At 46.9% G+C, this 55,026-nt stretch overlaps 1 protein-coding gene across 1 annotated transcript; it reads right to left on the bottom strand.

The window, feature by feature from the left end:
• Positions 1 to 20,166: 20,166 nt before the first annotated feature.
• Positions 20,167 to 47,356, bottom strand: LOC112104676 (F-box only protein 31). Its single transcript, XM_024197139.3, has 9 exons — positions 47,289 to 47,356; positions 43,311 to 43,397; positions 36,065 to 36,141; positions 34,361 to 34,528; positions 33,114 to 33,188; positions 31,089 to 31,198; positions 24,430 to 24,583; positions 22,829 to 23,202; positions 20,167 to 21,435 (listed from the first exon to the last, which is right to left on the bottom strand). The coding sequence occupies exons 2-9, from the start codon at positions 43,363 to 43,365 to the stop codon at positions 21,213 to 21,215; spliced, it is 1,236 nt and encodes a 411-aa protein (XP_024052907.1). The 5' UTR covers positions 43,366 to 43,397; positions 47,289 to 47,356; the 3' UTR covers positions 20,167 to 21,212.
• Positions 47,357 to 55,026: the final 7,670 nt, after the last annotated feature.

Genomic DNA, 55,026 nt, shown 5'->3' on the forward strand with positions numbered 1-55,026 from the left:
CCCTGCCCCACCCCAGGAGCTCCCCCCGCCCTCATCTCAGCCCCACGGGCTCCCCCCATCGCAGCGCCGCAGGGTCTCCCTCCACCCCCATCTCAGCCCTACCCTGCCCTATCCCAGGAGCTCCTCCCATGCCCATCTCAGCGCCCCACAGGTTGCCCCCGTTCCCATCTCAGCTAAGGTGACCAGACAGCAAGTGTGAAAAATCCGGATGGGGTGGGGGGGTAATAGGAGCCTATCTAAGAAAAAGCCCCAAATATCGGGACTGTCCCTATAAAATTGGGACATCTGGTCATCCTAATCTCAGCCCTGCCACACCCCAAGGCTCCCCACATACCCCCATCTCAGCCCTGCAGCACCCCAGGGACTCCCCCCCATCCCCATCTCAGCCCTGCAGCACCCCAGGGGCTCCCCTACTGCCCCGGCAGTACAGGAGTTCCCTGCTTCTTCCCTCTCTCCCTGTCTGCCCCCACTTCAGACCCACACTGATTACAAACGCTGGTCTCCCCCCTCAGCTCTCTGCTGCAGCTTTATCCACACCCCCTTCCCCTGTCTCATTGGTTTGGGCCTGTGCTGCAATGTTACAGGCCTTACCCTGCTCAGTTACAGAGTTTAGCTTCACTGGTTTATTGAAAATCTGGATTTAGATGAAGTAAGATCAACATGCCAGCACTACCTCCTCTTTTCTGTAATTCAGTACACCTTGGTGTAGCTTTTAAAGCGAGATAAGAAAAGGCCATTGGCACTGGAGAACTAGGACCAGTTGTTCTGAGCTTTATTTAATTTATTAAGGATTCCTTTAGCTGATTCTGTTCAGAAAAGTGCTTCTTGCTTTTCCAAACACAACCAAGCCTTTCGAGTTGGTCCCAGTGCTTAGAGAGAGCATTCTGAGAGTTCAGCCTGACAGCTTGTTCATTAGCAGATCTCAGATGCAGTCCCTAGAATTATTTCTTCCCACCGTAGCAAACTTTTTTCTAAATGTGCACGATTGTAATTAAGGAATCGCTGGCTGATTAAAAAGCATAGAACTAAAGTTCCTTACCCATCATTAATAATACCTGAGATGATTAGATTTTTATTGAAACAATTTTGTGTGTAGATTGCAAAGTTGGCACTTTTTTTTTTTTTTTTTTTTTTTTTGGTAAAGCAGGATTCCTGCCTATAGGGCACTATATAAATAAATATCTAATTTACCATTGATACTGGGGGTGGGGCAGTACTCTCTGTACTGCATTCATCTTGGACACTAAAAATAGATGTCAGTTTCAGCTCTTCTTTTTAGTCAGTTTCACCTTCTGGGTTTCATGCACTAATAACTCGGTGTAATGTTTGGGTTGCAAGCACACCTGGGGAATGTTTAAATCCAAACCACCAAAAAATATTTCATGGAAACATTTTTGGTAATTATATTTTGCAAGAGCTCTTATGTCAGCTATATTTTAGAGCTAAATTACCTTCCAATGTCCATTTAAGTATTGAAAATAGCATGATATGTTTGTTAGTTCAATTTTACTCTGTGAAAGCTATTCGGGTTTAGTCAGCTTGCTCTCTCTATGCACCTGGATGCACTTGATTATCTAATTTCTCCTTGAAATTGGTAAAGTTTGCAAAAGATCTGTACAGCAGTGCTCAACCTGCCCCATTTTCTGAATCCTCTACATTGGCAGTTTGTAGAGAGAGCTAAAGGCAGATTTCTCACACCTCCTGTTTTGATTTACGAATGTGGGTTTTGACACTTATAAGCCAACAGAAATGGCGATGAAGCAATTCAGCATACAGCCCTAGGCACATTCGTCTCACTTAAGGTCTCTACTGCACAGTGTTCTCTGTATCTTAGGAGTGCAATAATAAATATATTGCATATGCAGGAAGGATTAGATTAAGTCTTTGTCTATAATACTGTAATTCCATCCTGCTGCTCAGAGTCTGACACTCATTTTCTGGCCGTGAAATGGAAAGCTGTAAAATGGAATTGCCCAAGAATTGGTGACTACTACCCCACCCATGGCATTAAAAAAAATATCCACCCCAGTAACTGGCCTGTGTACCAACCCAAACGCTAACCCAGGTGTGACACTTCTTGGAATACCCAGAAGTGTGAGTCACCTTATTACCACCTGCCTTCAACACGAGGGAGGCCAGCCTGTGCCAGCTGAGTGTTAGTTCCCTAATTCAACCAGCCCATCCACCTCTCCAAACACTGGCCTCTGGGCTATGCCATCCCTGCCTGGCAGGTTGACAATAGATGCACCCCAGCTCCCAAGTCCCTTCAAAAAGAATCCCCCTGTGGCATCCAACTCCTGATCACTGGATACCCACTGAAATCCCACATCCTCTTGTTCCCAAAGGAGCAGTGTCCCATAGTTTACCAGTTTTACCTTAGCCCTGCATCGCACACAGCGCCCGAGTTCAATGATAGTAAAACAAAATGAATTTTATTTAAGAGCAGAGATTCAAATCAGAACAAGTGTGAGTGACGGAAACAAATGGTTACATTCCATACAAAGTAATTAAATGCAAATTAGAGCCTACACTTAATAATAGTTACCTTTCTGAGCTAATAAAGTAGATTCTCACCCCCAAAATTCAGTCTTTTGCAGCACTTGGTAACCCCAAGGAGCCAGGACACCAGTCTTCCAAGAAGCAACCCCCTCATCCAGGTACCTCCTCAGTGAATGGATGCAGAGTGTCTTTCTTCAAGCTGTGATATACTGAATCAGTCTCGTGTCTTTATTCACGGACCTGGCGCTCCCCTCGATGTCCTATCTCTCCATTCCACTTCCAAATGGTTTCAACATTTATAGTTTGTCTTTGCTGGTTTTTCATTGACTGTTCTGGATGGGTGCAAAGGTGGACAACTGAGCAAGACATTACATCATTGGCTAGCCAGGGAGGGGCTGGCACAGAGACATACAATGGGTCAGCATCCAGACATACAATTCCCCGATGACTCCAAGCCATAAGGCATAATTTTCAATTTAGTTACATTATTCCTTAAATATTACCCATACACACCTCACAATGATTATGAGTATTGATAAGTTACAAGCTTTCAGTAGTGACTTCGCATGCTACCCTTCATGGATGAATACCACAAAAACAGTGTATTAGTTGTAGTGAGTTTGTCAGGTCTGAGACAGGCATTGTTTGTAAAGAACCTCAAGCTCTTTGCCAGTTGACACCAATGGATTCTACAAATGTATACAGTAGAACTTCAGTTTTACACGCAAACAGGTAAGTGAACCGTTTTTCCAGAGGGGGAGGAGAGAGCACCTAACAAAAGTGATGTGCATGAAGAACAAGTCGACATCTCTTCACATTCCAATGCTTGCACTGCATTGGAACTCACTTTGCAGTGGGTTGAAGGAAGGACAAGAAGAAAGCGATGCAGTGCAACATATGCACTGCCACTACTGTCATTCTGAGATATTCAATGGTAATGGCATGAACTCCTCACTCTGCAATTAGTTCATAAAGTGGGGTTCTTATGGTATAAGAAACACTCCCTGCCCAGGGGCGCTTATAATCTAACTAGAGGAGACAAAGGGTGAGGGGAAACTGAGGCACAGAGATGAAGCACCTTTCTTGCTCATGGTTTTACAGCAGGTCATTGAGAGAACAGGAATAGGATGCACGTCTCCAAAGCCCCAAGCCAGCTATCCATTGACTGCACTGCCTTTCTAAATTGTAAGTCAACCACCTTCCCCGAGTCTCTCTGCATCTTATCTGTGTCTGTCTTTTACACCATAAGCTCTTCAGGGCAGGTGCTTGCTCTCTTTCATTTATTCTGTGCAGGACCAGCTCCTAACAAATAATGCATTGCACAAATCTTTTCCATCTACGTGGCACATACACATTGCAGCATTTTCCAGTGGGTGTGTGGGGGGGGGGGGGGGGGAACAGCATTATGGATTTAATGTTTACATTCAGCTGCCACGTGATGTGTGATAGGAAACAGGACCAACTTGGCACTTCTGCCCACGACTAAAACAATATGATCCAAGATACGATGCCTGTGGGGAACGAATGTGTTATCTGGGCTTGAGCCCTTGGAACTAGACTCTTAGGAGACTAGTCGCTTCTGTTCTTGCCCCCAAAGGAAACAACAGGGACCCTCAGAAATATATAGAAATAATGACAAAGATCTCTCCCTCCATAACCACAGGAAATTAAATCTCAGGCTACGTCCTCACTACGGGGGGGGGGGGGTGTCGATTTAAGATACGCAAATTCAGCTACGCGAATAGGGTAGCTGAATTCGACAAATCGGAGCCGACTTACCCCGCTGTGAGGACGACGGCAAATCGACCTCCGCGGCTCCCCCGTCGACGGCGCTTACTCCTACCTCCGCTGGTGGAGTACAAGCATCGATTCGGGGATCGAATGTCGCGTCCCGACGAGACGCGATAATTCGATCCCCGAGAGATCGATTTCTACCTGCCGATTCAGTCGGGTAGTGTAGACGTAGCCTCAGTGCCATTCGTTCAAGTGGTTTCCTGAGCCCTTAAATCAAGCCTCTCAACCATGCCGGCACTCTAGAGCTTCACTTGTCCTCAGTCCCCCACTAATTTGTTTTAAATTCGCACCAGCAGGAAGGGAGCTGAGCAGCACAGCTCTAAAGAACAGAGATTTGCTCCTACATCAAGGATTAAATGAGCCTAAGAGAGACAAAGATGAAGACATTGCAAAGTAGCCCTAATACCTTAGGAAGTGGGGTTGGGTAAATTACCTGAGGCAGGTAAACAGGCTGATGCAAGAGAAAGTTTTGTGCATAACTAGGGTATTAAGGGGAAAGGATCAGATTGAAAGGTCACGCTGAGTCACTAGGAAAGGGTGTGTTTGCATGCAGTGGGGAGAGGTGCAAACTTGCCCAACCGTGAGCGGTCAAGACTGTCTCCACTCCCTGGACTATGGGTGGTGGTGCAGGGAAGTGGTGCAGAACAGATGAGGAGGTGGGGGTGGGTGAAGGAGAGGCCAAGCAAGCCACAAAGAAAAATTATATGGAGAGGAGGAGGAGGAAAAGGAAAAAGAGGGGAAGGCTAGAGGAAGAGAAAGAGTTCAGGAGGAAAGGAATTTAGAAAGAAAATCTAAACCAGATTGCCCTGCCTAGCTTGGGAGAAATAGGGAAGAACATTGGACCACAGGCTTAGTGTGATCTTGGTTACCTCCTGGGAGAAGCCCAGAGACTACGGTGACAGTGACAGGCACTGTTATAAAACCCTAGGACTCCTGTCCATCATCCTTTGCATTAAGGTCTCTGCAGCAGGATTTCCTCCCCTCAGAAGATGGCAACATTCATTAAAGGATTTCCCCAAGCTGGCATGGATGGTTGGTTCCCCCATGATTGGATCCAGGTTAACAGGAACTCTCTGCACAGAGAAGACTAGGGCTGCCCACGGGGTGGGGGGGAAGGGGCAGTTTGCCCCACACAGCCCCCGTTTGAGAAGGCCCCCAAGCCTGAGTGGTGTTGCAACCCCACCAACCAGGTGACAATCTCTAGAGCTAGGCCCAGCCCCACGGGACAGAAGCCATCGCTGCGGAATGAGTGTGGGGTGGGCTTGCTCTCCAAACCCCACCCACCCCCAGGGCCTCGCCTCAGTGGTTTTCATCCTTGGTTGCATGCTATGTGTGAGCATTCTTAAACTCATCTCCATGGTAATATTTTTGGAAGGGGGTGGGGGGGCCTCAGTTCCAGATTTTGCCCCAAGCCTGCCAAAACCTCTGTGCAACCTTGGAGAAAACACACATGCAGAGTATTAAAAATGGTAAAACTGCAACACTAATAGCAGCAGTCGTCTTTGTAGCTTGATTCATCATCAGTCAGGAGGCAGGTTGGTTGGGGAGAAGGCGCAGATTGAGCACCCAGCTCAGGCGGAATCTGCTTAGGATCCTAGAAATATCTAGTTTACACGCCGCATGCTCAGCTGCTTATTGCAATCTAGTGTTTTGTAACACATTAGCTAATAAGCAACACGCTCAATTCATAGGCATTGGCAGAGTCCTTATTGCATTGTCTCATAAGCCTCATCACAAGTCGTGACACAGAACAGCGCCTCACACTATTATTTATATCACAGTAGCACGCAGGAACCACAGTCAAGGATCAGGGCCTTGTCGTGCGTGGCGCTGTACAGAGACAATCACACGGGTCCTTCCCCGGATTGCTCACCATCCACATCAGGCAAGAGGCAACAAGCACTGATAGAACAAGCGGACAAAACAGTCAGGGAAGGACTGGGACAAAAACTGATCAGAGCGTAGCGGAGAAGCAGAAGTCGCAGCTCCCCACTTGTCTAGCCAAAGCTAACTTGAAGCTTGAGGAGAAAGCCCATCAGCTCGATTTAGCACATGATTCAGAAGCTACTGTTTGGTAGAACCAGGCTCCAAATAGTCTCAGGAAAGTTAATCTTCAAAAATACAGTCTCTTTGCAAGATCAGCGTTGATCGGCATGAAGCATAAGATGCAATAAATGTCAGCCAAATAGCTCCCTAGGTGTGTCAATACCAGTCGCTAGCAATCACCACCCTTGATTTCTGGTGTGTAGAAAGTATTGTCCCTACTCTCCTTCAGTAACAGGTTCAAGGCACCTGCGTGGTGCCTCCGACAGGGACCGTAATGTGGGCTCTCTCGTAGGTGGAAAGCTCTAGGTCCCTGTGGCACGGCTTCCTGCACAAGACCAGCATGCTATGCTCCCAGAAGCATGAATTCATGCTGAGAGTCTCAGTCTTGGAGCGCCTGTTGATGCAGCCGGAGCACAGGCAGTCTGGAAAAGCCAGTTTTTGAGGATATCTGTCTTTGTCAGGGTCGATTCTGGAACGACGTTCAGCAAGGCAGGTCTGAAATCAGGGCTTTGAGACAGACTGGAGTAGCCTGGGGAACAGCACAGCTGCCACGTGGGTCAACTTGGGCTCAGAAGCCAACTCAAGATCCCTGCCTACCCTACCCTACCAAGAACCTGAAGATTATTGATGCGAGAAGGGAGCTGGCTGTCCTGGTCTCAGAGCGCCCCCTGCTGGTTTATCTGCACAATTATTGCAACAGCTGCCTCTGGAAGTGTTCCCAGGCCAAATTCTTACTCTGTTACACCAGATTAAATTTGAACTAACTGCATTAACATCAATGAAGTCACTCTGGATTTACACCAGTGTAACAAAAAGGCAGTTGGTCCTCACACCCTAGTAGAGCCATTGGCAGGCCAGCGAACAAGGGCTTTTTATATTATAATTTAGATTTATGTTTTTCAACTGGCTTTTTAATGCCAGGGCGTAGTCAATAGGTGGCCCGAGGGCCAAATCCAGCCCACCCAGATGCTTTTGAATGGACCCCAAAATCTTATTTACTTCTCATTTTTGTTTTTTTATAATTATTTTCTCTGAAGTCTGGACCTTAACTTTACCTTGACAAATAAATTTGGGGCTTGACAAAAAAAAATTAATTGACTACCCCTGCCTAAAAGAGAGTTAATTATTGGGTTGAAATGCCATGAGATCTGATTTGCTCACTGTACTTTAGTCCCTGCATGGTGGAAGTACCCTGGGAAGATCATATTTCATATTATTTTTTCCCTAAGACAAAACAAAAAGCCCATGAAAACCAAATACAGTAGAACCCAGCGGTGCTGAAACTAGGGATGCTGCTGCACCCCCGGCTTGACGTACTAATAACAAACAACAAACACATGGTTTCCATCATCAGCACCCCCACTATAAAAATTGTTCCCGCATCCCTGGTAGAACACAAGAGCAGTGGAAGCGCCATAAAAGTGGGGGGGGACCCCACAGGCACCCGAACCGTGGCCATATCCCCCCCCCCCAAGGCCCCCCCCCCACACCGCCCCTTCTCCCCGAGCTCCCGCCCCACTCGCGTGCCACCTCTTCCCCCCCAAGACTCCGCCCCAGCTCGCTCCTCTCCGCCCCTCCCCCTCGTCGTTTGCCCTTACGGCGGATAAAAAGTGGGAGGGCATAGGAGGCCACGGCCCCTTCTCCCCACCCCCATTCTGGCACCTCTGGTAGAACTCCATTTATTTGAACAAGCAGCATACGGGGCCAGAAGGGACTACTGTGGCTACTAGATGGCCCATTCTCCAGATTATCGGAATTTCTGATTATCCAATCTGGCCCGCAGTCCCAGTTAGACAGGATAAACAGGGTTCTGCTGTACACAGATAGAAGCAGATTTGTAGGGGTTTTCTGAACAGTCAGAACACGCAGCCCTAAGGCCTGATCCTGTTATAGAGAGGGACTCTTGGTCATGCTCAGGAAGGGACAGACTCCCAAAGAATGCAATACTGCCGGTCAGGATTGAGGTGTAAAAGCAATTCTGTTCGGGGGAGCCCAGAACTGCACTATCCGGGGGTGCCGTCGGTCAGGATTACAGTGCATTGACAAAGCTGTAGGGGAGGGACAGGTCTGCGGTAGCAGGGGGATGGTCCTGCAGGTTAGAATGGCAGCGCATCAGCAGCGCTGTATGGAGGGGCCCCCGACTGGATTAGCAGGGGTTGCTGTAGGTCAGGAATGAGACAGCAGCAGAGCTGTGTGGGGAGCCCCGGGCTGGAATGGCAGGGTTCTGAGAATTGGGAACAAGCGGTGTAGGGAGCACTTGTACCACACTTGTTTGCACTGTATTTGATTACAGACAGCACTAGCTGTGCCTTATTTTCACAACCACCATGTTCACGCACAATTGCTTTTTCATTCCTTAAGGAATTAGACCCTTTTCAAGGCACAGCTGAACCTGGGAACTGCGACCTGTTTCCACCTGTATCTCCAAGGAGAAGTTGAGCGCAAGTTGCATTCTGCCGAAGAGGATGACGACACGTAACCAAGGCAGTTCTCCTTCTGAGGCCCCTTCTTCTGCCTCCGCTCTGCCAGCCTCTCCACCTCTTCCACTACATCCACGCAAAGAGTTTGCTTCCAGGGAACGCTCCATCTCAGGAGCCAGGTCAAGAGCTTTGCTTGGGCTTCTGTGGCTCTGGGTTGAAAGCATCCCTCAGGCTACACGTGGCTTTTCTTCCCCTGAGGTAGCCCATCACTAACGCAGAGGAAAGGCGCTAATAACCCTTGGGGCAGAAAAAACATGAAGTTCATGGACCTCAATTCCTGGTCTTTAAAGCTCTTCACGAGCCCCTGTGGAAGTCATTGAAACCCATGAGGGGAACAGCTCAGTGTGCGCCACTCCCTGAGGGGCAGCGAATCCTCAGGCTTCACTGCCATTTTCATTGAGGTTTTTTTATATGTTCCCCCCATTTTCTAACCTGCTCTAGCGGATTCTGGTGCTTTCACAAGCCAGATCCGCTGTGCTTACATCCAGAACCAACCCACTGCAAAGCCGAGGGGGCTTTTTGCACTATGTGGACAAAATCTCCCCACGGCCCGTAAGACAGGTCGGAGAAGACGTGTCATGTCTCAGAACAGGAACAAATTCCCCATTTTGAGTCTTGTTCTGGTAAAAATCTCTGGGAGAGGAAACGCCGCCACTGCCGCCTGTATCTGCCCTAGGTACCTGCATCACTCATCATGGACAGAATTCTGGGTAGCTCACACTGGGACTTATAAATGGTATATTCATAAGACAAAGAGCCCCACTCCTGCCAGCCTTATTCAGATGCTCCGACTGATGCCTCTGGGCCTGCTCCATGAAGAAGCAATCCAGGCTCAGGCTCAGAGTTCATAGATCCCAAGGCTAGAAGGGACCATCCAGCCTGACCCCCTGTTTAGCATAGGCCGGAGAATTCCCCAAAAACAATTCCCAGAGCAGATCTTTTAGAAAAAAACATCCCATCTTAATTTAAAAAATGGTCAGTGATGGAGAATCCACCACAACCCTTGATAAAAATGTTCCAATGGTTAATTACCCTCACTGGTAAAAAATTACACCTTATTTCCAGTCTGAATTTGTCTCACTTCAATTTCCAGCCATTGGATGGTGTTAGACCTTTCTCTGCTCGATTGAAGAGCCCATTACTAAATACTTGTTCCCCATGTTGATACCTAAAGACTGATCAAATCACCCCTTACTCTTCTCTTTGTTAGGCTCAAAGAGCTCAACAGATTTAGGTTATCACTAGAAGGCATGTTTTCTAATCCTTTAATTTTAGTGGCTCTTCTCTGAACCCTCTCCAATCAATCAACATCCTTCTTGAATTGTGGGCTCTAGAAAGCAACAAAATTTGCATGACAGAGATGAGACAAATAGAAAGAACCAGCCCAAACAAAACAATGCAGCTGGCTGCCCATAAGACACGGAGGTCTAATGCTTAGGGAGGAAACCATTGAGAAACAACAGCAGCAAAAGCAGCCACCAAGCCAACGTGGAATGCTTTTGTGTTGATAGCAACCACCTTCCCACAGAAAAACCTGAACCCTTTGGCTCCCTCCCTATAGTTACTACATTTACAACTGTACACATGGGGGCCTTTTTCTTTCATGGTAATGGCTAGTAATAAATCACATCTCCAAGAGCTTTTATACTTTTGACAGGCAGGAAAAAAAATACGTCACAGAAATGTAGGCCTGGAAGGGACCTAGAGGGGTTGCCAGGTCTGACCAAAGGAACCTGTCTGCGCTGGAAGTTCATGTCTGGACCCAAGCCCCAGTCTCCATTCTTGGGCAGCTGGTTCAGGGGGCAGGCTGTGTGCGTCTCTGTCTGTAGACCACCCAGCACCATCCCCAACCTCTGAGCAGCGTGAGCTGGTCCATCGTCTCAAAGTGGCAGCAAATCAGATGCCCAGTGAGGATCATTTAAATGTCGACATCACTAGTTCATTCCTCGTGGCAAGGAAGGAGAAGGGAGGGGCACAGCAAGGGATGGCTCATTTTGGTGTCACAAGTGGCCGGAGTTTGGGAGATACCACCACTTACTTCTATTACTCGACTGGAAAGGCCGCAGGCCAGTGGAGTCCAGCCTGGCCCAAGGTCCCCCTGAGCAGGGTCTCTCTAGAAGGAGGCCAATTAAGCTCAAAGAACCGCCCAATGAAATCTGGAATATCTGCACTAGCCCCTGTGAGAAGTGTCTCCTTTCGGCAATTCACACAGATGGAACTTTGACAAGTCCCACCCCCTTCACTCCCCACCCCACCTTGGGGGTTATCATACTTTCCGGGGCCGGGAGAGCAGGAGCCACATGGCAGCCTAGACTTTGCAACCGTTCAGAAAACATTTCAGGGGTAGAGAACTGATTGATCATGGCCAGGACTCATCCTGGCTAAATATCCGGGACAGCACTGCCCAGGACAGGATGTGGGGGATGGCATTGGGAGTGCACACCATTCACCGTTTCCGAGAGACTTCCATGGTGGCCCTAGACACCAAGAGAAAGGCTCATCTCTAGAGGAGAGAATCTGAACTCATGGCCCTTCTATTCAAGGGCAGTGCTTGTTCCTTTAAGATTCACTGAGGTGTGTATTCACATGGTGTCAGTCACCAAGGACTATGAGAAAACAACAGCTTTCAGAGGAGAACTGTCTAAACAGAGGTGCTAAACTTCTTAGAGTGGCATAACTTGAAATACTTCCAAACTACTCAATCAGTGGGTGATTGCAGGGGCAGTTCATGACAATTTCATGAGGACCAGAGGATCAGATTTTCCATAGCTCTGCACCAAAAATAGTTTAAGAATCAGAAAATGTAACAAGCAACTCATTGTTGGGAGACTGTCTTGAAGTCACCCCTTGACGAAATGACCCCACATTTTTGCCACAAACTCTGTCCTACCCTTGTTGTTGAATACCAGTTTTCAAGACAATTTCCCCTATGCACATGGATTTAGAGCCATTTGAAAATTAAACACAGTTCCCTATTGGGCACCCTGTATCTGAGGAACCCCTGGATCAAATGACCGCAGACTTGCATCACTACTAGATATTCTTTGAATTATCATCCCTTAAACCAGAAGCTTTGTTCTTGTGGCAAAACTCCCCAAAGAACAGGGTGCCAGATGTCCTGATTTTATAGGGACAGTCCTGATTTGGGGGGCTTTTTCTTATATAGGCACCTATTACTCCCCACTCCCTGTCCCGATTCTTTACACTGGCTATCTGGTCACCCTACCAAAGGCGGCCCTGCAGAATGTAACCTGTGTGCACAACACGCTCTCAGAAAGCTGCCCCAGGCGGGACTTGAACCGTATGTGAGCATGACTCAGGTTCAAGGGCCACAGCCTGTCACCTTAAGCCACCCACTTACTCTGACATCAAGCTACCTGCCAACATTCTGGCTTGCGGTGTCCCGCTGCAGACAAGCACATGATTAATACGTCAGCTTAGCTTGAGCCCCACTGGAGAGTCCAGTTTTGTCCTGAATAACTTTGAAATGTTGCTTCCCCAAAATAACGTTAGGATCTGGAAACCATCTGAGATCTGTGGCAAGGATCCCAAGCCCCAGTAGGTGCAAAAAGATACAAGAATGGTAAAATGTTGATGTCGTGTAATTTAGGGGGATGGTAACTTTGGCACTCTGCTCAAATGAGCCCAAATTTGAATCACAAATCCCACCATGAGTCCCAATGAGGCACAGCAAATTTCAAGATAATTGGAGTATGCATGTGGAAAGTCAGCAGTTAAATAGTATGCTAGTCTTAAGCTTTATATAGTAGTGCTACTGCCCCCACAGTATTCCCTTGGCAAGGCAGAGGTCCATGTTTACACTCCTATAAGTCTTACCATTTTAAAGCTCTTTCTAAAGAGCAACTTTTAATACCAAACCAAAATACATATTGTAGACATTTTCAAGAGTTTTGGATGCTTAAGGCACGTTTTGAAAATCAGGCCCCATTCAAAGCTCTGATAACCTATCCTTTGAAAAATAGGTGCCTTTAAAAAGGTGTCTCAAACGAGGCACCTAAAAAATCAGTAGTCACTCTTGAAAGTTTAGGCATTAAAGGACAAATTTTACAGATCCCCGTGCATCAACTCCTTCATCCCTCATCTGAGCCCAGGGGAAATTCACATGTTGGGGGTAACACGCATTCTGCACATTTAAAGGTCTGAAAATTAACAGCCACATTTCTATGGAAAAAACAGACACGACTAAGTTCACAAAACTTCCGTTTTTATTATTTTAAATTGGAAAAGGCTCCTTGGGTAATCATGATAGGTGTAAAAGTCACACACACACTTTGTTCACACAGCTTGCTACCCGACACCTGGGATGCAGTGGGCAAGTGCTGCAAAATCATTGCTGTCTTTTGCAGAACAACCCGTTCCTCCCCAAACCAAGTACAAGCAGAGGCAAAAAAATCCCCCTCCGCCCCCACAAAAGGACACAAACTGGGACAGCTGCATTGTTTAAACAACAGTTCTGATTTTCCATGTTAATGTTTGTAGCATAAGAGGTTTAAGTGCCAGAAATGGAGGATCAAGCGGCATTTCAGAAAGAAAGTTCACCTTTCCTCTCTCTGCTACCATTTGTAGAAGGCAGATAGCTGGCGTGTTATTTATATGGTGTCATAGGATGCACATGGCACTTTACAAACACTTAAGACGACAATGGTATTGACACCAGATACAAACCTCTCTCTGAAAGGCCAGGTGGAGACTGTAGTCTGTGCCATATGAAATTGTTAATGAAGGATACACATAGGAATAGGGGGAAAACTATTTAGGGGAAGGAAGGGGAAAAAGCAACCAACAAAGGGCATATTGCTTTGATAAAGCAAATGAACACAACTAACTTAAGTGCTTTTTTCTTTGTCAAGATTGAAAATTAGAGTGCAACCCAAACAAACAAAAAAACCATACATAATTACACGTTTTAATTTAGCATACACACACAAAAATCAGTTGCACTCACATTTACATAAGTTACCTCATTCTTCCATTCCACAGACTGATCTCAAGTATCTTGTACGTTCCACTGTTTGTCTGCCCTGAACCACAAAGACCAACATGCAATCCTGTGGCAGCTGGACACAACGAAAGAAGTTTGGCCATGTGAGTAGCCGTCGATACACACAAAATTATATATTATCCTCTAAGCTAGCAATCTGAGATCAAACGGCCCCGTTTCAACACGTGAAGCCAGCACTTGCATTATGCTCAGTGATTAGTTTTAAATAAAAAAAAGCGACTTAAATTAAAAGAGTCATCCGGTAAAAGTAAACATTGAGCCTGTTTAATTTTTCTCCAGCTGTTTGCTTCTCCACAGCAAGTCTTCTATAAAGTTACCTTCTTTCCCCATTATCGTTTCTTAATGAGCTGCATCCCTTCCCTTAATACCTCGTGCCAGAATTGCTGCAGCCACACTGTTAGAAACATACAGCAACCACAGGGGAAAGTGGATACCCAAAGCTACACATTTGCATTCTCCATAAGTAAACAGAACTTTACAAGTCTATCTGGACTGCCAAAAACCTTCTGTACCAGTGGAGAGTCCTGTCAGGTCACAGCAGTTTACAGCTAAAAAAAATCCAGCCCAACACATGAACATCCTACTGGTTGTTACAGGCTCTATGAAGTTTGCTGGATGTGACATTGAGCTAGAAATAAACCCACATTCAGGAAAGTCTCCAAGGATGTGACAGAGTTTCCAGTTGCTTCATGGGCATCTCTGTTTCCTAATGTTCACCCACTGTCCTGAGTGTGCTTGTATGGAAACACCTGTTAGAGGATGCTGAGCATGGTCTCTCCGGTAGCTGCTAGGTTAGGTTGCAGTGCAGATTGCAGGGGTTTGGTTTATGTATTCCTCGGCGTTATTGCCAGCAGAGCATTCCTAGACCAACCAGCCGAAGTCTATTTCCTGTCCGCGTACAGGACACTTTCCCCAAGGCTATCCATTGTTACAGAGAAGACACAGGGTGCCTTAAGTCTCCATCTCAGGGTATGTCTACACTGCCCACTGGATTGGTGGCCAGCAATCGATCCAGCGGGGGTCGATTTATCGCGTCTAGTCTAGACGCGTAGACGCGATAAATCGACCCCCGAGCGCTCTCCCGTCGACTCCTGTACTCCTGTAGCTGAAGCTGCGTAACTTTGGGTATGTCTACACTACAGGATTAATTCGAATTTGGGAAACAGGTTGTATAAATTCGATTGTGCACGACCACACTAAGCACATTAATTCGGTTTTTAACCACATTAATTCGGTGGTGTGCGGCCACACTACCCCATTTATTTTAATCACATTAATTCGGTGGTGTGTGGCCACACTAACCCTAATTCGAATTAACAAAATCGATTTTGACGCTACTCCGTTCGTCGAGGTGGAGTACAGAAATCGATTTAAAGCGCCCTTTAATTCGAATTAACTGGCTCTGTAGTGTGGACGGGTGAAGGGTTAATTCGGATTAACGCAGCTAAATCCGAATTAAAGTCGTAGTGTAGACCAGGCCTTAGATCGATCCCCCCCCCCCCCCCCCCAGTGTAGACCAGGGCTCAGCCTCCTCTAACAGGTGTTTCCATGCAAGCACCACTCGTAGGACAGTGCACGAACACTGGCAAACGGAGATGCCCCCAAAGAGGTGGGAACTCTGTCGCACCCTAGAAGATGCAAACAACACCAAAAGGCTCATCCTGGGCCAGCTCAGACCTCTCCCTGGTAAGTAATTGCTCCTCTGAAGGACAAACGCCTTCACCCCAGAGGAACACAGAGCCTGGAAACATGGTACCACCACCCCCAATGACAATTCTTCAACTAACCCACAAGAGGGGCCCATCAACCTCCCGATGCCAAGAGACAGGATTCCACACACTTGAAATGGACTTATGCTACACATCATTGCTAATTAGAGAAAACCCCTTCCCACAACCACACGCTTCCACACTCCAGCTTTCACTATGCCTCTGTAGCACAGATGGTTATTGGGATTATCACAGTATCTAGGAGCCCCAGTCACGGAGCAGGACCCCACCGTGCTAGGCACTGTACAAACACGGAACACGCTCACTTCCCCCGTCGCAGATTCAGACACCCCTGAGAAGGTCTCCTGTGCTACCAGCCACAACAGCCGACCCGGCTTTTATACAAGCTCCCCGCGGGTGAAGCAGAGGGCTGGTGGAGGCATTTGGAGCCACTCAGAGAGGGCCCAATCCTGCAAGCATTCTGGGCATGAGCCAAAACCCACTGAAGTCGATGGGGGTCTTTCCATCAACTCCAATGGGCTTTGGATCGGTCCCCCATGCAACAGCAGCCCTTAGCTTTTGGTAAAATATTTGGAGATCATTGGCTTGGAGGGACTAGACTGGTGCAGAGTCCTGTTAATGCTGGGTAAAATATCACCTTGATCTGGACTAAAAGCAAGGGGTCTACTGAACAGGAGGAGAGCTTGGAGTAAGACTATCTATTTCCCCACCCCCCCAGTGATCAGTTCAGGTGGAGAGACCAGTAAGTTTTTCAAGCCGATCTACAGTACAGAGCGGTTATGCCATCATTTAAATACTTTTAAACAGGGGTTTCACACCCCAGTTTTCAGGGGCACAACAGACCATACTCCATTTGCAAGTGATGGGTCTACCCAAGTGTCACCACTTCAGTCCCGCTGCTTCGCTATGATGCAGGCACTGTAACACTCGGGAGATGGTCCCTAGCGAGAAGCTTCCCCCACCAGGAGTGACGCTGTTTTCCTATTGTTGTAAAAACTGTTGTCAGGAATCAACCCTACCCGCAGCTTTAAAATTTCACAGTGATACAAACACCTCCATCGCTCAGCCACCCCGGCCTCATGAGTGGCATTCACTTTCAGGCGGACCGGAAGTGTACATTACAAAAGGGGTCAGTTCTCATTCTGAAGAGCGTTACAGTAGCTCTGTATTGATGTCTATCCTCAAATGCATCAGCACTACAAACTGCTGTACATTGGCGCTGGATGCATCGTTACAGTGGCGTACGGTAAAAAAAGTGGGTAAATAACCTAAACTAAACTCCATATTCCCCAAACGAGAAGGGGGGTAAAGTCCATTTACCCGTGACTACGCCAGCGGTCACACGTCAGTTTTGCCAACCCAGATATCATCTGCCTCCGCTGAAAGTTGGAGGGGGGGGACCCCACTGCTTAAAGCTCTCACTAGAGAAACTCAGGCTGACAGGTGCAACAGCCATGTTCTGTGGTGGCTTCCCACACTCAGCTTTCACACAAGCAGAGGGTCTCGCTGGGCCCCTTTTGCAGTAAGTGGCATTCTCCTGGGGGGGGGGGAGGGAGGAGAAATCTTGATTTGTCATTGGCTACGTTGCCAGTAGGGCTCAGGAAGCTAGCAGGGCACATGATATAAAATCTCACCCTCCAGGGCATGTCACAGCCTGCATGAATTAGTACGGCCAGACTAGACCTTGGACACTATTACTTGTGCACGCTGTCATGGGAGCAGGCACTAACTGTGGCCAGACCCCTCCATGACTGGCAAGACACTGCTTAAAATTACCACTCCACCAATGAGACTATACCGCTGAACTGGATTTTTTTTTTTTTTTGTGTATAGCTTACACCTGCCAAGTGCCACTCCTCTCTCTCACTCTGCCCTTCTGCAGCCTGACTCTGAAAGCTGTTGGGTCAAACTCTTCACAGCAGCTTTTCTTTATTCTACCTTTCCCTGCAAAACATGGATACACCTTGGTCCAAAGGGCCCCTATACAGACTGTAGCAGGGAAGGCCACTGCTCCCCAGAGGTGAAGTACCAGTTTCCATGGCTTCAGACCTCTGCCAACTTTCCATTCACACAGGGCCAGATCAAAGGGAATTCGCTTCTGAAATGTCACAAGCTTGAAGGGCTTTTTTTTGGCATTAGCCCAGATTCCAGTCACTGTCTATTCTCCAGCAAGAGAATAAAAACCATGATGTACCAGCAGTTCGGCCTGGTACGTTCTGACACTGAAGTTAGTCGGGCACCCTATAAATGAGAGGAGGTTCTGAAAGTCTCTGAAAAGCAGCTGCAGCACATGCAGATCTCTGCACAGCCCTCTCACTGGGTGAGGAGCTGGCCACCCTGCCAAGCACATCTCGAGTTCAAAGGGCATCCACAGAAGAACTCGAAAGCTGCCATTAAAATATTATGGAGCGACACGCTCCAAGTGGGGGCATTGTGCCAGTCTGGAGATCAGACACTGCTGGGCATGCGCTGACAGCCTAACAAGAGGACTCGAACACAAGCATCGAGACTATATTTGTGAAAAGTTCCCCCTCCCCCGTCTTCCACTGCAGGATGTCTGGGGGCCACAGGTAACAAACGCAGGGTTACCCCACCACCCCACTCCGCAGCCAGACTCAGAAATACAGGGGAATCTAAGTGGCAATCACGACCCATAACATCATTTTAATAAATCTTAGTGTACACGTTATCTTTACACATTCCCCGAACTGGGTAAGAATGCACGAGAGATTTGTTCCACTCTGAGATCGGCTACCAAGTCAATGTAAGGGTCTGTTTGTATTTACATGATTGATGGAACAACTCCAAAGGAGTCATGAATCTCTCAAGTCAAGTGTCCATATTGTTTTAAATGCAGGTTCATTTTTAAGTGCTACTGTAGAAACAATTCAGGAGAGTCTGTCAAAACGATAAGGGCCAGATTTTTGATTTGCATATGTAAAATAGGGCAGTTATGGACACATTGCCTTAGAAATTAGACCTGAAACTGGCTGCTCAAATGCCTACCAGGCAACTCACACCCACAGACACCTATTAGCCTGCACAATTGCACCCGCACTAGCCAGTGCTCCTTTTTGCTTGTGCATTTGCACAGGTGCAGCTCTGAGCGTCTGGTGTGAAGGACAAAAAGGAAATTCAGAGCGAAGGTTGAGAAGCTGGTTTTAGCCTGTGCCCACGCACCAATGACCAGAGAAATAAACACCTTGCCAGCATTCCACAGCCTTAGCAATGGTGTGAGACCAAAGCTAATTCTCCCTCCTGATGGGGTAGAAAGAGGCACAGCCCCTCAAGCACATGTAAAGAGCTACATTGGATAAGCTATACAAACGAGGCAGGCTCAGACGAATGCTACTAACATTCCAGAGACCCTCTCACTCTGATGTATACCTCGGTATGGTTCATGCTAGGGACGATTGGGTAGGAAGGGAAGGAGAAGTGCCCAGAACTGCTTTCTGATCCACACAGATTCATGCAACTTGATATGATAGGGATTAGTCCCATGAGTGACACAACCTGCTGCTCTGAGCCACTGAGGGACACCACTGTTCACATGCAGCTCAGGAAGGGAATGACGGGAAGGCTGAAGTTGGAGCAGCAGCAACAAAACTGCAACAGGAGGGAATAAGTTTCCTGTTATCAGTGAAATCAGCCAAGAAGTGAGTCTTTCCCACGAAAGCAGCAGAAAATCATCCCACTCCACTGTCAAAGGTGGAAAGGGGGAGAACCCGCGAGACAAGGAGTCGTCCCACCAATGGAGGCGCCCTGATGGGGGGTTGAAAGACGCAATCTTTAACAGTCTTCCTCCTCCCCAAAAGGGATTGGGACAAAGGACGCAGATTTCACTTGGAGCCAAGCCTTTCCTTATACTCCCCTCCCCCACAATCTACCCCCAACAGAAGCTGTTGGGGAGATCGCTTCTCTAATAGCTGACAAGTGATAAATAGCAGGAGAGATGTTAGAAAGGCACAGAGTTATCCATCAGCTGCCTCGTGGCTGCGGTTCTTCCAGCCCCTGATCCCAGGCTCAGGGCAAAGAGATGGAGGAAACTGGAAAAGGAAGGCAGTTCTCTTGATATGTTTCACCTCGACTCCTTCTTCGTTCAGTTGGGGATTCCAGTGTCTCTTCCTACCCAAGGCTAATGAGAACAAAAGTGTCTGGAAAACTTGTGCGGTGGATAAGAGATATAGAGCCTGAACCATAATCCTTCTGCTGCACAGTTACCTACTGCCTGACCTACAGTCACCTACCGGGTCTCTGAGGCTCCTTGCTTTTGAAGCAGAACACTGCCAGGGAGGAGATGGCGGTTGGAATTCTGGACTCCTTGCCATCTACCTGCACCTTCCAGTAGAGCTCAGATAGCTATGTTAAGAGTAGCTATGGGAAATTAAGAGCAAAAGCTTTCTGAGATGGTGTCACTAGAAGAGAAATCCGTGTTAGGTAGGGGAAAGAATACAAGAACCCTGCAGTACAGGAACAGGGGAAGCCATCAGAGACAGAAGTCTACAGGGGCACTGAAAAATAAACAAAACGTTCCCCGGGGAAGTGTCAGAAAAGCTGCTGAGAGGCATCAGACTGAACCACAGCACCATGGAATTCCTAACTGCTTCATTTACGCTGCACAGGGGGAAATACCAGATCACAGGCACTGGCCTAGCCAGAAATTACATTTCACAGCGGCTGCCATCCAGCAAGCGTGCGGAGGTGAAGGTCAGAAGTTCACCATATTTAGAGGATTTTTAGTTCTTTAAAAGGAGAACTTTAAAAAAGTCTTTAAAAAGATCCACTTAAAATGAGCTAAAACTGCATAAGATTCTCCTCCAATCTGAACTGGTTTTGTCTGGCGTTCCAGACTGGGGCCCTATAAAGGAAGCTATGATTCCCCCTTGGCTTCTAGTCAGATTCGGACTAGAGTCCAAGAAGCTCATGGGAGCAGCGAGCTTTGGGAGACAGCACGAGGGTACCTGTGGAGCTGTTTGCAGTGGAAATCCCCTCTTACTGTTGAATCCCACTTTGATTCCCAAACCAAGGGCAGAGCTACCTCGGGTCTGTTTTTCCATCAAGGCTGCATTATGAGGAAGGGCCCTGGAGGGGGGCAAAACACACATTATTAGTCACTTTTGAGCCACGCAATAAATTGGCAGCAAATTTGCAGGTGGGGGTGTTGGGTTTTTGGGGGGTGATCAAGTCTTCAAATTATTAGATTGGGCCGGTTGCAGGAAAGATTGAACATGACACTTCACTGAAGGATTTGCCTTCTGTAGGGATGCGCCTATGGCTAGAGCAGAGAGCATGTATATATTATATCTGCTATGTCGATTATTTACATGTTCCTCAACGTTGGCTTCTAAGAAATTTTGCTCTGATACATTCTTTTAAAAATGCGAGCATGCTCATTTCCCTCCTGTGTAGGTTCCCTCCCACTATGCAGAGCTGTGTCGCAGACTATATAGAAAGTACTGCCAGGGAGCAGTGTGGGGATTCTGTTTATATTCTAACAGGGATGTGTAGATTTTGGCAAAAAGGCCTTATTGAAAAGTGCATGCTTTTGTTCAGAGGTACCAGAGGCCGGGGTTCTGTCCTTGGCAGGAGAGAGCAGAAGCCTTCTTTGCAATCCCTCCTCTGTCCACCAGGGGCCGCCTGTCAAGTAGTCATCGACTGAATGTTTTTGAGCATTTCATCGAAGGCCTCTCGGGACGGCGCCTCGGCGTTCTGGAAAGAGACCTTGATCCGGCTGTAGAATCTGAAGGATTTCAGCTCCAGCCAGATGAACCCGAAACGATCGTCATCGAAGAGAATGAAGATGCCCGGCGTTCGTTCAGGGCTGGTGAAGCCATGTCCAGCAACGAGCCCCGTGCCATAAAAACTACAGAGAGGGAAAGAAGCAGGGAAAACAACATGAAAAAGCCTCTGACTGCACCATTGTGGCAGCTTAAGATGAATTTACTGTATCAGAGCAAACCTGAGGTCCATCTAGACCAGCCACCAGTGGCTAGGACCTGATGGTTCAGAGGAAAATCAAACGACCCCAGAAAGCACCTGAGTAGATATGCCATGCTGCACAAAGGGGGGAGTTTTACCTGCTGACTTTGAAGCAATCAATCAGCTCGCGCCCCGCAGCATGAAGTGCGATTGCCTCCATCTTCACAAGCATGAGAACAATCCTACAAACACGCACCTGCTCCTTTAAGTGCAGCTACAGTATCTGACTACGCTAAGGATCGGTACATGGGAGCTAACCTAACATCCCTGCACACGAGGATTTGACTTCCATTTCAAGGATCAAACCAGACTATACAAAGGCTGATCGGCCTGGGGCATGAGACCCGTGTAACCAGGCCACATCCTGGCTGTGGAGGAAAGGTGGGTAAAGTTCAGTGCAAAGCCCTTAGCACGCAGTGGGAAGGGCACATCTGAACAGTGTGTTGCTTCTAGTTTGGAATTGGGCCTTTGTGGATTCCTGGAATGACCCGCTGCAATAGTTAGCACAGATGTTTGGCTGAGGGTCATTTCTGTTTAGATCCAGACTCTTCCCCCCACCCCTTTATTTAGCAAAGTGCCTCACTGAAGACAGCACCCCCACGATCTGAAAAGAAAGGGCTCAATCATGCTGCAAGGTGCTCTGCATCCCCACAGCTCCCATTCATTGAGGGTGCTGAGCACCTTGCAGGATTGGGCCCAAAGCGCACAAGCCCTGAAGCTGGGTCAGCGGGAAAGGGCAGCACATTCCCATGGTCTCGGGAGACAAGTGTGATGCACGGGTAGGACCCAGCTAGGGAGGATCCTGAGAAACAGGGAGAAAAGGGGCAAGTGGCTCATGGAGAAACAGAGCAATAAAGGGAAAATACAGGAGGGATTATGCCCCAAGGCACGATAAGGGCAGGATCTGCAGGGGAGGTGAGATAGGGACACAAGCCCCCCCCACCGCTCACTATCTGCCAGGAGATAAAAGGAGCAAAGGAGATTGCACTAGATGGAGCCGTAGAGGACAGAGTACTGATAAGAGATGGTAAGCTCAGACTGAGCGCTGGGGCAGGGGGGTGAAGATCACAACACATGCTTTGGGTGTCAGTGCAGAAAGGCTCTGGGGGGTTTTCACCCCTATATTTTCCCCTTGGGTTCAGGCTGGATGTCCCGTCTGGGCAGGGGAGGGGCGATGAGGGAGCAGTGCTAATAACGGGGCCTCTTTCCCGAGCAGGTCTCAGCTGCTTGCGTGGGGCAGGGCGCGTAGGAAAGGCTGATTAACCACATTCATTTACCACATCCGGCAGGTCCGGGGATAATCCTCGTTCCTTGATATGACTCCCACGGGCAGCACGAAAGGCTGCGAGGTTGGCGCCGACTCCTGGGCTGCTGCTGCCCCTGCCGCCTCAGTCCCCTCAGCCCCAGCATCGTCCTTCTGCGCAGGCTGCTCTGCTTGCTGCGAGTCACCCTGTCGGGAGCGGCCCTCCTCTTCGTCCTGCCCTTCCTCCTCCTCCTCCTCCTGCTGCTCCCGGCGCACCTGCTCCTGCACCTCCAGGACGATGCGGGAGAGCTCATTGAAGTTGCACAGGTTCTCGATGTCAGGGAGCTGGATGGGGTGCGCCAGGTCGATCTCCACCGTCTGCTGGCCAGCTGGGATATTGGGATCTCCCTGCAGCAAGGAACAGAAACCATGCTTCAGGACACTGCGGCACAGAGCTCATGCCAAAAGCTCAGACACCTGTACCGCTGCAGCTGGCTAACAAGTTTCCTTCACCCTGGCAATGCCCAGTTCCACAACAGCACCCCCCCTGCTTGTCAATTAAAAGGTCCCACCCAAATCCCAGCAGCACAAGCCCCTGGAGCTGCCTGCATCACCCCCTTGCACCTGGGATACGCCACCAAGGCCCAACCAGTATGTGGAGACTTGTTCAGAACAGATGGGACAAACTGAGTGGCTGGTGACGTGGCAGGGTAGCCCTGCAAAGTTGAAGGGGACAGTCAATTTCAGAATGGCTTTCAATCACGACCACTCCCTGCAGGGGGAAGGAAGGAGAGTTTATCAGCCTGGTCTCAGTGCATGGCTGCTAGTGTTTGGGAGGGCGGGGGGGGGGGGGAAGAAATGAGAATCTCAGATACAGGTAATCTGCTCATAACCAGATGTTCCCACAGAATGGACTGGGGGTGGGGGGAAGGTAGTCTGGATTGAAAAGCATTTCACAGGCCAGCAGCAGCTCTGCACGGTAGGATTTCGCTGCTGTGCAGGCAGAAGACAAGACAGATAGTAGCTCAGCATTCTGGAAAATCCTGGCATTGGACTATTTGCCTAGATGGCATTTCCCCAAAGGCTGAGAACAGCCAGGCTAACGAGTGTCCTCAACCCAGGAAATTGTACGTGCTCCTACAGAACAATGAATTTATTCCCACCAATCCCCCAAGTAAGTTGGCTCTGCTGTGACAAAGTTATTATACCCTTCTCTAAGTTACTTATCTGATTGCAATCACCATAGTGTCTGAGCGCCTTATTCTCACAGCATCCCAGTGCTATTATCCCCATTTTACAGATAGGAAACTGAGGAACAAGTCAGTGTAATACCCAGGCCCCTAAACCCCAACAAAATCAATGGAAGCTAGGAGCCCAAATACCTTTGAGAATCTGGGCCTTAGCGACTTGCCCAAGGTCACACAGGCCGTCTGGCCGAGCAGGTAATGGAACCAGGTCTCCCAGATCCTAGGCTTGTGCCCTAACCACTGCATCCGCCTTTCCCTACCCCCGATGATCACCTCTCACACAGATCCCCGACGCAAGGGAGAGCGAGAAGGGCTGCAGTTTACTATCCTGATTCCACGGCAGTTGGAACCCGTCGGGGAGCTCGGGAGAGAGAAAAAAACCACTCACGGTTATTTTAGTCCCTTTGGCTTTCTTCCCATGAAAACTCAGCATGACAATCTCCAAGCCGTGGCTCCCGTAAGTTCCCTTGAAGAGACCTGGCTTTAAGAGGTCGTCAGGGCTGCTAGGAGGGAGGTAGATGCGTCGGTACGTCAAGCAGTTGCTGTGGAACAGAAGCTGGTCAGGCAGTTTACAAGAGAACAACGCGATATTGATTCTTCGCCAAGAACTTAGGCTGCCCTCCACTCCCCTTGCCTGCCTTGGATCTTCTAAAGAGATTCTTTAACAAAAGGGGCAAGATCTTCACTTTCTGGCATTTTAAAAAGGACTCCACATTTTGTATAGCACACCTCCTCCTACCCCACCTCTCCCAACCCCCCTTTACCACCTCCAAAGAGTCCGTTTGGCTAAGAGATCTGTCAAATCGGCAAAGGCTGCACTTGTACCTAAGCTACAGCATGTCCACCCACCCCTATTTCTGGCGGCACTGGAGAACCCAAGGTGAGTGGAGCCTATTTAAATATCTGTTAAAGCAATTAACTTCTGATAGCTCTGAAAATGACATTTACTGCTAGTTGTTACGTTCCCAGAAGCTGGGACTGTGTAATTTGTAAATAAAACATATTTCCTGCTAAAAAATATAATCAGCAGATGGCCTGTAGGGATGGTTGATATTCACACCATTTTAAAATTCAGTAAGATACATTTATTCATGTCTGAACATTGGTGACATCAGAGCAGACCTTTTGGAAGCCTTCTCAAACCATTGCTAGCTTTGAACACTCAGCAGCTGTTGCACATCCTCTTTATCTCCTCACTGGTTGTCCCCTATGACGACAACCCATCATCATTCCTTCCATGATCATTTTTTCAGGGTTATTTTAATCTCCATGCCTGACGTAACCCAAGTACACAAGTTTGCGCCTGTTGATTTCCAAGAGGAGGGGTGGCTTCTCTCCAATAGTATTTGTATAACAAACATTTGTTTTCTCCATCCAGAAGATATGCAAGAGTCTTCGCCAGAACCATATCTCAAAAGCTTCCGTTTTCTTTTTGTCAGCAACGTTAGTTTCCCACGATTCACATCCATAGGTCGCTATTGAGAAAATTAAGCTTTTCACCAGTTAAACCTTCGTATATTGAGACACCATGGTTTTTCCAAACTTTTGTAAGGGAAGCCATTGCTGATGAGCTGTTCCTCGTTGTCTTCTGATTTCTTTGGAACAGGCTTCTTGATTGGATATGTGTGATCCCAGACATGTATATAGATTAATTCATCGAGTGCCTCCACAACTTGACTTAATCGTGCTGTCCTCGTGCATTCCATTTTTGTCAATCATGTCGATGTGCATGCATTTCATTTTCACCTCATTCAGGGATAGTCTATATTAAAAACAGACTCCAACATTCCTTGCATTCCCTCAGTGGTTGTAGCAAAGAGCACTGTGTCATCACCTCAGTGGGAGATTATACGTCCTGCACTTTTCAATGATGCGACAGATGTTCACGATTTGATCATGCGTGCCTCATCCCTCTCTGAAACCATCCTGTTGTGATGGAAATTCTGCTTTTATTCTTTGCTTTGTGCAATCCTGGATTATCTAGAGCAAAACTTGGCTTGTGTATGATAACAAGATGATACTATTCTTATTACGCTGTTATGTAATCTTTCTTTGGTAAGGGCAGAAAGATTGATTCCCTTTGTCCAGCTGTCCGGCCAATTTCTAGTCATCCACACAGCATTGCAAATTTATCACAAGATCAATACCGAGCACTCTGTCAGGCTTTCCATGGAAAGGATCCAGTATCTCTGTTTACAAGCTCCCTGTGATCTGTACAAGTCTGGTTCATAATAATTTTCTTAAATTTATCAACAAACTCGAAGTGTCTTACCTTTCTAAAAAAAACAAAACAAAAAACCCCCCGCAGTCACCAATCACTTCAACAGTTCTGCTGGTATGCTATCTACCACTGGTGCTTTCCCTGGCTTCACTTTCACATTAGCGTGCACGATTTGTTCTTCCAGGATCGATGGCTCCACCTCTATACTCCTTTCTGTTGTCCTGTATTACGAGTGGCTCTGAGGAGGGATACAGATTGGCACAATAATCTCTCCACTGGCATTTGATAACATCACCTTCAGTGAGGGTTCCACCATCATGATCTCTTATTGGGTCTGATGACAGGGAAAATTTTTTGGTAAGTCTAACCACTGTAAACATCTCTTTTGTATTCCTCTTTGTGACTCTCAACCTCTGTGCATTTTGCTCTTCTGTATTTGCTCTTGTCTCATCTAACCTGCTTTTGGAGGCATCTGCTCAGTTCTTTGTACTTGCACCTTCATTTTTCAGTCTCTAAGCCAGGGGTAGGCAACCCATAGCATGCGTGCCAAAGGCGGCACGCAAGCTGATTTTCAGTGGCACTCACACTGCTCGGGTCCTGGCCACTGGTTCAAGGGGCTCTGCATTTTAATTTAATTTTAAATTAAACTTCTTAAACATTTTAAAAACCTTATTTACTTTACACACAACAACAATTTAGTTATATATTATAGACTTATAGAAAGAGACCTTCTAAAAATGTTAAAATGTATTACTGGCACGCGAAACCTTAAATTAGAGTGAATAGATGAAGTCTCGGCACACCACTTCTGAAAGGTTGCCGACCCCTGCTCTAAGCCATTCTTTTTCACTCTACATTGTTATTCTGCCAGCTCAAACATCATCTCAGTCAGCCATGCTACGATCCAATGCTGATTTTTCAGAATATGTGCTTTGGCAACTTTGAGCATGAGTTTTCATTTTATTCCAAAGTGCGTTTGGGGTGTTCTCTTTCTCCTGTGCCAATGCCACAAACCTGTTCTAGACAGAAGTCCCGTAGTTTTCGTTGATTTTGGACAGATCCAAACGTAGTGGATCTGCCAAACGTCTGATCTTTCAAGTTTTCATTTTATGTTTGAAGCTAACAACTGACTGCCTGACCCACACGGTCTGCACTCGGGAAAGTCTTTATCCATTAGACCGTGACGCTTCCCAGGGGTTTCCAGGGCTGAGGCATCTTGCTACCACCTGCCCTTGTCTGTGCCTGCTGTGGGTCAGTTCCAACACCATCAGCCTCAGACAACACAAGCACTGCCCTCCAGGCCTCCATAGGCACTACCCTCTCTTCACAGGTCAACGAGAGACATCCACCAACCGTGAGTCCCCCAGGCATCTCCGTGCAGTGCCCCACCCTTGATGCACTGGACACTTACAGAATTCTCAGATCCTCTGTTCCCAAAAGGAACAGGACACCTCAGCTTACCAGATACACTGCAGAACTCAGCTCTGCTTCGCACATAGCACTTAGATTTGTTGGTAGCGAAAGCAAGTTTAACAAAGAACAGAGATTCAAATGTACTGGAAACAAAGGGTTACGTATAAAATACAATCATAACTTGCATACTAGAGCCTAAACTTAACTCACAAGATGCCCTGCTGTCTAACTGTGACCCTAAAGAATTGGGTTTGTTTAGTTTGGAAAAGAGAAGACTGAGAGGGGACATGATAGCAGTTTTCAGGTATCTAAAAGGGAGTCATAAGGAGGAGGGAGAAAACTTGTTCACCTTAGCCTCTGAGGATAGAACAAGAAGCAATGGGCTTAAACTGCAGCAAGGGAGGTCTAGGTTGGACATTAGGAGAAAGTTCCTAACTGTCAGGGTGGTTAAACACTGGAATAAATTGCCTAGGGAGGTTGTGGAATCTCCATCTGTGGAGATATTTAAGAGTAGGTTAGATAAATGTCTATCAGGGATGGTCTAGACAGTATTTGGTCCTGCCATGCGGGCAGGGGACTGGACTCGATGACCTCTCGAGGTCCCTTCCAGTCCTAGAATCTATGAATCTAAGAGCCACTGGCAGAGGGCCCATTGTAGTGCAACTCATATCAGGCCTGACACACTCATTACCCTCAACACATTGAAGTCATAACCAGGGCCGGCTCTGGCTTTTTTGCCGCCCCAGGCAAAAAAGCTTCCCGCCGCCCCCTGCCGGGGAGTGCGGCAGGGGAGGGCGCCGAGCCCAGCCGCGGCCCAGCTCTCCCTGGCCGGCCGGAGCGCCGGGAGGAGGGCGGAGAGCCCGGCCGCGGGCCCGCTCTCCCCGGCAGCAGGAGCACCGGGGGGAGGGCGGCCCCGCTCTCCCAGGCCGGCCGGAGCGCCGGGGGAGGGCGGTGAGCCCGCTGCGGCTCTGCTCTCCCCGGCGGCCGGAGCGCCGCGGGGAGGGTGGAGAGCCCAGTTGCGGCCCGCTCTCGGGCCTGAGTGCCGCCCCCCTCCAGGTGCCGCCCCAAGCACATGCTTGGTAGGCTGGTGCCTGGAGCCGGCCCTGGTCGTAACGTGTCTAAAAGGTGTCATGTAAGATACCACACATACACTGGTGACACGCTGGTCACAGAAAGCTTTGTGTGATGCATGTATGGGTAGTGCATGAAGAGTAATGTGAGAGAGCTGGAAATAGGTTTTTAAAATGCCTTTGGGAGGCAGTGCATACATGGAGCCTATCTAGACAAAGGAATGTGGATTCTCCTGTCTGACTGGAGGCAAAGGACAATGGAAGTTTCTTTACATATACGGTAAACAAAGCCAACAAGCGGCAGTTTAATAAGAACACCAGGGGACAAAGTCTGCACCCCAGGACAACTTCCTGGCTCTTGAGGCACAGACAATGGACTTTGGGTAATATAAAGGGAGCAATTAGACATTTGAGTTCTCTATCACTTGGGGAACAGCACCATTTTATTCTGTGAACATTGGTTCCCCTGTTCTGGAGGGCTGGAGATGCAGGTAACTTGATGTGAGTAAGAAAACTGCTTAGGCCAAGACTGAAACTTGCTAGAATTAAGCTTTAGTCACTAGAAAGCGTGCTTTATTTTGCTTTGTCTGTAACCATACCTCTCTTTTGCTCTTGCTTAGTATCACTTAAATCTCTGTCCTTTGTTAATAAACTTATTCTTGTTTTATTACAAAACCATCTCAGTGCTGTGTATTAAAGCGAAGTGTGAATCTTCAGGCGAACCTAACAGGCTGATGTGTGCTCTCTCTCTTTGGAAGCAACAAATCTAATAATTTCCATGTGTCCAGCGAGAGGGTCTGGACACTGCAGAGACACATCTCTGGGGGAACTCAGATTGTTACCTGCAAGGCAAGCAGCATCTTGAAGAGTTTGCTGGCAAGGCAGACAGGCTGGTGTGTCAGGGAGCCGATACAGCATAGTGGCAGAAAGCTCTCACTTGCTGAGGCAGAGAGGTAACAAGTCCTGGATGAAATCTCTCTTACCCAAATTCTCCTGGCTGTGATCCTTTTTTAATGAAACAACTTACCTTCTAGGTGAACGATGCAGATTGAGTCTCTTTAGCTGCAGTTATAGTCCGAAAAATCCACTGTTTTCACTTGCAAACAGGATAAACCTGCTTGTGTTTTCCTGTTTGTAATTTCCCCTGGAGACTTTGCAATCACTTGATTAGCATTTTGCTCAGAGCGTAAATATCCCCTGTAAATACTTCACAATGAAGTATACAATACTCAATGTACATGTAGACAGACTGACAGATAAACTTCTGCCTGAAAGAAACTTGTTTACCACTTCTGGGGCTGGCCCCAACTCACAGACCTTATAAAGTTGATTTCCAGCGTATGTGTACACACACCCCTTACATATTATCTGGACATACATTTCACAATGACAATGATGACCAGTGTGACACAGGCTTTCAGTAGAGACCTTACACAACACTGTGGCGAACTAGTACATAGATCCCAGACCCAGGGGATCTGTGGAAGCCTTATGCACCCAGTGTCCTCTGGTAGTCAGCACCAAGAGTTCCCCGACACAGACACTCAATCCCCTTCATTGCTGCATCGTTACCTACTCAATATCGTTGCTGGCCATACCGTCAGGTGACATCCATGTGCATAAGCGTCTAGTGTGTTGGGTGAAGATGGTGTTTGTAAGGACCAGCTGATTACAGCAGCAGAATTCAACTAAACCCCTTCCTCTCTCCTTTTGTAAACCCAGACCATTGTTTCTCACTACTACTTTATGAGAGCTTACAGCTCCAACTTTCACATTCAGGTCCCCGATCACAAGGGAGATCTCTTTGCTTGGTGTTTTAATGAGTGTCTTTCAAAGCCGTTCACAGAATCCTGTGCTGGGGACTACCTTGCTGTGGTGGGAAGGCTTGTACAATTTTAAGGTTACACAAAATCAAATGACCCAAAGCCATCTACTGGGCACACAGCTATTCCGAGTAACCGTATGGCCTATCACTGTGTCCCCCTGCTGCATCTTACCTTTCACTACGCTTACAGGAAGGGACTGTCTTACCACGTGTTTGTACACTGCTCAGTGAAACAGGGCCCAATCCAAATTAAGGTCCTGGGGCACTATCATAATCCTGGTAATGGACCTGATGAGGACTATTACATATGTTCATTTTCTGTGCAGAAAATACCACCCTCTCTACAAACACAGCAGAGGCCCCTAAAACAGGAATCTGTGGAAGGAAAAAGATCCATTCACTTGTGTTGCAGCAAGGTTATCAGCTAACCAGGAAGACTGAACCAACAAAACAGCGGTGTACTGGGCCAAGTTCAGATGCCCCTAACCCCAGCGTTAGGAAAGAGCTGGTCCCCTTACTCGTATTGGCTGGTGTAGATGAACTTCATCAAGATGAGCTCTTGCATGTGCTCATGGAAGATATCCTCCAGAGTCCGGCCCCATTCTTCCCTCAGCCACGTCCGGAATTCCTGCAGTGCACACAGAGGAGATACACGTAAAACCAACGAGCCACTCACAGACACTTTATAATTATGATGGTGCCTTAGCTGCACAGCTTCACTCTTGGCCATGCAACAGAATTCACGTAGACAGTGAGCGAGGAAAAAGCCCATGTGCCCAGCTAGTTACAGAAACAAAAATACCTATTACTTTATACAGCCCTTCCCATCCCCTGCCCTCACGGCCCTTCATGAAAGGGGAGCAGGACCACTACCCCCATATTAATGACAAAGAAACTGGGGCACAGAGTGGAAGTGACTTGTCAGACTGGGAATGGGACCCAAGTCCTTGTTGTCTCGGTCCTGCACCCCATCTCCTGGATCATGCTACATGGCGTATTGATCATCAGAAAGGAGGAAGAGTCAAAAACACTAAAAGATTGAGGAAAATAAATTCCATTGACTTGTAGTATTTGTGCTCCTAAATCCTTCATGTGCTCTGAGAAACCTCCCGAAAGTCTCAACAGCAGCTCTGAGCAATCTCTGAAAAGCTACTACTCTAAGGTGAGTTACAATTTCATGACAACAGCATCCCCACTAAAGATATCTGCCTCTCAAGTGATCTTCTGAACCTGCATTCTTTACCTTCTAAATACAGAACCTCCCGTTACCACGCTCTCTCTCACACTTACCCAACACACTGTTTCCAAAGGACTGTGCACACATTATTCATCTGCTACGGAACTGACCAAAAACTTACCTCAGCAATAGATTGGCCCTCTACCGGGAAACCCCTGGGGTAAAGGGTTGATTTTTTAGCTTCACAGATGGAACAGTTTGAAGTATGAAAACTCAGAGTCAGATTTTAACTAGATGGACTCCTAACTGAACTTCTCAGCAATGAGCATCCCTACACGGTGCAGCAGTGAACAGAGAAGCTCTCTCATGATACATCTGCTTTTTCCTCTTGACAGGCAGAGCTGCTGTATTTAATTCTATTACTCCTGCACTGCTAACTAAGGTTTTAATCCCTCGTCTCAGCAGACAGGCAGTAAAAGGAACCCCTCTTGCCATAATTACAAGAAAACGAGACACGCAAGCATGGCTGATATTTAATATCGTGCCTGTTTGTGACAGGCCCAACTTCACACAGGTCTCAGCACCCTGTGAGAGCTGTGAAGAACGTGAAGGCTGCTTGCTTTATTCCAGACTGGGCTGTCAAAACGCAACCTGAGGGGTCAGACATGGCATAGGAAGAACAAGGACACAGTGACCCAAATCTTGCCACGTGCTAAGGAGTGGGGAGCTGAGGGTTGTTTATTGTCTCGTAACCTTGGCACACAGACAGAAATGGTCCTTCACGCACTCCGTTGTGTTTGGCTATTGCAGCACATATGGTGCGGCAAAGCAACCAATAGTGCTCCAGTATTACAGAGGTCTCCCAACAAGGTGGTTGTATAGTCCGAGTACTGAGCCGGTCCAGTGAACTGGAGTCTGAAGCCAGGCCTTACCCAGTGGCCAAAGAGGTTCCTTTGGATTGTGCGATGCACAACACAAATCTGCGTGTGATGATTTTCAAGGGGCAGCCCAAGGGCCAAGTGCAGCCCGTACCTGACAGTCTCCCTGCATCAGCAGGAGGAGGATAAATTTGGTCCGCTACAAGTTTTACCCCGGGCAAATTCAAACCACAAGTTATTTCTATCCATTAGAAAACCCTCAAGGACAGAAATTGCCACTGATCAGCCAGCTTTGTTTTTCCCAATACCTGTAAAATTATACACAAGTGGGCGCCTTAGGGGTCATATCCCAGCTCCCATCATGACCACACAGATCACAAAGATTTGGGACCTGACAGTAACGCCACACCCTGCTGTGCCTCACGTGCATTTAGATGGACATGCAAGTGACAGACTCTTTCCAGCCAGGCTGGAAGGGACGCTGTTACCTCCTGCCTTCCTCCTGACATTCGATGGTGATCTGTCTGGTTGCACTTCGTGGAGAATTCGTCCTTCTTTACGATCTGCAGTTATTGGGGAGAGTCGGTGAGCTCAAGTTAGCAGCAGGCTGATGTAACAGCGTAACAAAGGCTGCCTCAAACAGAATCCTAACACGACACGCTGGACGGCAAGGTTTACGCAGTTTGCCAGCCCCTCCTGGCTGCAATGACAAGGCAGCGGGACTCGATAGGTGACCGCTAAAGATAACGGAGGTCAAGTGCTTCAGCCTCTTAATGCAGCAGCTCCATGCTCTGAGGAAAGGGAGCGAGTGGGCGTCATTCCAAGGGAGAATCCCAATGTCAAGCTGCCTTCTGCAATTGAGCCTCGTTTCAAGAAGCAGGATCTCCCTCGAGTTTGTTCCTTATACATCCCACCTACCCCATGGCTTATCCCAAGTACCCTCCCCAAGGCCCCTACAGGGGATGACTGGTCACAGTGCCTACTTGGACACGTCAGTGCATGGGACCATTTTTATACACCCCTTCCCTTGACTGCCCGATGCTGGCTGATCCATCCTCACCAATGCAGGGGCACCAGCTGAAAGCAAGGCCTCAATGTGCGACCAGCCTAGAGATCAGAACTGACCAGGAGATGGTCTAAACCAGTGGCTCTCAACTTTTCCAGACTACTGTTCCCCTTTCAGGCGTCTGATTTGTCTTGCGTATCCCCAAGTTTCACCTCACTTAAAAACTCCTTGCTTACAAAATCAGTCATAAAAATGCAAAAAAGTCTCACAGCACACTATTGCTTACTTTCTCATTTTTACCACAGAATTAGAAATCAATTGGAATGTAAATATTGTAGTTACATTTCAGTGTATAGTATATAGAGCAGTATAAAAAAAAGTCATTGTCGGTCTGAAATTTTAGTTTGTGCTGACTTTGCTAGCGTTTTTTATGTAGCTTTTTGTAAGACTAGATGAGTTGAAGTATCCCCTGGGGTACGCGTACCCCTGGTTGAGAACCACTGGCCTAAACGATCCCTTGCGGTCACTAAAGGAAAGCCGATTGAGAGATGGACAGAGAAAAGCCTTTCGCGTGACCCATCACGGTAGTGATGTCACATTCTCTACCACTGGGTACTTTTGTTTACAGGCCCGTGGAATACAAACTCTTCCTCAGCGTGCGGTGCCCAGGTTAAGCAGCCAGACTCACCTGTGTGTGGGGAGGGGAGAGAGGCACAGGCTGGAGCTCACCTGGATATGGCCATTGTGGGGCCCCTTGTGGCCGTACATACACTCGACAGTCGCACTTTTCCTCTCCATTAAGTGAATCCGGAAAAGGGGCTTGAACCTCATTGGGTCATCCACGTGAGGGTCATGAGGGGGTAAGTACATCCAGCCAATGATAAACAAGCCATCTACCTGTGAAGAGGTGGAAGAAGCAAATGGAGTCAATGCTCCCCCGTCTTCATTCATTGGGCAGCAGCTGTTGCCTCAGCCCCAGAACCTCTCCAGTTAGGGAGTAAGGTGGCTCTCCCCCAAGGCACTGAGGAGCTGTTCTCAACAATCAGATGCATTTCCAGTGCTAGACAGCTGCCTTCCGGTGCCCAGATCCCAGCCCAAATAGACACAGTGCAGCCTCTGTGAGGGGGAAGAACCACCCTTTATAGGGCTTTGTTTCATGGGATAAGCATTCACGTCTATTACTGCAAGCAGCTTGGTGCCAGATACGCATTGGGCTCTGGAGAGCGAGATTATGCTGAGGCTAGTCAAGCGCTGATTGGTTTGTGACGAGCTCATGCTGCCAGTGATTCTCTTACAGGGAGGACTTCTAGTCTCCATAATTATGTCTGGCTTTTGGATGATGAATTGTTGTGCGCTATTACTCACTGCCAGTAAGGAAAGCAATGATCCCCTTCACTTGCTAAGACGCGTGAAAGAGCCAGCCTTTCTTCCCCCCTCTCTTCCTGCAAACCTCATCGAATCCTCACCCCACAAAGGGAAAGCGGCTTTGAAGAGCAAGTATTCTGTAATGGAGATTTCTCCCGAAGACATAAGGAGAGATCGGCACTGCGGTCTCTCTTCACAAGCTAGCCGTAGTGAACAACTAAACCGGTGGAACTCCTTGCCAGGGAATGTTGTGATGGCAAAAAAACATAACTGGGTTCAAAAAAAAGAACTAGATAAGTTCATGGAGGATCGGTCCATTGAGGGCTATTAGCCAAGATGGTCAGGGATGCAACCCCATGCTTGGGGCGACCCTAAATATCTGACTGCCAGAAGCCATGAGTGAGAGACGGGGTGGATCACTCCGTAACTGCCCTCCCCCTGTACACTCCCCGTGGAGCTCTGGTACGGTCACACTGCTGCAGCCAGATGCCCTTGATATCAGGTTCTGGAACACACATTTCTACAAGAGAGGCTTGGGGTCAAAGCTTAACAAACTCAATGGGTTTAGTATGTTAAGCCGGCCAACCCATGATCCTTGGTGCAGAGGTGCCGGAGAATATCAGAGGGCATCAGGCAAGCCTCTCTCCTCAGCCTCTCAGAGTAATCCCAATAATCCTAAATCCAGAGAGGCAAAGGCCATTCAGCAGCTCTTCTGCTTCTCTAGACTTGGTCTCACTGTGGTCCTAACCCAAAGCTCATTGAAGTCAGTGGAAACATTCCCACTGAATTCAGTGGCTTTGGATCAGCCCCGCTGTCAGTATCATGTCTGACGTACTGCTCTTCAGGGACTAGTCACTATGCAGGTAAACGTATCAAATACTGTGGCAACGAGGCTATGAGGCAGCCAAGTGACCTGCATATGCAGCGTCTTTACCAAACTCTTCCTAATGCAACGCAGTGAATGCCAACTTATGCCAAAAGGCAGAAACATAAAAGTTTTAAAGGAGCTTGTATGAAATTGTTGCCAGAAGCTGATGCAACAAACCTCAGGGACATCTCTGTACTCACCACCACGTTCAGCAGTCCCCCGTACGGCCCAATGTCTGGCTGCCACAGTCCCAAGATGTGTCGGTATCGGTGCAGCACTAGGGAATAGGAGACAAAGCAAGACATTTCACAATGAACGCAGCAAGAGGGATTTGAGGGGAGATGAGGAGGCTGCCATAAAACTACACAGATTGTTGACCGACACCCCCTCAAACAGGGTCCTTTCTGGGGTTGGGAGAGAGAATCCCAGTTCTCCCAAACCCAGTGAGAGGGGCCAATTCTGAAAACTTTCAAAAAGCTGTTACATGAAGCCGACTGCAAACGCACACTATTCTCCTGCACAGCTTCACGCCCGGCCGGGAGCAGTGGCAAGAGCTAGCTTTTCAAGGATTTACGAAGGCAGAGATCCAAGGATCCAACTAGCAAATAACTTTCCATCAGAAAATCCTCTCATTGAGATCTGTCGATAGGCATCACATGCTCTGCTTGGAGCCTACAAGTGCAGACTATCCACCTCCCTGACCACAAGATGTTCTCGACACCAGAAACCTCCGATTTCATAGAGGCGTGAATGCGGGGGGATCTGAAACTTATAAGTACGGGAGAGCAGGGAAAGCAAACAGCGTTTGCTTTAAGAGACCATCCCCTTCTTGTCCTACCAGACAGACGCACTCCCCTGCCTCCACTTAAGCACCTGATCCTCGTCGGATTCAGCCATTAAGATGGCAGCACACATGCCCCATAGTTCCTGAGCACAGCATCCAGAAGACGGTGTCATTACAGATTCAACACATACAGAGGACCTTGGAGAAATCTCAATAGGTTACTGCATTTCAACATTTCCTCAAAGCTGCTCCCAAGCATCGTGTACTGGAGCATATCTTGTACTTTGGATCCTCATCTCAGAGCTAGTTAAGATTTAAAGCCTACCGAAAAAGGGGGCAGAAGTAGGAAAGTTTTCCACAAACTGCAAACACAAGTGATTCTTTGAACACTGATACATACAGCCTGCTGCAGACAGGAGTCATAAGGAACTGAAGGTATCCACTACATCATATGCCTGCCTTCCGTAGAGAATACAGATCTGTTCATCTCAGATTCTAAAGATAAGCAACAGCTGACCCATAATATGAGAGTATATTTAATGGCCTGACGTGAACAAAGGACTGGAAGGGACCTCCTGGGTCACCTCGTCCACCCCTCTCCATCGCAGGCAGCGGTGCCATCGTAGGAGTAGAGAGGTTATTTTACCTCTGTATTTGGCACTGGTATGGCCACAGCTGGAATCCTGCATCAAGTTCTGGTGTTCACAATTGAAGGATGTTGATAAACTGGAGAGGGTTCAGAGAAGAGCCATGAGAATGATTAAGGGATTAGAAAACCTGCCTGATAGTGATAGACTCAAGGAGCTCAACCTGTGTGGCTTAACAAAGAGAAGGTTAAGGGGTGACTTGATCTGTAAGTATCTACATGGGAAACAAATATTTTATAATGGGCTCTTCAGCCTAGCAGAGGAAGGTCTAACATGATCCAATGGCTGGAAGTTGAAGCTAGACAAATTCAGACTGGCAGTTTTTAATTTACCTAGGCCAGACTGAGCTGGAGTGAATCCTGTTACTGGAAGAGTTTAAGCCCAACGTGGACGTGTTAAAAAGTAACTGTATAGAACTAAACAAGAATATTTTCATTATTTAAATGCCAAAGCAAAGAGCCATATCTGGGATCAAGGACACTGCCGAGGGCTGTTTAAATCCCAAACAGCCCCATGGCTAGGGAAGAACTGGAAAGTGACACAGGAGAAACGAGAAATAGGAATGATTGGCCCAATGTCACTCAGCCCATGGAGTCAAGCGCAAATAGCAAACTGCATGAAGGATACAAAGTGGATCCGATTTAAAATAGTCTAAGGGCAGTTACTATGCACATACCATTTAATACACAAGAAACCCCACTCACTGATACCTGCCTCCTCCACCCTGTTTGTGTTCCCAGCTGATAAATGCCAGTGGCTTTTAAGATTAGAATTGAAAACCTGACAGCTGCTGAACGCAGGCAGCACTGAACTGGAGGAAGAAAAGCTCTTCCATTAGAACCATCTTCCGGGTTAATGCTACAAATAACAGACTTGTCTTAATGCCAGACTTTTAAATACAAGAAAGTGCCTGTCCGAAAGAGGAGAGACTTGTACTGAACAGGGTTCATAAACTCCGTTTCTGGGTAATCAGCCAGCTACAGATTAGTTCAAGGAAGGCCATGTTTGCTTAGGGAAAGTGGCTGAGTCATAGCAACATTCAGATCAGTGAGTCTGACACAATCACCCTTGAACTTGGATTAAAATCTGTTCAGCCTTCCAACGGCAGGCGAATCTAACCGAGCAGTCAGAGGCTTAGATGCCCTTCTCTCGCCAATAACGTGAAGAACTTTTTAACAGCTGTTCAGAGCCAGAAAACTCCCTAATCAGCTGAATGGGAATAGACTGTTCCCAGAGAGAACCTGCAACCTGAGCAGCATTGAAAGTTAACTGCAGTCTCCACACCCTCTCCCTGGAACTTTCCAACAACCCCCTTTGGAGGCAGGCAAAGTGTCTCGGTGGAGAGCGGATGGTCTGCATGGGGGGGGGGGGGGGCGCTTTGTATTTTTTAAAAGGAAGTCTCCAGGAAAATGCTAACCTTTGGGCTTCCTACCGTGATGGCTTCATTGCAGATTTTGAGTAGCGCTGCAATGCCTGAGCCTGTCAGCTCAGCAGGTGCATTCCCTGCAGTCAAGACCTGGTTAGTTACAGCTCTGACTCCGACAAATGAGGGAGATTAGGGATGAGCCTGCCAGCTCTCTCCCAATTCTGATGGAAGAACCATACCTCTCTCCTTTCCAATGGGCTCCCCTCCTCTCTTTGTGCCTCCGAAGAGCTGGGGGAGATAGAGATGCTCCCTAAGAAGGGGTCCCTTTGGGATATAGGCCCCTCTCCCCATCAAGGGGCTCTGTGTAAGGATTTCCTTCTGGTTGTCCTGGGCCAGGGTCAGCTTTTCTGGCTCCAATGCATGCTGCCCCTGGTCAGGAGAGGTTACCTCCAGTAGGGTGATGGATGTGTCCAGTCTCAGCAGCTCATTCAGGTAGCCAACAATGGATGGCCAATTAGCATCAACTGTGGCAATGTCTGCAACAGAGGGCTTGTCCACACAGGGACACTATTGTGAAGTGAGCTGGAGTGAGAGTTTAAAGCAGGATAGCTATTCCCTCATGTAGACAAACCCACGGATGCATCTGCTGGAAACTGACCATGACCCACCATTCACAGGACGTCAGGCAGCCATCAGATAAGAAGCCATTTGAAAAAGGGATTGTATTCAGTCAGGGAAGGGGCAGGAGGAGGCACAGTCCCCCAACTCCCTTAGGAGGGAGTTTGCTTTGGTAAGCTCCAATATCAGCGTTATCCAGCTATTATGAGATAAGAGAAATATAGAGAATGCTACTGAGTCCATCCCATGCAATTCAACCAAGCGAGATCTACGCAGCTGGGGCATGCCCCAGAGAACAGCACAGCGATGCTGTTATAGCCCTGGAGATATTCTTCAGAAGGGGATGGGGACCACTTCAGATGCCATGAACGCTAACTAAATATTCTCTCATCACCAGCATCTGGCTTCTACCACCTGGTGACTTTAAACACAAATACTAGGTCCTGGAGTTTTCTGTGAAATCTGCAATCTCCAGAGCAAGGGGAGTTGGGAATGAATGAAAGGAAGCTAAATCAATGACCCGTCACAGCTGTGTCTGCAGTTCTTTAAGTCTCACCTACAGAGGAAACAGGCATCAGACGTCGGTCATTTGGGAGGGTGGGGGAACAACCAAGAAGTTCACCATTGGGGAAACAGCCTGAAATGCAACTTCAGAGCTGCTGAAAACGACACACTCGCTAGATCAGTTATTCACTAAATCAGTAAAGCAATTCGGATTCCTGCTGGGCAGCTTGGTGTCCCCGTTTCACTTCATTCCAGGTGGAGACCTGGGCTGGTGGGTGCATCAGAGGGTCCAACTCAGACATGATGACCATAGGTTCCTGTTATGAAACAGTCACTGCTTGCCAGGCTACTTCACTCATCTTAGCTCACGCTGAAGTCATCAGCTCCAGGGCTGCTTCAAACCCTCGTAGGCTGAAACCCAATGGCTGCCTTTAAGGCTTTAGTGCAGGTGAGTCCATAGCATCCACACCACATGTTAGCACATGCCATGAAACCGCACTCCCAAGCGCCAGTGAGTTAGTAACTCCATCCTGCATTACCCTCCTCTGCAAAATAACCATGCTATCACCCCCACACTGATAGCAGAGGTGGCTTTAGACATACCCCCCAGGACAAAGCAAAACTGGTTTCTCTCACTCAATTTCATTCATTAGATCAAAGTCCCACCATGTTCCAGACCCAGAGCATTAGACCCTCGGGCCTTGCTATTCTTCCCTTAACCATGATGAGAGTTACGTACACTCATGGAGAAAGGACTCTTTGTTGGGCGTAGCTGCTCCATTGGAGATGTACATCACAGGCTCTGAAATACTATGGAGACCTGCTCTCTTTAGAGCTGTTCGCAGCGCAGGGCACAGAAAGGTATTCTGGCATACTGGGAAGTGTGCTAACAGAGCAGATAGTACTGGGACTCTCAAATTTTGCAACAATAAAGGCTGAATTGGTAGTTTTCCGATAGCACAAGGATGGCACTTGATTTGGATAAAGTGACATAGATCACATCATTCAGAGCAAGTCTGAGTGTGGTAAGCAGGAGCCTACAATCTCTGTAGATCTATTCAGGTTCTTATACTGCATCCCTCATCATGGTATCGGAACACTCTCTCCATTGAAAGCAAAGGTGGCCATGGACTAACTAGGCTTAGCAAAATACCGGGGGGTGGGTTCGTTTTGTTTTTTTGTTTGTCTTTTTTACAGTTTTGACTGTTATCAATATTTTTAAGCTTTTTATTTGTATCTGTTTAAATTTTCACAACCGTGCAAAATTTTGGGTTTTAAGCATTTTTCATCAAGTTAAATTTTCACAGTCACAGGAAATTATGGGGAGGTCGGACAATCTTTATTTAATGACAACAGATGTTGAGATTCAAAAAGCTACACTGCAAGTTAACACACAAAATGTTAACATCACATGTCAAAATATACAGAGTAAATACCCTTCAGTCAAACTCTAAGAAATTCTCAAGCAACCTTTTGTCTTACTTTGCCTATCTGTAAATTTCTATCAGCATCATTGGAAATATTTTTTCATTGGTTTGCATGCGGCTGGTAGATCATTTACTGATAAAACACCAACCTTTCCAAGCCTAACTACAGCACAGAACTCGGGGTTATGTTTGGACTGCAGGCTGCACTAGAAGGCGCCAAGGTAAAGGTGATCCCTAATGTACTGCCTGTGAGCCAACCACAGCTGATTACTACAGGGTCACTCGGTATTTTCAGGTTTCAGAGGGGTAGCCGTGTTAGTGTGTATCAGCAAAAACAACGAGGAGTCCTTGTGGCACCTTAGAGGCTAACAAATTTATTTGGGCATAAGCTTTCGTGGACTAAAACCCACTTCATCAGATGCATGGAGTGGAAGATACAGTAGGAAGATATATATACACAGTACATGAAAAGATGGGAGTTGCCTTACCAAGTGGGGGGTCCGTTCTAACGAGACAATTCAATTAAAGTGGAAGTGGGCTATTATCAACAGGAGGAAAAACCACTTTTATAGTGGTAATCAGGGTGGCCCATTTCAAACAGTTGACAAGAAAGTGAGAGTAACAGTAGGGGGAAATTAGCATGGGGAAATTAGTATTTAGTTTCTGTAGTGACCCATCCATTCCCAATGCCTACTGTATTTTCCACTCCGTGCATCTGATGAAGTGGGTTTTAGCCCATGAAAGCTTATGCCCAAATAAATTTGTTAGTCTCTAAGGTGCCACAAGGACTCCTCGTTGTTTTTTCAGTATTTTCACTAAGCTACATGCACCCAAGGAAACTCGAGTTTAAAGGTCCCATGAGCAGCGGGATCATGGGGCTTTCTAGCATAATTTTGATTCCTAAACAGGTTCAGATTTTCAGGGTGTACGTAAGCGGAGACCCCCAGCGCTCATTCACACACCGGCAGAGTTCACATTCTATCAAGGTTACATTTCAGGATCTCTCCCTACAGGAGGAGGATAGGTTGATCAATGGCTATTAGGCAAGATGGTCTGGGATGCAAACCCACGCTCTGAGTCCCTAAACCTCTGATTGCCAGAAGCTGGGACTGGATGACAGAGGATGGATCACTCAATTGCCCTGTTCCATTCATTCCCTTTGAAGCATTTGGCACTGGGCACTGTCCAAAGACAGGAAAGTGGGCTAGATAGTGTCATTGTATGACCCAGTATAGCCGTTCTTATGAAACTTCCCTTTGTTAGGATTAAATAAAAATCCTGAAGTCCAGAGTGCTTTTTATTTTATTGGGGGGAGGGAGCAAGAAGGAATTCCCCTCTGTAAATGACATGCCTCCAGCAGTGATTCCTGGGCTGCTGAAGTCCAGTGATCTCCCCCTTAGATATCAGAGAGAGGGGACTACAGTTCAGAGAAATCTATGGGAAACTTTCACTTAGACTCAGCCAGAGGGACAAATAAAGGGGATGTCTCTGCCCACACCCAAGAAAAAGCTAACTGATAACACTCATATTCCTAGTTTTGTCTATCTAGGGAAGTGGTTCTCAGCTTGCGGACCAGTCAGCACACAGCTGTGGCCCATGTGACATCCTCAGGGCCATATAGGTAGTATTGGATGCGGCCCACAATGGTAAATAGGTTGAGAACCGTGGATCTAGAGCCTATTAGGGTCATTTCTGGAGCTGGATGGAGTTGGTCCCAAGAGCAATGCAAGCAGCTCTCCTCCTTCCCCTAATGGCAAGCTGGAATGTGTTACCTCCACAGTACACTCAAGCCCACTGCCCTGGAAAGCATTTGCTACCTGTGCCTAGTTAGTTTCCACCAGTGCCAACCCTGGATAGGATGCTCTCCTAACTCCAAGCACTTCACCAGAGGGGTGAGTGCTATTATCCCTATGTTACAACTACCTAAGGTGTCACCTTAGAGGGTCAGAACAAAGTGCATGAGAACCAAGTCATGGGAAAGCCTGGATGACAGCTCTCCTTATTCTGCCCCCGAGGTAGTTGCTCGCAGTAACTTCACACGCCATGCAGCGCCTCGTGTGTGCTCAGTGCAGAAAGCGTTGGCTAATGGGAGGTACGTACGGCAGGTGTAAACATCTCTGTACTCCATGTGTTCGTAGTCGGGAAGGATTTTCATAAAACGCCCCGACTTCACTCGTGGATTTATACCTGGACAGACACAGCAGGGTAAGTACCAGAGAAGTTGATTCCCCTCTGACCATCACATAACGTTAATCTGAACCAACCAGACAGGAAGGTCAAGTCCCTTGTTGACTTAAGGCACACTTCTTCAGCCCCCAGCCCAAATCAGCCACTCAGAAGAATTCGGCACATTTTATGATTCCCTCATAAGTTATCGATGTCACCGAACAAATTCCGAGTGAAGTCTGAGCTTATCGTAGGGTAGGTCTATACTTACCTCCGGGTCCGGCGGTAAGCAATTGATCTTCTGGGATCGATCCCAGAAGTGCTCGCCGTCGACGCCGGTACTCCAGCTCGGCGAGAGGAGTACACGGCATCGACGGGGGAGCCTGCCTGCCGCGTCTGGACCCGCGGTAAGTTCGAACTAAGGTACTTCGACTTCAGCTACGTTAATAACGTAGCTGAAGTTGCGTACCTTAGTTCGAAGTGGGGGGTTAGTGTGGACCAGGCCTCAGTCTACGCAAGACAAGAGCAACCAAAGGCTTTTTGCTCTTTTCACTCTTCAATCCAGCTAATTGTTTTCAAAACGCCATCTAGCATCGGTTTCATTATGCCCTCTAAGATCTTGGGTTTGGCTTTATTCCCCATTGTCTTAGTGTAGCATGTAGAATAGAACAAACATTCATTGTTTGCACCTTCAAGCCTGAATTCTGCCAAGAGTTCCAAATAAATGTTGCTGAAACTAAAGAGTTCTGCATGACACTAGAGACTGAGGACACACCGCCGGGCAAGCCTTTCAGGAAAGCTGAGCAGGAAAGTACCAGTAGGTTTGTAAACAGAGATGTTTGTTGAATCTAAACTGATGGCAAGCCAAGGATTTCATATCCCTGCAAACCAGGGTAAGGTTCAGGAAAGGAGGAATGAGCTGACAAATGTTCTGACTCTGCAGAAGTCTGGAGAAATGCACAGGTCAGGATTCAGATGTGTGGTAAGAGATTCTTTATTTACAAATGGAATAGAGTCTATGGCATGCTTTCTACAGGGAAAACACTATGTTCTACGGTGCTAAATGCTCACCAGGGACCTATTGCAGTGGAAGGAGACTAAAGATGTTAAACATATTAAGAGGCACTTTGAAGTGTAAAGAAGCAGTGGGAAAAGTTGCAAAAACAGGACCATATCAGGTACATGATTAATAGATAATTTGTAACTATACCACCATTCTGGCTATGATGAAAGCCACACTGCACAGCAAAGAAGGGTCTGACGTGACTGAGGTTTCCTTACAGACATTTTCAAAGCATTGCATACACTCGAGTTCCCCTGCATGGTCTCCCAGGGAGGTAAGTGGTACCATTCCCATTTTACAGATAGGGTAACTGAAGCATGGGAAGGTGAAGTTACTTGGGTCAAGGCCACACAGCAATGGTCTCAGAGCTGGGATCAGAATTCAGGATTCCGGGCTCCCAACACGAGGTTCAATGCACCAGGCCACCACCGCCTCTGACAGTCAGATAAAGCACAAGGTCCATTTGCAAGGAGCCAGACATCCTGGGGCCAGCAAAGCGCACTCAGGACTCTCACTCTGGTGACCTACGAAGACAAACGCTTTCATTTTTAACAAGCTGAGCCCTGCTTCTTGTAAAGGGCCGCGGGACCGTAGACCAACCACTGGAGCCAATGGTTTGTCACTGCTGATTTCCTAAAGATCCTGGGTTGTTCCATCCCCTGCTAGACCGATTCAGCATCAGCCTTTGGGACGCAGGAAACGCCTGGCTCCCAAGGACAGATCAATTCACTACTGCGGGGCTTGTGTCATCCAGGCTGCTGCCGGGGCTGTCGCAAGTGCTCTCCCAGCTGGTACCTGCATCTGAACCAGCTCCTGTGATAAACAGCCAATGTAGCCTCTGACCCGTTAGCACGAGAGGCAGCTTGATCTTGCTAAGCAGGGGACTCCTATATTCAAATGCCAGTTTGGGGTCAAATCCCTAATCTGCCTGTTCTCCCCCACCCCCTGTAAAATGGGGATGAAACTCCCCTACCTCCCAGGGGGCTTGTGCTGACCACGGAATTTGTGTTTGTAAAGCACACACATGCAAATGGCAACATTCATCATAACGCATGGGCTGCGGCTGCTTATTTGGAGAGGTGTCCTGGAGACGAGTTGTGACGCTGTATGGAATCTGGGGGACACTCGAGGATATTATGAATATCATTATAAAAGTGTAATGAGTTAGGCCATGTAAGGTATCTGCAAAAATGTTATAATTTGCCAAATATGATCATCTCATGTATGTGTTTGTATTATGAGTTATAGATAAATACGTCTGTCTGTTTTTCAAACTTGTGCTACACTTTGGGTGACACCCCCAGACAGTTTGGCATCAGCACTGCCTAGCCTGCTTGATGGCCCATTAAGGACCATTGGCTATACAACTGACCCATTGAGAGACGGCAGATACACCTTATGACTCAGCAAGGCACACAGGGACATGCCTATGGACAGAACTCTAAAGCTTTTAAGCCATGTGCTGGGCAGCTTGTGTTTGAAACAAAGAAAGCACAGGCCGCATGGCAAAAGACTATAAAGGGCAGCTGCATCTTCTCCATGTCCTCAATCGTGTTTCTTACCTCTGGAGGAACTTTGCTACAAACTGACACTCTGAACAAAGGACTGAATGACCCATCCAAGCTGTGGATGTGTTCCAGAGGGACTTGCAAGCCAGCAAAGTCACCAATACTGCTAGGAACCTGATATATGGACTTTGAAGTCTTTGGATGTATGTGACTGTTTTACCATTTAACATCTCTCTTCTTTCTTTTTTCTTTATAATAAACCTTTAGTTTTCGACACTAAAGGATTGGCTGGCAGAGTGGTATTTTGGGTAAGATCCAAACCTATACTGACCTGGTAACATGGCTGACCCTTTGGGGCGAGAAGAACATTCTGTATATGTGAGCAGAGTTATTTTAAATAACTTCTCACTGAACCGGACCTAGGTGGTGATTGGGAGCCAGAGAACTGGAATGCAATAAAGGGGGCGGTGTGATTTCTTTTTTGCTTCTTGATAACCTGTGTGGAGGATGAGAAGCACAGTTTGAGACTGGTTGGGGAGTTTAACTTCAGTGTTACCCACCAGTCTTGGGAATATCTGCTCTCCCTTTTGCAGCCTGCTCTGACCTTGGCATTTCCAGTGAGGGCTGCCCCAGGCACCACGGATCACACAAGTGTTGGCACTTCTGTATAGACCCAGGACAGTCGGGTCCCCTTTCTCCTGCATGAGGTGGTTTGGAATGTAGGGGGCAGGGTGACGAGAGTAAAGGAACAGATAACCTCCCCATCCCCCTCTGTGTGTGTCAAGTTGCAATAGGTGTTCCACAGAGAATCACTGCCCTGACCTTCCCCTAAGGGGAAGCCCAGGCACAGTAGAGTGATGGTGGACAGAAACTGCTTACACTGGGGGAAAGGAGTGGAACATTGTTTCAGAGGACTATACAAAGATAAAGCCTGCTCTGATGAATACAAGTTACCCACTGGCCAGAAAGGGGCAAACCAAACAGTTGAGGATACTTTTAAAATACTACTGACAGATTAAAAACTGTCCTCAGATTTAGGTGAGCGGTTACCAGTTGCTAAACACGCTAGCCACAAACTAATAGCTATTTCCAGAAACCCTCAGACTCTGTGGTTTCTTCCAATCAAAGGGGTATTGAGAGGCAACAGCAATTCTTGATATCTGTCTGGCATTAAAGCGCTGTGGTAGTCAAACTCGTTACAGCTTTAGAGATGAAATCTCTGCCACGAAATACAGAGTCTGTTTCAAATACCCAGGGTAAAGATTCAGTGCAAATTCACTTTTAAAAATGGAACTAAACAAGAACAGGAGCATACAGACCTGCACTGACTTCACTACTTACGTTTGGCATAGACATCTCGACAGGACACTCCTGTGATCTCCAGTTTCCGTAAGTTCTCACAGACGCCATACTCTGCAGTGACAGACAGAAAGGGGTTAAGAGGTAATAAAATGAGTGATTGTGTGAAAAGGTTTTGGCCTGTCCACAGAGCTCCAGGTTACCTACAACTGCAGCAAGAATTTAGGCAGCTTTAAATTCAATCCAATCTATTTTATTTAAAGAACAATCTTGCAAATTGCTGTATTTGTTAGCAAATATTCTTGTTGCTGTTCCCCAGAAGCACTAGAGGAAAGTTAGATGGCATTTCTTTCCAGACTAGATTCTCAGATTCCCTAGTACATTTTACAAGTGATGGCTGCTGGCAATATATTGTGACAATTCCTTGCTGATAAATTACAGACACTTACACATAGAATAGGTGGTGGCATGAAGTGGGGAAAATAACCCATCCAAACTGGGAATCTTTGTCAGTAGAGCAAACTAACATTGCAACTAGGACTTATTTGCTCCCACTAATTTGTCCAACAAGCAAAAGGGATTATTAAGACTCACGGAAAATGGCCACATTTCAGAGTCCTGAAAGATCTACAGCTAAGATTAGTTTAAAAGAATAAGTCTGTTTCATAGCCCCGAATTGTTAAGAGAATGTAACGTGTCTGCATGTACAAATACACTTGCAAATAAATCAGACTGAAATTGGTCCATTCTTTGCAGATGCCTTTGACTATTTTGTTTTCAATACATTCTGTTAGTGATACAGGGATCATAAAAGCCTTTTCAAAATTTTAAAAGTAACTTTAAAGCAGGAAATGAGAGACTTCAGTGCAGGTTCAGAAGGCAAGCATTAAACTTGAATTCCTAAAAATATAGCAGACAAGTACTAGCAAACAATTCAATGAAAGAAATCCTGTAACACCAAGGGAAGAGGGGAAAACATATCAAACAGCAACAAAAACAGAGCTTAGTGCCAAAAGCAAATCAGCTGCAGAGACCCTCATAGTCCTCAGCAGGGAAAATCCACACTCTGAAAACCTCAAATGCACCTGCCAAAAATCAGACACCAGATTCCTTTAGCAGAAGATTAAAGCACCTGATAGGTCCCCGCACCTGCTAGATATCTGATACCGAGTATGTCCTTAAAGAACCCCAGGGAAGCCATCTGATCTGAAACCCACCCTCACACCAGGGACGGTGTCGATCAAGCTTCCTTGAATTTATGATTAACTACTGCTGCCTGTTATCGGTATCTATTCCTAAGAACTTGCTCTGTACTCTGATTTCAATTATAGGCCAAATGAGAGAAAGCAGACATCTGCCTGGCTCAACTCAATTATGTTCTTACTATACATATGATCTATGTACATACATGTTTTACTAGGGTATGCAATGTAGCTTGACAGAGCACACACAAGACCACATGTGTTTTGGAAGGTTGACTTGGGTTACTGCAGGAATGAATGTGAACAGTCTCTTGCTATGAGAAGCGAGTTGAATAAAGACAGGAAGGGGACAAGAGGGAAAACAGATTCCCCTCCCTAAAAACTTCTATTGATGTGAGTGGAAGCTTGCCACTGACATCAGCACGAGCAGGATGAAGCCCTAGTTGTTTAGGATGGGAGATGAGAGGGAGTACAATTAGCTAGTGAGCAGACAGCAAAGCTTCCAGGAATGCACTTCCAGCCTAGCACAAAACAAGCTATTTTAGTGCTGGGCAAGAGCCAACTGAATGTATGCAGCAATTCTGCAGATTTGTGAACTCAAAGCTGGAAATGTGGACCCACCCCACAAATGATCCAATGTCCCTCCCACCAGTCTATCAGACATTATACTGCTTTTAATGCTACCCTGTGTCTCGTTTGATAATATCATCAGGGACATGTTAAAAGCAATAGGCTTTTGCAGCTGATCTGTGATTCAGGAAATTACAGGCCTTCAGGAGAGGCAAGAAGCAATGTTGTCACAGCCTGTAGTTTGGAGAACAGCTGGTTCTTATACTAAAGAACTTCACCTGCCTACAAAGCCAGCCAGGGGGCTGCTAATGTCAGGCCACACACTTTCTGCAGCAAGCAATGCAGCTAGATTAAACTGGATACTGTCATCTGAAGTCAGAGACTGCATTGGGGGGAGGGGGGGAACACGCAGGGATGTCACAGGTCCAGCTGAGCGCCTCTTTTGGCCACTCACCAGACTGCTATGTGGGGATGCCACCACCGAATTCTGCAGGTGTTTTAAGCCACTACAGTCTGAACAGAGTCCAGGTACTGCCACTGTCTTAAGGTCTCTAGGTGCACTCTTAGGGTGTGGATCTTCTCTTTGGCCACCCTCCCCCCAACAACTGTAATCACATGGCCCCCTGCCCAGCCCTCAGAACCAGTGCTGACCCCTCAGACTATCCCTGTAGCTTAAACGCGCCCTTTCTGTGAACCCCAGTAATAACTTCATAGAATCTATCAGAATTCCTAAGTTCTACATAGGTTCCCCAAATCATCAAGACAATTCTGCCCAAATGACATTTTTCTGTTTTGTTCTTTATTAGTCAGGATATTTGTGGGATAACATTCTCTCTTCCTCCAGGTCACCTGCTCCTGATGCCCCAAAATTCTCAAATGCTCATCACTGTAGTATCTCAGAGGTGACAATTCAGTCTGAACTCGTGGAAACACGGATCGTCATACACAGAAATCACGACGTAAGTTGGGAAAAATCATCCAATGGAACAAAGATCCTGGTTTCCAACAAGTGGCCTTGTTAACTAGTAGGAGACAGAGAGACTACCTAAAAGCAGAACTATCACTAGGTCTGGTGTATTTTACAAGTTTCACAGTTTGGGTTTACTGGATCTTTCCCAAAAGAGTCAGCGTCTTCTCAAACATTAGCAACTTCCTAAAAACAATTCCAGTGCCATTTTCATTGCCATCTGACATGAGCCATGCAAGTCCTGCAAGAATCTCATCTTGTTTGCTAGCAAGAATGTAAACTTAGCTGGTGAAATTCCTACAAGTCATAATCCTGGTCTACTCAGTGATCTAAACTACAACCAAAAGCCCATACTGGCTTTGCTTAACAGTGGATGGATAGAACACTTCAGTTTTTTCTTGAAGGGCTGTCATGGCGGTGAAAGGTACGAAATTACAGATTGTGAAGACCGAACTCCCCTACCACTCCCACATCCAAATCCCAACTATTATTAATGGCAAGAAAGCTCGCCAGTACATGGACAGCACTATTTATTCTTGATGCTGGAACGGATAAAGGGGAGGTTAAGAGCTATGTAATGCTGCAATTCAGCTACAGAAAAAAAAATACTGTTTTGCTTTCCCTGACAATCAAATGGGAGGTTTCCAGTAAATCCTGCTTCACTGCAATTAAGGCTCTTTTAAGGGAAATTCTCAATGCGCCAGTTCACCAAGGAAATTAAATATCGAAAATGTTCTAACTCGTTAATATGGATGAAAATTCACAACCACAGTGAGAGTGGCTGCTCATAATCCTACTTCAAAAGGAAAGAGAGAACTTGGTTATGAAATTCTCATTCTACTAGCTGGGAAGGTTGTTCTCTTAGGTTAACAGGCAGGACTTTGAAGATTTACTCAACACATGGTAAATATACCAGCGTTGCCATGCCCTGTGGAATTTAAAGTATTAAACAGTGCACTGTTTATTATGGCCTGCACTTAAGCGTAACATTGTCAGCTTCCTAGTTTACACATTTGTAAGTGCAGTGTACTATATCTTTTGCTTTTATATAATGCTCTTCCCTTCCTGGTTTCACTCTACCTTCTCTTCTATAATAGATCATAGCACATCTTATTCTGCAATTTTCTGTTTGCATTTCTCCTCCCCCCTTTCTGCACCTTATGTTCTCTACCCTCCCCACAACAACTAAATTTTTCCTACAGTAAAGAATTGGAATTGCAGCAGGTATTGCCACTACCCTCCTGAAAAGTGATGAAGACTTTGGAAGTGCTTTTCAAGCAAGTCTTTAGTAGCGAGCAAGGAAACAGACACTGGAGCAGGTAAGGTAATGTCTTTACACAAAAAACATATTTGTGAACCTAAAGAACCAAGTATCAGAGGGGTAGCCATGTTAGTCTGGATCTGTAAAAAGCGACAAAGAGTCCTGTGGCACCTTATAGACTAACCGAAGTACTGGAGCATAGGCTTTCGTGGGTGAATACCCATTTCGTCAGACGCAAGAACACCAAACTTCATTCTCCACTTTTATGCCACACTAAGGCTAACTGTAACTGACAACTAAGTCTTTTAATTCTATGCCTACATAAGCACAACATTAGCAGCCCGAAAGACTGTATACGATAAGGTGCTGAGAAGTGACTGTAGGCCTAGCATGGATGCACAGACCACGGCCAGGCCAGACACGTCGTTCAGCACGCAATCAGAGGGGTCAGTGAAAAGCATTTTGCACTGGGAATGGGGAGACCCGGCTTCTATTCACAGCTCTAGATCACTCCCCCACTCTTCCCCGCCCCCCCCCCCATGCGACTCAGCTTCCACATCTGTAGAACAGATGCCCACCCTTGTAAAGTGTTCTGAGATCTACAAAAGACTAATCTACAGGTGCTAAATGTAACACAGACTGCCCCGTGATGACTATTTAACAATTGATATTTTCTCCCCAACCCCGTTTAAACAAAAACAAAACATTAGGGTGTTTTAAATTTGTGAATTCTAGATCTGGTTACTATGAACCATCAGTGAAATTTCCTAGACAGGTGACCTGATGTGGTGTGTTATTTCAATATAAAACTGGTGACCACTTAAACTACAAGCATATTTGGTCATGGGTTAATCAAGGTAAGTCAAGTCAAAAGCCAGAGTGCGTAGGAAAGTGATTGCAACACTCCTCTTGTCAAACAAGCAGGTCAGAGAAACAGTTTATCCCAAACAGTCACAATGATAAAAGGGCATCATCCCAAAAGTATCTGGCTACAAATGTTACATAACTAGCTAATGTTTCTCCACATTCATTCTCCAATTTCAAAGCCACAGCCAAAGGCAACTGCGTGAGGCCTGAAGGGGGGATCCCCCCTACTCAAAATACTGCTCCAGGGACTGCAATAAAATTGAGTCTGCCTGCAGTCACACTAAACCAAGGTGTCAAAACTTATTTGGTTGAGTGGGCTGATTTACATTTTTAATTATAGTCTATGGCTACAAAGTTAGGGCCGTTTATAACCCTTGATCCACAGCAGTGATCTCATGACAAAAGCAGGTATGCACGAAAATCAAAGGTAAAAAAAGACAATTATGTAGCACTGCACTCTTAGCACAGAAAGTGTTGTTTAAAGCACTTGCACAACCATCTGTCCCTTGTTTAAGTGGCCGTTTGTGCATGCACAAGTAATAACCACACAAGCAACCAAGAAGGCAGACTTGCACAACTGTAATCAGGAAGTACAGATCTGTGATGCGCTCAGAGTTAATATGTTATTGTTAGGAATAGGAGCATGTTATTGAATTGAATTCACCCCTTTGCTCTATTTCTAGGCCCTTATAATGTCACAAAAATGATACTTTTCTGCCTAAATTGTCATATGCTAGCTCTCAGCACAAACTGATGCTTATTTTTATATATCACACCTACCTAGGACTCTGTCTTCCCTTATAGATGTTTGAAAGTCATGCAACCTTATACTCACTACTACATGGAGACAACATACAAAGATGCAGAGCTCCAGATATACACATATATGAACATGAGTCCGACATGGCTACAACACTGCATGGAACTCCACACATTTCCAAGCAGCTGATTTATTCCTATGATCAGGAATTCAATTAAACCCAGAGCGTGTATTTATTTGAATGTACATTCTCATATACAAGGAGAGCATTATTTGAATATATGCAGTGGTACTACTAAGAAGAGACCAGGAGATGGTGAAGTAATTACCCTAACAAAGTTATCAATGAGATTTTATACTTGTGCAGTCTGAAAATTCAAGATTACGGTTCCCACACTATTGGTAATAGCCACATTACATCTACAAAGGTGAAATAATTGACATTATATACAGCACCACAAAATGCTATATACAGCATATGAACAGGGCCAAATTACAGTTTCTGGGGAAACCATAACCGGATTTCCTGAATGAAGAGTTTAAAGTCTAATTCCTAAGGTCACAGTGACAGTGCTGTGAGAACTTCATGAACTCCTCAGGAGGAGACGGACTCTGATCTGTCTAATGCACCGTGCATGCTTTTGGTATAGGAAGTGCTCCAGTGGATCAGACCAGGGGTCGATCTAATTCAGCATCCTATCTCTGACAGTGGCCGGAATCAGATGCTTAAGAGAAAACAAGGAACTGTAATGGACAGTTACGTAATGTGTCAGTAGAAGTAGTTTCTTTCTACACCTTGCCAGATACTGTTTGGTTTATGCCCTGAAGGGAGGGGTTGTTATATACAATAGTTTTCAATCCTATCTAATGCAACTGTGGATGCTCTTATCATACATAGTAGCGTTCAAAGGAAAATGAGACTAGTTCTTGGTCTCAATGATACATCGTGACAGTGAGATACACAGGTCATTTATGAGTTGTCTAAAGAGATATACTTCCTTGTATCAGTTTTAAATCTGGTTTCTTTTAATATTATTGAGTGTCTCTTTGTAGTATAAGAAAGAGCAAATGGCATTGTATAAAACGAATACCAGTTATACTCATATGTGAGAACTTTGCCAAGGCCACAACCCACAAAAACCAAACCCTTATGACCTAGAAGCAATTTTTGTGTGAAATTTACCAATACAGGTATAGATTCTTCTTGCCCACTCTTCTAACAACAACTAAAAAGTGGATACTACATTTTTGCCCCCCTTCTCCTCCCAAAAATTATATCCCTGGGCAAGAAGGATCATGCTAGGCTGAGAAAACAGCATACAACTTCTTGGGAACAGTCTTCACTGCTTTGTGCGATCCATGGGTTCCCATCAGTTCTGACAAGCACCCTCAGCTGCCCTCAAGTGCAGATAAGGAACCATCCATCCCCTGCAGCCATTGATGCTATCCTTAATGCATCTGAGCACTTCCTGTTTGATGGCACAGAGGGCAGCTGCTTAGCGTGCTCAGACACTCCAACTAGATGCGCTCGCTGGCAGGTCCAAAATGTTAATATATATATATATATATATATATATATATAAATAACACATCATAGCTGGCCACAAATGCACCACACAGCAAGAGATGTGATGGGTACCATGCTGGGAGAAGCAGAAAAAAGTTAGGCAACTTGGAGGGTGTCAGGGCAGCTGGGTTAGCAGACAGGGGACAGAGGCAGTAGAGTGCCTACAAAGCAAAGGGCAAGGAGTAAAAAGCATGCATTACATTTTGGTAGGAGAGGACTGGGGCTCTGATGATGGACAAGTCACTGAATATGCGGCAGGGTGTCTCTACAGGGGAAGTGGTAGGGAGATGCCCTAGGAAGATCGGAGGGCTGGCACCCGGGCTGTGACCCACTCACCAGCACCAACCAGAACCTGGTACCATTCCCCTTGCTACAGGGCTGGCAACCAACCCAGCCCAATCCCAGCAGCTAATGTCAGCACCCCACCGCTCCCTACACACCACATCCCAGCATGCCCCTACTTTACCCCCAGCCCCCTACCCTCCTCAACTGTCCACCCCCAGAGGCTACCTTCCACCCATGCTTCCTGTCCTGGTGGACCTTTCGAGAGCCTCACACCTGCAGAGTCAGCCCCATGCTGTGTCCC

The sequence above is a fragment of the Terrapene carolina genome, unplaced genomic scaffold (genome assembly GCF_002925995.2).
Source record: "Terrapene carolina triunguis isolate 2854851 unplaced genomic scaffold, T_m_triunguis-2.0 Scaffold33911, whole genome shotgun sequence".
Lineage (NCBI taxonomy): Eukaryota > Metazoa > Chordata > Testudines > Emydidae > Terrapene > Terrapene triunguis.

What these genes read in the sequence shown, in the direction of transcription:
- LOC112104676 (XM_024197139.3), bottom strand. Translation starts at nt 43,365, where the DNA reads ATGAAAATCCTTCCCGACTACGAACACATGGAGTACAGAGATGTTTAC. An exon ending in ATCTACACCAGCCAATACGA is followed by an intron (nt 24,584 to 31,088) that starts GTAAGGGGACCA and finishes TCTGTTCCACAG; the next exon opens with CAACTGCTTGACGTACCGAC. An exon ending in CCCCGGACCTGCCGGATGTG is followed by an intron (nt 21,436 to 22,828) that starts GTAAATGAATGT and finishes CCCTCTCTGTAG; the next exon opens with TTTTTATGGCACGGGGCTCG.